The sequence below is a fragment of the Notothenia rossii genome (assembly GCF_949606895.1).
Source record: "Notothenia rossii genome assembly, chromosome: 11".
Lineage (NCBI taxonomy): Eukaryota > Metazoa > Chordata > Actinopteri > Perciformes > Nototheniidae > Notothenia > Notothenia rossii.
In genome coordinates this window covers 20453986-20526074 of record NC_136910.1, presented here as the reverse complement: position 1 = coordinate 20526074, position 72089 = coordinate 20453986, and the positions used below count along the sequence as shown (strand labels likewise).

The 72089-nt window shown below is 40.5% G+C and overlaps 2 protein-coding genes across 10 annotated transcripts; both read right to left on the bottom strand.

The window, feature by feature from the left end:
- Window positions 1-6132: 6132 nt before the first annotated feature.
- Window positions 6133-8584, bottom strand: LOC307025673 (uncharacterized protein). Of its 2 annotated transcripts, none has more exons than XM_079660514.1 (2): window positions 8491-8584; window positions 6133-7545 (listed from the first exon to the last, which is right to left on the bottom strand). In XM_079660514.1, exon 2 carries the CDS (start codon window positions 7414-7416, stop codon window positions 6493-6495), a length of 924 nt encoding a protein of 307 aa, XP_079516640.1. In that variant the 5' UTR covers window positions 7417-7545; window positions 8491-8584; the 3' UTR covers window positions 6133-6492. The 2 variants fall into 2 exon arrangements, with proteins under 2 accessions (XP_079516640.1, XP_079516641.1); XM_079660515.1 differs by having other exon boundaries at window positions 6133-7557; window positions 8491-8580.
- A 4224-nt stretch (window positions 8585-12808) lies between these two features.
- srcin1b (SRC kinase signaling inhibitor 1b) lies at window positions 12809-64915 on the bottom strand. Of its 8 annotated transcripts, XM_079656902.1 has the most exons (19): window positions 64830-64915; window positions 63615-63816; window positions 56300-56429; window positions 53602-53773; window positions 47610-48547; window positions 46188-46277; window positions 44844-44884; window positions 44584-44607; window positions 40421-40581; window positions 38909-39084; window positions 38673-38803; window positions 33204-33351; window positions 32180-32504; window positions 29892-30219; window positions 29339-29484; window positions 25001-25150; window positions 24805-24900; window positions 22026-22163; window positions 12809-15738 (listed from the first exon to the last, which is right to left on the bottom strand). In XM_079656902.1, the coding sequence occupies exons 1-19, from the start codon at window positions 64908-64910 to the stop codon at window positions 15733-15735; spliced, it is 3483 nt and encodes a 1160-aa protein (XP_079513028.1). In that variant the 5' UTR covers window positions 64911-64915; the 3' UTR covers window positions 12809-15732. The 8 variants fall into 8 exon arrangements, with proteins under 8 accessions (XP_079513028.1, XP_079513027.1, XP_079513030.1 ...); XM_079656901.1 differs by having other exon boundaries at window positions 12809-22163; XM_079656904.1 differs by having other exon boundaries at window positions 12809-22163; window positions 32180-32477.
- Window positions 64916-72089: the final 7174 nt, after the last annotated feature.

Genomic DNA, 72089 nt, shown 5'->3' with positions numbered 1-72089 from the left:
TTGTGTGTGGGTGTGTGTGCTTCTCTCTCCCTGATTGTATCCAGGTGCAGCCTCTCTCCAGGTGCTCCCAATCTGATCAGCGCCTCCATAAAGGATCTAAGTAGGCTGCAGTGGCTCTCTCTCTGCCCGGTGAACGTAGGAGGAAGAGCAGCCCGGAACAGCTATCCTCCTGCATAGAGCTTGTAAACCCTGTTTGGTGGTCGGTTGTTTTGGGGAGTGTGAATAAACTCCTCTTTTTTCCATACTCACGTCGTCGTCTCATCGCTGCGTTTGTTATGGCTGAGAGCCAAGCCGTGACAGCTGGGGGCTCGTCCAAACCGGTAAGATAAGCTTGGGTGCGTGTGAGTTCGTTCGTTATTTTGTGTGGGGGTTCTCCTGATAGGTGGTAGCGACGGTTCCCTTGGGACCGTTGTGGGGGGTGTTAATGTTGTGGTGAAAGTGGCTGAAGCTTCGGTTTGGGGGCATGGCCGTGGTCGCAGTATTTTTGCTAGCTTGCTAGTCGCTTTGCTCGGCCAGCGGTCTTTAGTGCATAAGTACCCGCCGCAAGTAACCACATGAAGACCAGGGAGGAGATTAGTTAGCGGGTGTCGTAGTTAGTGGGGAAACTCCAATCAGTTTTTTTTTCTTTTCTCTCTTTTGTCTCACTGTAAACTCGGTGTTGCGTTGTAGTATGGCGGAGGTAGACGCGTTTATCAGTGCTCCCTCTCAGGAAGCCCTTGAACATTTCTCAATGGAGCAGCTGCTCGTTATTGCGGAACATTTCTCGGTGGAAGTTGTTGGCGATAAGAGGCACTATAAAAACCTCTATTGTGTCGGTATTACGTGAAACGGGTGTGCTTCCAGAAGTTAAGGAGGGGGTGTTAAAACCTCTGTTGCAGGCTAGTTCACTGTCCTTTGAGCAGCAGAAGGAGATGTTGTTGTTGCAGCTGAGTCATGACAAAATGAGGTATGAGATGGAGTTTGAAAAGGAGATTGCAGTGGAGAGGATGCGGCAGGAGACTGGGTGAACTCATGATTTTGGAACAGTTCAAAAACATCCTTCCTGACAGCATTGCAACCTATATAATAGAAGACAGGGTAACTTCGGCATCCGAGGCTGCAGGAGCAGCGGATGAGTTTGTGTTACTGCATAAGGGCAGGTTCGGAGGGCGTGCTGGAGATCTACCTGTGTTTGGGGGAAGTGGAAAGTGTTGATGTTGGGTCATTGGGGATGGATCTAAAGAAAGTGGCTTGGGAGAAATCTGAGGATACTTGTAACTATTGTCGTGAGAAAGGCCATTGGAAACCAGGCTGTCCGAAAATCCAAGGAAGGAAGATTTGTGGGTAAACCGGTTGCGTTCGCTGCTCCTGTGAGTAGCTGCTGTGTTGACGAGGTGCTTACGGACCACTTATGTGGACCTGAGGTTCTGGCATCCTATGCTCCTTTTATAAGAGACGGCTTGGTGTCATTGGTGGGTAGCAATGTCAAAGTTCCAATTAAAAATTGAGGGATACAGGTGCATTTCACTCCTTTATCGTTGACTCGGTTCTGCCTTTGTCTGAGGAAAGTGACACGGTTCGGACTCGGGGGATGGGATTAACGGTTTTTCCTGTTCCTGTCCATAGGATGTATCTCGACTGTGACCTTGTTAAAGGGGATGTAGCTATTGGGGTACGTCCAGCTTTTCCAATCGAGGGGATACATTTCATTCTGGGTAACGATTTGGCAGGTGGTAAAGTCTGGGCTGATGGCCCTTCTGTGTTGTTAGTCACTGGTGGTCTGATTGAGTCAGCATCTGAGAAGCGCTCTACAGTGGTGCCAGACGTTACAGCCGCGTGTGTGATCACACGGGCTAGGGCCAAAAGGGATCAGGACTTGCTATCACATGGGAAGTCAACTGACACAGTGGAGGTTCCATCTTTGTCTGAGTTTTCGGTGTTACTTACACACCATGAGGTGGGAGAGGAGCAACGTCAGGATGCTTCGCTGAAAGGCCTTTTTGACTGTGCTGTGCCAGTGGCAGAGAGGGAAAACGCTTCAAGTGGATACATGTTGCGTAATGACTTGTTGTTTAGGAGATGGATGGCTGTTGATGGTGCAGGGACTGAGGTTTTCCAGCTGGTGGTGCCAACTAAGCTTCGTCCTCTTGTCCTGAAAGTCGCACATGATGAGTGTGGACACTTTGGGGTTCGGAAAACATATTGGAACATCCTGATACACTACTTCTGGCCACGTCTTAAGACAGATGTGTCGCAGTATATTAGAACATGTCATGTGTGTCAGCTGACAGGGAAACCGAACCAGAAGATCAAACCAGCACCACTACAGCCGATACAAGTGGTAAGTGAACCATTTACACATCTCATTGTGGATTGTGTGGGCCCTTTACCATGTTCAAAGTCTGGTTGCAAAGATCTGCTGACTGTGATGTGTCAAACCACTAGGTATCCAGCGGCTTATCCTTTGAGGTCGATTACAACTAAGGCGGTGGTTAGGGCCTTGTTGCAGTTTATCTCAATATTTGGTATTCCTAAGGTCGTTCAGAGTGATCAAGGCTCCAATTTTTCGTCTCACATGTTTGCTCAGGTGTTGAAGCTTTTGAAGATTAAGAAGAACCAGTCAACAGCTTACCACGCCCAAAGTCAGGGTGCTTTGGAAAGGTTTCACCAGACATTGAAATCCTTGTTACGTGCTTACTGTACTGAGCTAGATGGAGACTGGGAGGAAGGTCTTCCTTGGTTGATGTTGGCTGCAAGGGAGGCGGTACATGAAGGTACGGGGTTTAGCCCTAATGAGTTGGTTTTCGGACATGCTGTACGGGGCCCCTTGGCAGTGCTGAAAGAGGGTTGTGTGGACACTGAGCCACCACGGAGCTTGGTGGATTATGTGAATGGCTTCAGACGTCGTTTGATTGTTGCTTTAAGTATGGCACGGGAAAAGTTGTCAGTGTCTCAAAGTAAAATGAAGGAGTTGTATGACCGTCGTTCGGCACGACAGGAGTTTAATCCAGGTGACCAGGTTTTATCACTTATGCCTATTGTTGGTTCCCCATTTCAGGCTAAATATTCAGGTCCGTACACTATCATTGAGAAAACTTCTGATTTAAATTATGTTGTGGCAACACCAGAACGAAGGAAGACTAAACGCCTCTGTCATGTAAATCTTCTGAAACCCTACCACAAGCGGGAGGGTAACACGGACACAGAGGTGGAGAAGGATGAGGTGCAGCTGGCTGTTGCGGTGACACATGGTTTGACGCATGAGGGAGATGTAGTGCCTGAACCTGATGATAGTTTGCTCTGTGGTCATTTGAGAAATTCGGAATCGCTAGATAATTTAGACGGGTTGTTGTCTCATTTGGCGGAATCAAGACGTGAGGAACTCTCAGCATTGGTACACAAATATCTGTGTCTGTTTGGAGACACTCCGTCGCAAACTGACTGGGCTGAGCATGATATTGATGTTGGGGACGCTCAGCCGATTAAGCAACATTTTTATCGCATGCCACCAGTTAAGCGCAATCGGCTGGATGCAGAGATTAATTACATGTTGGAGAACAAAATTGCTGTCCCGTCAGCATCTAGTTGGGCGTCTCCATGTATTTTGGTGCCAAAGCAGGATGGGACACCTAGATTCTGTACTGATCTAAGAAAAGTGAATGCGGTGACAAAATCTGACTCTTTTCCTTTGCCACGGATGGATGACTGTATAGATCAGGTGGGGTCCGCAAAGTATGTTAGCAAATTTGATTTGCTTAAAGGGTATTGGCAGATCCCCTTGTCCAAGCGGGCACAGGAAATAGCGGCATTTATCACACCATCTGGACTTTATTCATATAAGGTAATGCCGTTTGGGTTAAAAAATGCTCCTGCTACATTCCCACGTTTGATGAATCGCGTGGTGTCGGGTTTAGAGGGTTGTACGGTGTATCTAGACGATTTGGTAATTTGCAGTGACACTTGGACTGCTCATGTTCAGCGCATCGAGAGGTTGTTTGAACGGTTGACGGAGGCACATCTGACTTAATTTGGCCAAATGTGCCTTTGCAAAGGCAACAGTTACATATCTTGGCCATGTGGTGGGTCAGGGTTGTGTGGCTCCAGTTCTGGCCAAGGTCAGAGCAATATCTGAATACCCACAACCCACAACCAAAAAGGAACTCCAGAGATTTTTGGGTATGGTGGGTTACTACAGGAGGTTCTGTGAACATTTTTCCACTACAGTGTTTCCCTTGACTGAACTTCTTAGGGCTAAGATAAAATATACTTGGTCGGTCGACTGTCAGAGAGCGTTTGATAGGGTTAAGTCTCTGTTGTGTTCCTCTCAGGCGTTAGCGGCTCCATGTTTTGATCGTCCTTTTAGTCTCCAAGTAGATGCAAGCCAGGTGGGAGTCGGTGCGGTTCTGCTCCAGCTTGACAAGGGGGGGGGGGGGTGGAGAGACCCGTCAGTTTCTTTTCAAAGAAACTTAACAGTTACCAAAGGAATTATTCGGTGATTGAGAAGGAAGCGTTAGCACTCATTTGGGCGTTGCAGCATTTCACTGTATATGTGGGAGCAGGAGGACCAATTTTGGTTTACACAGATCACAATCCCCTGACCTTTTTGCATTCAATGAAGTGTCCTAACCAAAGACTGACGAGGTGGTCTTTGTTTCTTCAGGCTTACAACCTTGATGTTAGGCACATTAGGGGGTCTGACAATGTTATTGCTGACGCACTGTCACGAGCCCCATGGCACTAAGTATGGTTAGGTTTTACCTTAATGTATATATATTGACTCATACTGTGATAAATCTTTCTTGCTCTGCCCATTCTTTTTAAATAGTGCTTCTCAGATACTGGTGTTGCTAAAGGTGTGGCTGGGCGTTGAAGGAGAGGATTGCTGTGTGAAGGTGGTGTTTTTTTTTGTTGTTTTTTTCATTAGGGACTTGGGGAGTTCCATATGTGGGGTTTTGTTTTCCATGACCTTTTGCTTTGGTTTGGGATGGGGTTGGTTGGTGGTGCCGGTGGCCCTGGGGACACCGACTTTAAGGGGGGGAAGGTGTGACGACCCCTGCTTCACTGCCTATATTGGTGTGGGTGTGTGTGCTTCTCTCTCCCTGATTGTATCCAGGTGCAGCCTCTCTCCAGGTGCTCCCAATCTGATCAGCGCCTCCATAAAGGATCTAAGTAGGCTGCAGTGGCTCTCTCTCTGCCCGGGGAACGTAGGAGGAAGAGCAGCCCGGAACAGCAATCCTCCTGCATAGAGCGTGTTAACCCTGTTTGGTGGTCGGTTGTTTTGGGGAGTGTGAATAAACTCCTCTTTTTTCCATACTCACGTCGTCGTCTCATCGCTGCGTTTGTTATGGCTGAGAGCCAAGCCGTGACAACTGTGAAATCTTTATGATCATTTGACATGCTGTACTATTAATTGTTATGATTTTATTGAATTACTTTACTATAAAATAACATTATTATAACATATTGAACTGAACCTTGTTATGACATGCTATACTATGACATTAATATAGCTCACGGCCCGTCCACACGGCGGCGTGTGTTGAAGCTTCAACGCAACTTCCCATTCACTTTGAATGGGGTGATGTCAGGCTTTGCCGAACTGCATTGTGGTTCCGTCGCTTTGCCTCCGTTGCTCGCTTTGAAAGTTGAGAAAAGTTCAACTTTTGAAGCTTCGACGGAAGCCTCAGCCAATCAAATCATATGCCAGTACAAGCTCTAGCCAATCAAAACGCGTGCTTGTGTGTCCGGGGCGGCAGATTCATGTGATTGGTTGTTGGTCGCGCTTCAGACACGCCAACTGGCAAGCTTCAACGCATGCTGCCGTGTGGACGTACCGTTACTATCTTGTGACTTTTTTACGACATCATTTATTTGAGATATTTGTAGCTGTTGTTTTTTACAATTTACTGAAATTATATGATTTAAAGTAAAGATGTATTATATAATATGGCTTTTTCCGAGTTTTAGACTGTCTGATATGTTTCTCTTATTATAGGATGACTTTTTTCCAACATACAATTACTTTTTTTCTGATATTTTCAACATACTAGAATATGACTGGTTTTGGCATAATATTCTATCACTTTCTTTCTGGCGCGAGGTCAGCCTTTTTTCGGCCACTATGGGCTCCTGTAGACACATTAGACAAAGTAATTTAATGAAAACTTGAACAGTAACTTTTATTATAGTTAAACATCATCATTTGAATCTCTGTAATCAAACATTATCTGCAACACGTGTAATATACTTTTTTTTAATAACATCTGTAGGCCGATTAATGTAACATCCCTTAATTAGTACAAAGGAACAAAATGGAGAAGATTTCCATAAAGTTGTTTAAACGTCATGTGAAGAAAATAGCAAAATATTAAAGATAATCAGTGAGTGGTGTGTGAATAGAATTTACCGTGGTGGGTGGAAACATATTTACAACTTTTATTTTCCTTATATTGTTATTAGGAAGGTTTTGTAAAACAGCAGTGTACAGGTTTGTCAGGTTCTTGTTTTACAGCATCAGAATGTCCTCAATGAAGCCAACATTTTTTCCCCTTCCTCATTCATCTGCTCCAGTTCCTCTGTGATTCTCTTGCCATGTTGTGCCCATTCTTCAGCACTGGAAACAAACTGTGGCAGATCTGTGACGGGCAGAGAGTCATTTGTGGCTTTCAGCATCAGGTTCACAGAAGTCAGAGTCTTGGCAGATTGTTCGGCTACACCCTGCGCTCTGGCACTGGAGGCCATTCCTTCGCTGATGTTTTTTATGGTATTCAGCTCGGTCACCAGCGGTTTGAAAGTCTCACAGAAATGTGCAGTTTTCCGCAACATCTGTGCTGCTTTTGTTGATTTCTCTTCTGAAGAAGAACAAAAATATTTGACGACTCCAACTGCACTCCCTGCCAAGCCCGTAGCACACAACACTCCAAAAGCACTACCAACTGCCCCACCTTCTGCACCCACTCTCCCACCAAAAATACCACCGATCGCACCACCAGTTGCAAGGCCGATGGTGAGCCACACTACCTTTGTGACTTTCCCTTTAACTGGACTGCCACTCGCTTTACCTCCAGCACAGACTGCACCGCCTATAGCGCCGCTGAACGCTCCCCCAAAGACTCCACCTAACACACTGCCGACAAAGCCCACAGTTGCTTCCGCTGCATTAATGTGGTTGAAAATCCTGGCCCAAGTTGAAGCAGCAACTGCCCCAAACACTCCCCCAACTCCACCAGTAACACCACCAAAGCCTGCTCCAAGGAATCCTCCAGTTACCACACAGAGGACTTCCACCACAGAAGAGTTCTCGTGCTGGTCCTGAGCAGCTGTCAGTGTTAAGCCCTCTGAGGCTTTCTGAAGGCCATCTCTGTGTTGACTGTAGAGATGAATGAAAGACGTCAAACGTGATGCGAGTTCGCCTTTTGGATCAGTTGAAGCAGACATTTCTGTGTTTTTTCTTTCACAAAAATCAATGTGCTGGGGTAGCCTAGGTATTTTACTTGATGAGGTTGTCGGAGGTTGTTAAGGATAATAAAATAACGGTTATTTGTTGTGATTGAAAGGGGTCTGCGTCTGCTTGTGTGTCTGTAAATGAAAAAACAAAGTTGCATTTAGAGTAAAAACTTGCTGGTATTCCTTTTGTAAAATGTTCGTCAGAATTTCAACTCCTGAAAGTTAAATAATGAGAATTCATTGTTTAAACTAAAAGTTTATAAAACCTTTGAATATTAAGTGTATTTATTCAATTTGTATTAATAAACAATTACTTGTGTCCTTCAAGTTTAGTTGGCCAACAACAATACTTTACTCATTCAATTGAATTCAAGAATGCAAATAAATAAGGAAAAACCAAGAAGATGCAAACTTATCTTTTTTTACTTTGGGTAAATGTACATAGTACATTGGTCTGTTCTTCCATATCAGGTTTAACAGAAATGTTAATTTTAAATTAAAATATGTGTCAACCATTTAAACATTATATAAAAGTCTTTACACAGAACACCTGTAAAATGTTGAATGTGGTAACCATAATTATAAGCTGATTATGCCAAAGATTATTTAAAAAAAAAGATGTATTGTGCGCTTTCATTTAAAAATACAATAATTAATATATTTCAGAAGAGAGTAAGTATTAAAATGGGCCATTTCTAAATTAGTATATAAAGAATTTGATATTTACTGTTTTTGAATGCAATGCCTAAAGCAAAATGGTACACTTGAGACCCCATACAACAGGTGTGTAAAATAGGTGCTACCGTTGTCGCATGTTCTGTAGATTTTCCAGTTTGGAAAGTTTCTAAACTGCATAATCTGCAGACATTTATTTTCTGTTGCTGCCTACTGTCTGAACATGTTTTCACATAACAAAGGCTACATTACAATCCCAACAAGTTGCTACAATGCATTCTGGTGTGGAAAATAAAACAGGACAAAATGCATACATAAATCTCTTCAAAAAGTATTAAACATGATCTCAGTGAGATAGAGCAGATTCAGAACATATTAAGTCGTACTTACAGTCTGTTTCCAGTTCTATTTGTTTGAATTAAATGCCAACTGCTGTTTCCAGACACAGACAATGTTACATACTCAGCTAGTCTGTTTTAGTTTGGAGGACAAAGTGGAAGCAGGAAGTGAATAAGATCAGCAGGGCGGAGCGGAGTCTCTTTTACTTCCTAGTGCCTCGAGTGCCTCAAACAACTGGAAAACTGCCCAGTTTCTATCAAACCGCAAATAGCTTTATTAGAACTCTCTCATTACATTCCGGAGACACAATGAGGAAACTTTCACTTACCTGTTCCTCATATTTTACATTGCAAACATATTTCTCTCTGCAACCCTTTATTGTTGGCATTGTGTATAATTTGGTTTTGAATGCTTTCCTCATTTGTAGGCCTGTAATGTTGCACAAGCCCTTCAAGTAAAAATGTGTTCTATATCTTATCTTAGACATAAGCTGTTTAAAAAAAAAAGAAGAGTTTAAACACTAAACCCGGGAATTTTTTTTTGTATTTATTTAGCAATTAAATGCATCAATCTGGTGAATTTCAGAGCAAAATTAAGAGACGAGATCTATGGATACATCTCTCAACACCCATATGAAACGGAACTGTATACATTTCAATAATCAAAACATTATTATATGGTCATATTTTCTTTTTTAAATGCATATTTTACAAATCAATCCCCTTTTAAACTGTATTTTTGTTTACTGTCCTGTATAGAATGCAATTTCATTATTTCATTCCTGTTTTTCATTTATCTCTTATTTTTTTAAATAACTATAATAATTGTATAATAATTGTATAAAGGTGTGCCTTGGGAATACTTAGACTACTTCTATCAGAGCCACTTATGGCGCATTTCCACTGCTGGGCCTCGCATGGCTTAGTACGGTATAGTTAGGCCTTGGTAGGCCAGGCTCACTTTATGCTGCGTTTCCATTACAGTTTAGTAGCTGGTGCAGTCTATAGTACTGCAGTGTAGGTGGAGCCGTGACGTCATCTTCAATGCGAACCACAAAACTAAACATCAGCCGTTAGCTGTTAGCCCTCAGAGCTCGCAGCTCCTAATATCTGTTCGGAAACTAGACAAAAGTTAAACAAGAACAAACCACAGACTGTCTGTGTCATGGCGAATACAGTCGCTGCTTTATTTATGTCTGTAGGCCGTTGTTGTGAGTGTGGACGGTCGAAGCATATACAGCGTTAGCTTAGGCGATCTCCATTCAGAAAAGACGCATTTTAAAAGGTTTTTCGCCTGCCGTCTGTCTGCAGACTTGTCAAAGCATTAATTCATTAATTTAGGTTTTTGCTAATCGGTATCAGTATGTTGTTACTTCGGCTTTTGAAAAGTGTATTACAATTAAATCACGGTAAAATATGTTCATTGTGTTGTAGTTGTAGCCACTCATGTCATTAGTTTAGCATATTCAGCACGGTTGTTGGCCCGGAAAGAACCAGGATTTTGGAGTACCAGAAAAACTGTGAAAAGGTACCCGTTAGCCAGAACTACCCCTAGTGGAAACGCAACAAAAAACGGGCCAGGTTTGGCACGGCACGCTTAAACCGTGCTACGCGCTGCAGTGGAAATGCGCCATTAGTCTGTCAGGAGAGAACTCTCACGCCAAATTCCTGTAGAAAAAGCTTTTCATATCCGTTAGCCCAGATAGGATTGTCACACAGGCATGCACTACACCCTGGTTATACACCTTGGGGTAAAAGGAGGCTTATAGTTGAGCTACTTTTGGACATATCAAACAAAACATTCACTCAACAGCATTCCAGTTAGGTTAAGGTGACCAGATTTTCCTAATGAAAACCGGGGACATTTTGAGTTTTGCGGTCAAAATCTCATTAACATATCAATTTTCTTCGCTGTTAAAGAAAAAAGGGGGACAATTCTGGTTCAATGTAATTAGAACATTTGAACTGTTGGATACAAAGAGAAGGACGATAGCTCATATGAGACTTCAAAGGTCTTTTATTTTGAAACTGTACATCAGATATATGAAATAAGTATTTGATTGACTTTGAATGACTCTTTGATTATGGACGGTTCCCATTAAATAATAATCAAAATATACGATGGACAATAGATCTAATTTGAGATTTTAAACAGCATACATTTTAAATTGTGCTTCAGAAAGTAATGTTATTTTAGGAGTGTTGTGAGATGGTGTCAACATCAATTGAAATTAGTCACCCAGTGGAAATGTCAGATATGTCTTCATAACTGTATCCTTACATTTTACATTCACTCAGTTATAATGTGGTAGTTATATGTAGTTTGTTTTAAATTATTATTGATGACATTATATAGTAAATATTTCTTAATTTAAGCTCCAGTATATATGAATATGTTTGGTGTGTTTTTTAGGTATATTTGTTATTGACCGAGTAAACGCTTTTATTTTGAAGGCAGTTTTTACAGGCCTCTACCGTAATGCATAGGATATTCGCGCACCGCAATACAATGTGCGGGCTGGCTTGACTGTGTTTTCCGAAGTGGGGGCTGGCTTGACCACAGTCTGTTTACCCAGTGTTTCCTGACATGAAACGTTTTATTTCACGTTGCTATGTGTTTTTAACATATATTTAAAAACGGGGACATTTCCGGGGACAGTTTCAACCGGGGACAGGCCAATACAAACGGGGACTGTCCCCGGAAAACGGGGACGTCTGGTCACCCTAAGTTAGGTGGATTTTATTAACTTTGGTTATAGAGCCAGGCTAGCTGTTTCACACTCTGCTTGAAGTCTTAATGCTAAGCTAACCAAAGCTAACCCTCATTAATAGACACTTGTTTAAACACGTATTTTCTTAAGTGGCACGCATAAGAGTTTTAAGAGAACTAAATATATAGTATTTGTGTGACTTGAAAAATACCATCTTGAGGATGAATACATTTGAAGTCTAATTATGCTAAGAAAGTCACCTACGGTAAAATAAAACACTATTTTAAAGCTTCTATCTTCTCTGTGCTGATCACTCACCTTAGCATGCTAAAAAGCTAGCTAACTGTCAGTTATGATGTTTGTTAGCTAGGTATTGTAAAAGAAAAGTCAGTTTATTTTAAATATGTATTCCAACCGTTGGCGTTTGGCTCATAACTGTCTGCAAACCATTAATTTTTGAAGGATTTGAAAGTTTGACAAGAGCAGTTTTAGAAGTTGATGGTGCAAAACTGCTACCAAGCTACGGTGGCTTTAATTCCATTTTGGACTCTCCAGTTCAGCACTGCTAAGACGGTAGCAATCGGTTAGCCACGTTAAATAGCAAGGCAAAGTTCACAAAAGCAGAATAAAAAAATGTGTATGCATTTATTTCAGCCCAAAAATGGTCTAGTGATCAGGGTATTTCCAATGAAATGTCTAAGTTTTAAATGCTGCAGTTAGCAGGTAATTATTGAGCGAATTAGCAGTTGGCCTATTGCTATCGTAAGTCATTTTGTCAACCAAAGGTACATTTTTAAAACACTTTTATACAGCACATCTACATTTAAAATCTAAAATAACTATTTTGATAATCAATTCCTCCTTTAAAGGGGACCTATCATGCAAAATGCACTTTTGTACGTCTTTTATATGTGTCCCCGGTGTGTCAGGGAACTCACCAAGTGTCAGAAAACACAACCGTCTCTATTTTCCTCCATACCCAAATCTCTAAAAACGGGGCTGGAACGGATCTGATACAGACTGATCCAGATTTGAAAATAGTCTGACGTCACTGACGAGGAGCTCCGCCTATATGGCCAACTCTACACCTATCAGGGGAATGAGAGGTTGCCGTGGCATGGTAACAGCATGGTAACATGACGCTTGTAACTCGGCCCCCTCCTTTGCAGGGGGGCGTGGTCAGCTGCAGCGCATGCAAAGACAGGGTGGAGGAGAGCAAAATAGAGCAAAATGAGGCATGGCTAAAATGCATGATCTGTTTGGTATTTTGAAGACAAAATATACCTTATATAGTTATGGCCCTACAATATATTATTCAAATATAGCATGATAGGTCTCCTTTAAGGGATTTTCAAGAAAAAAGCCACAAAAGAAAAATGGTTGCAGGTGATACATGTTGAGAGTTCATTACTTTTCTTTGTCTTTAATGATGGCAAATATATATTTTTTTAGGTTTGAGACTGGTAGTGAGAACTAACTAAATATTTAGACTTCAAATGTAGCTCTTAGTGATGCACCTTGCATAATTTTTGTCTATTTTAGACAAAGAAAAACTTAACAAAGACTACACATGGATTGATAAATAATGATACTTGTTTGTTGCTGCTAGAGCTCAATGACTCGCTTTGTGTCCATTCACAGAGGAGTCACTCACAAGCGTCATGTATAAGAGGGTCACCTTTATTGTCACAAAACACAACAGGAACGTACAAAAGCAGCAACCTTTTTTTGTTTGGTTGATTTTTCTCACACAAAGCAGCAACTTTTACTTTCCATACACAAAGTTGCGTGGTGTTTTGCACGGATTAGTTGGTCTTTAGTTATACTGACTTGGTAGTAGATTATCATTCTTCTTCACAATTCACAAACAACACTTACCTCACACAGCAAGCATCACTCTCAGACTGGAGGAACAATATGTATTTGATATACAATTTCATCCATATTTCTTTCTCTATAATAGTTATCATTTTTTCTTTATTCTGACAGTAAAAGGGGCTTTACCGACCCATTTGGAACATAATACAAAAATCTATGTTACTGTACAATTTTTGTTTACTCTATCATACACTCACAAGTATACACAGAATTATTGACAAGAAAATTTGACCTCTGTTGACCCAGCGTGCAGATTTTCAGGAATGTATACAGTATGCATGCCATTTTGGATTTTTTTTTCCCGTTTAAAAAATGTCCACATAAAATCAATTTCTGTAATATATCATTTGGGTTTATATACATTTTTTAACATCCACAAATGGTTTGAACAATCACACATTCATCAATAAACCATCAATAGTTTAATCTGTGCAGTGTACGTACACTATTGGTTATTATAGAGGAAAACAGCTACAAAATGGGGCGTCCTATCAGTGAGGCGATTGTTTTCCAGGAAGTAGATGTGCTTTTTATAAATGTGGTGGTACTATTATACACTTTTCACCTGGAGAACCTCCCACTCTGGTCTTCTACAACAAAGTTTCATCATGGTTTGTTTCTATGGTTAGCAGGAAAAAAAATAAAAATCTTTAACACAGAAAAATAAAAATGTACAGATAAAAATTGTGTTGCATGCTCATGACTCCTCTTCTTCAAGTATAAAAATACAAAAAAAGCTTGATTATATAAAACATAGATGATACTTTTTTTTTTTTTTACATGATAATAAAGAAATGTCTTCCAAAACAAAAACTAAATGGTCTTATAATATACATACAATATATCTGAGCAGTGGTTCAGGTTATACTTCAACTGCTGTTTTTTTCTTTATCCGTGCTAGCTTGTAATGCTATATCTGAGACTACTAATACATTCCATAAATGTATTAACTATACGGTTAAACATCAGTCTGTAATTTAATTTCTGCCAGTGGTATAAATACACACTCACAGGGCGAGATTAATATTTCCCTATAGCAAAATGTCAACGCAGCACAGAGCCTGTGTGCAGGATTATGTATCCTGTTATTAAAGACACAGTTCACCCCAAAAACCTTTCATCTCAACCCAGGTCCAATCACACTATGCAACATCTAATACTGGCAGTCTGAAAATACATAAATGTTTAAGGGAAACTGAAGATATTGGTCCAATTTCATACTTAATACTAGATAACTAATGTAATAGTATAATGTTTTTATTGTGTTAGCACATAAATAAAAGGATTGGACTGATTAGCTTCTAAAGATTTTCACTACCTTTCTCACCATAATCTTAATTTTGTTTTGTTTACAGGAAACAACAACAAATACGCACATGTATTTAAGTTTACGTGAGAAATGGTAGATTCCTTTATAGCATGGTCGGCATATTTTCTATCGATAAATTCTGTCGTTTTCACTCCTCCAACGATAAATCGCAATACAAACCACAAAATGAAGATCAATAATTTGTGATTCCAATCCGCTTCTAAATGTAAGGGGCTCTTCCTTTTACCCGTGCTACACCCTTTTACCGAGTTTTATTTTGGGCTTTTTTGAGATTATGCTCAACCTGAAGTAGTTCATACGAAGTGTAGTCGGAAATGAAAACAGTTCATACCTAATCCTAACGCAATATGGTTTGAATATGTGGATACCGGTAAACATTTTCAAACAGTCTCTCCTGGAAGACATACAGTATATATGGTGATACACTCAAAAAAATGGAGGGGAGGGAAAAGCCCTTCTCAGTTCTTCACAGTGGTTGTGATTGTAGGTTATGGAAGGTTTTTAGTGTGAGGAGGGTTGTTTCCAAAGCCATTCCACTCACAGAAAAGCTGGAGATGCACTCTGGTTTCTTGACTAAAATATGCCATCAAGTTGCATTAAGGGAAATGTAGGTAAGAGGTTCGACCCACACTACGGACTTCAAAGCAGGATATATCAACATTTCGCTTCAATTTTCACCAAATTCTCATTTCAAGTCTTTAAACCATATGGAAGAAGATTCTTGGTATGGAGAAACGTTACATTTTTCTGCTGCAAAAAGAAGAAGTCATACCGACGGCTTGTTTTATTAACTTGGTCACTTTTCCAGTATAATCTACAGACTACTCAGTATTAGTTTGTATAGTAGTAAAGTGTATTAGTATGAATATTGAGACACAGATATGGGTTTGATTGTTAGATATGCTGGATGTTAGAAGTCAAATCCCCAAACTGCTTCATACTGCGGGGCCAGAGCTGAAGCAATTACCTCCAAATCTTTATGAAGTGTGAAGCAGAATTGCATTATGTAGGAGAAATCTGATCATTTGAACTAATTATTGGGGTGTTATCATCCTAGATTGAGGACCTCCATCTTATTAAGACAGATAAATTGTTCAAATGACAAAAATCTCACACTTTCAAGTTCTGACCTAGGATCGAGTCCAAACCCAGAATGATCCGAGTGCTCGCTCCTCGCGTTATTAGTCCGGCTGAGACCTGAGAAGCAGACAGAGAATGTAAAAGCAAAGCAACAGAGAGAAGAGGAAAGAGAGGCTGGCTCACAGACCAAAGAGATGTGAGGAGAAGCAGCGGAGGGAAACAGCAGCGAAACTAATGGTGATTGGCCAGAAGGAGGAGCAGCGGTTCTTCTGTAGCACAAGAAGAAGAACAAATCTCAGCACTGCCCCAAAAAAAGCAAGCAGAGAGGGAAGATTTAAGAGAAAAAAAAAAACAAGACAAGAAAAATTTGAAAAGAAACAAGAAGCGGTGAAAGGGAAGGGGAAAGAAAAAAAGACAAAAATGAAAATTTACAAACAGACAAATGTATTTCAAGTTTTTGATAAATCTTACATGTGTGTCTGATGAGGTTTTTTGCCCCACCTCCCTCCTCTCCCACTACCCTACGCTTCCATCTCCTGATTGGCCGCTGGGGATGTTGGGTTTTGGTGCATCGGCGTGACAGTCCTCGTGCTTGTGTGTAGAGGAGAGATAGGAGAGAGAGAGGAGAGAGAGGAGAGACAGGAGAGAGAGAGGAGAGAGAGAGGAGAGAGAGGAGAGAGATAGGAGAGAGATAGGAGAGAGAGGAGAGAGAGAGGAAAGACAAGAGAGAGAGGAGAGGAGTGTGTGTGTCGCTGAGCTGCACACAGCTAGACATGATGCTGTGATCACAGTCTGCTGTCAGAGCGCTGGGACTGAAAATATGTCCTCCTTCCTCTCCTCTGTGTAATGCGGGGGGGGGGGGGAAGCCAGAAATGTAAAGGAAGGAGAGGAGGGATAATGTCAATGCATAGGAGACAGCAGATTCGTACAGGAGGAGAGGAGAAGAAACAAGAAGAGGATACAAGGAAAGAGAGTACAAATAAAGAGCTGTTGGAGACAAGGAGACAAGTAAGGGGAAATGAGGGGATTCTGGAGCGGAAAAGCATAGCGAGGAGAAGAAACAAGGAGAGAAGTGAAGGGGAGAGCAGGGAGAAGAGGAGTGGCAAGGAAAGGAAACAACGAGAAAGAAGGAGAGGAGAGATGATGGGAATAAGCAAGGGGGCCGAGGAAAGCAGATCAGATGTGGAGGGTGTGGGGATGAGGATAGGAAGTGAGAAGTGAAGGGGAAAGAAACAAGGTGAGGGAACAAGGAGATAAAATAAGATTAAGAGATTGGAGAAAAGAAGATATGAGCAGACAGAGGAATTAAGAAGAGAAGAAAAAAGCAGAGCGGTGGTTAAAAAAAGAGAAGGGTAAAGGAAGCAAAGAAAAGGAAATGTGGAAAGGAGACAAGGAGAGGAGAGTGAACAAGGAGATTAGATAAGAGAGGGGAGGAATGAGAGAAGCCAAACAAGGAAACAAAGATAGAGAGTAGAGATGTGTTAAAGAAGACAAGGAGGGGAGATAAGGGAGGAATTCAAAAGTGTGCAAAACAATAAACAAGAAGGGGTATCGAAGAGAGAGCAGAAGATACAAAACAATAGAGGTAGCAAGAAATAAAAAAGTACAGAAGGAAATGATAGAAGCGATAAGTAGAGGTGTGGAGGAGGAGGAAGAGGAAGGATCTCTTTATGAATCGAGCCTCCTGGGTGGAAACATCTCCTCCTAACTGACCTGACCTTTCTTTAAACACCTCGCAGCAGCAGGAGTCTCAGAGGCTCTTAATGTGCAGAATAAAGAAAGAAAAGTGGAAAGACAAAAGGGTTTTGAGGATGAGTGAGTTACGTTCAGGAAGATTAATGAAGGACAGTTTATTACACCGGGCATATAATGCATGCCACAGTATGTGTAAGGTGTAATGAGTACTGGAATAGAAAGTGGTTGGATTCAGCACTTGATGGAATGGAGGAGGTGTGTGGCGCAGTGGACTAGTGCGTTGGTGTTCAGATCAGGGGTCACAGGTTCAAACCCCACTGCAGTCAGCATGTTGTTTTGTCCCTGGGCAAGACACTTCACCCCAAATTGCAGTATTGAGTATGTAAGTCACTTTGGATAAAAGCGTCTAACAAGTGATATGTAATCTAATCTCTAGTTTGTCCTTGAGAGGAAGATACAGAGAGAAACCATCAAGAACACCGTTTTAGTATTTTGAACTCTGACAGATTTCATAATGTGGCTATCACCAAAGTATAAATTCCAGCATAACAAGAAACATGAGCAGTCAAACCATCACATATTGTAAATAATCCTTGGTTCGGGTTGCAGATAGTGTTAAATATCCGGTTCCAGGGACCTGGCTTCATTAAAGGGGCCATGTTCTGCTCATTTTCAGGTTCATATCAGTATGTAGTGCCTCCACTGGGACATGTCTCCATGCTTTAATGTTCAAAAAGCTCTTTATTTTTCACTACCTGTGCAGCAGCACCTCTTTTCACCCTCTGTCTGAAACCAGAGCCCAGTCTGCTCTGATTGGTTAGCTGGCCGGCTCTGTTGTGATTGGTCAACCGCTTAGAGATGTGTCGGAAATGTCCCACCTCTTTTCCTATCATGTACAATGTGTTATAGCACTAGCCAATAGAAGCCCGAATGTGGCATATTGATGTCATGATGTTACTGAAATAAACAAAGGAGTCCAATGGAGGCGTTTCAGGCAGGGGGAGGGGGCGAGTGTGTGAGAGAGAACACAGGGATTTTAGCCTTTGCTGACCATTTACATGCACACAATTATATAGAACACACTACAGGAAAGCGAAAACCCCAAAAAGCAGAATAGGGCCTATTTAAAGTATAAAATCCCCTGGACGATACTGTGTGTGTGAAAAGGAAATGATCAAAGTAGAATCTGAGTTTTGGCTGCTCTGATGAAGATGGATTCTTTGCAGACCGTTGAGGATGAGCAGCCGGCTGAATGAAACACATTTAAAAAGCCTTTCACGTGCTCTGAAAGCTCAAATTGTATGTAACTATGTTGGAACAGGCTGTACAAGGAGGAAGAATCCAAGCTTGACACAGCTTAAGTTAAACAATGACAGAAAACAGTATGTGGTGGCAGGGCTCTGCTCGGAGCCTCAGGGGGACAGTACTGCCTCTGTGCTTTATTCTGGGAAAATAGGAGGAGCAGACAGGTGCACCTCCCTGATATTATACAGTTCACGCCTCTGTTCACTGCAGCAGAGCAGACATTTTCATCAAAATAACAAGCAGACTTAAGGTTTGCTGTGGCCACATTGTTTTTGTCAGCTTTTGTAGATTGATGCTGTAGTAAAATAGCCTCTGGTTTAAAAACAATTTGAATCAAAATGCATTCAGTTGCCAGAGGCAAGTGCACACACTGCACCACTTTTCTGCTGATCCTGGAACAGGCATCATTTGGTGTTTACTGCATCCATCACCAAACAGGAAACAGGAGGATTTTTCAAAGAAAGTGAGTGGGATGGCGTCAAAATAAGTAAACTGTATGTACAGTTTAAAGTGACATGGATGAACTTATAATGTACTGATATGGTATTATAAAATATGGTATTATAAAAATTACTTCCATTATGTGTAAATGACAGTTACGTCTGCAATCATTTTGAATCTTTCCCTGTGAAAGGGATGTGTTTCAATATCTGATATCAAGCCATGAGCTCACTCCTGACTCTGTAAACATAGACTTTATGCCAAAAAACAACAACAAGTGAGTGTTTGCTTTCAGGCTCTCTGGGTGATACATTTTTAAAAAGCAATAAGGGAAATGAGCCGGAAAATAAAACAGAGTTGATATTCAGAGCAGCACGAGACACTGCGGCCCTGAATACTAATCCTGGCGGTCTGTGAGGAGGGGGTGCAATGCTGGGCCGGACCGCATCAGCATGTCAAGTGGAGGTCAGCCGTGTTAGCCGTGTGCTAATTGCTGTTACGGCTAATAGGAGCTACTGTCAAAGACACTGAACACGTTTACAGGCACTAAATATTCAGGGTTTTGCCCTTACGCTGTTTATGACTAATGACAATGAATATTCCACCAATATTCCTTTTTACATGCCATCGTGCAAACCAAAATGAATAGGTTTTTTGAAAGTATTTTCAACGTGGAAGCAATTCTTGACCTTTGCAACAAAGTGTCCCTTGGTCATTCTGTCAACAACATTCTTTCATAACTTTAAAAGTAAATGTCTTTCTCCTTTCGACCAGAGGGTTAGTTTTTCTTTTCTGCATGCATCTCTACTTGTTTTGCAGTATAAACCCCTATTGAGATGCATATTCCAAATCCGCTTTACGTATCCATAAAAAGGTTCAAACCCCTGAACAATATAAGCATACACCACATACAGTATCTTAATCGGAAAATTCTATATTTAAAACAAAGATAAAGAGAACTGGATACAGCATTGGAGGCGGACCCCGTTCATTCCTATGAAAGTTGCTCAGTGGCGCATGAAGCCAAAATGGCCTGACTTGAGAGAAAGAGTACCCGTATTGGCGCCCAAAGAGCATGTTGTAGTACCGCCGTTTGGACACTTGGAATATTTGTTTCAATGTCCAGTTCAATTCCTCGGGTCTTGGAATCAACAAACACAATATGCTGTTTCCTGTTTTAAACTCTTCACTGCCCTGTTCCAAATCAAAGAGGAATATTAGCTTGCACGTAAATGTAGTCAGTGTCTGAGAAGTCATGACCTGATGCATGAAAGCTGAGCCTCTAAATACATCTGGGCTCCTGTGGATGAGCGACTTCGGGTTGTTTGGAAAATATAGACTGTAAATAAACTAAAGGACAGATTCCTGAAATTGCCCCTGTGCGGAGAGGAAAATATGGATCGGTGTGAAGCAGTTTAAGCTCTTCCCCGGCTGGGACCGACTGGCTGTTATCTTCTTCTCTTTCTGAGTATTTTCTCAAAGCTCTTTTTTTTTTTTAAGAGTGCCGTGGCCAAGGATGGGTCAAGGCCGCTGCAGTCTGCAGGTCGGGGCAGCAGGGAGGGTCTGCCGGAGCAGATAAGACGAGAGCAGCTCCACATTTCAGAGGCCCAGCACTGGGTCTAACCTCCTGTTCACACACACTCTCAAGTGTCCCACTTCTCATGAGCCTTTCTGCTCTGATTGGGCCATTTATTCATCCTGTTGCTAATGTTATTGTGTTAAAATGAAACATTTTCTTATTTAAGAAATATTTTACTTTCTATCTGAATTGATGTGATTTGAATTTTTGTGTTTCCCAAAAGTTTGGCAATTTCAAATATTTTAGATTTGTTCATGATGGACAGTAACCTGAGAATGTGTGATGGCTTCCAACAGCGAAATGTCACACTTCAAGTAAATGATCTATGTGCCCTTTTTCTGTTGTCTATGCTGCACATAAAATGGCGATGGTGCAGTCAAAACAGATGGGTTTTTAGTCTGAGATGTAATATAGGTAGACTTTCTGCTTTCCTGAAATCAATGGGGATGTGGTTATTTCAGGGATGACAGGGATTGAGGTTGTCGTGCAGGTCTGCCCCCCCCCCAGATGTGTGCACCACGCTGATGACCAGGTTGATGGAGCATCTGCAGGCCATTGTTTTGACCTGGTCAGGGGTTCACACAAACAGAGGCCGTGCAATTCATCACTGAGAATGAGACCCCTATGCTTTGCTTTTACATCACTGTCACTCACAAGAAAATTAAATGTCCAAATTTTGTCTGAAAAATGGTTCTTGAAAGAAAAAACGCACGTATATTGTTCTACAAGTAAGTGACATTTTGAAATGGGATATTCAAACTAAAAGTAGTGGGGGTCTTAAAAATAAAACAGTTCAAAGTTATATATCAGTGGTCTTCATTTCATAATCAGATACAGTTGCTTGAATGATTTCAATCCTGGTTTAACTTCCATACAGTATGTGTTTTGTTCGTTCTCAATTTCTTCTCTTGTACCTATCTTATATGTGTTTCTGCACACATTAAACTGAAAGGCTCCTCCACATAAACAACCTTTTCCTGGCGACCTTACATCTTGTGCTTCACTCTTGCCATCTTGCATAATGTGTCGTAGCATTAGAGCTGTTAAAAGGCAGTTCAGCGTAAGCTAGCTTGTTGGATTGGCCTCTTGGCTGTTCAACACCAGCAGAGCACTGAGACAGTGTGAAGAAGAGAGGGAGAGATGAGGAGTCAGGGAGAGACTACAGGGCTGGATCATGGGGAAATATCAATTTGATATGAAATTGTTCCGTGGCATCACTGTAGATTATTATGGAAGAGAAAGATGTCTGTGAATAGATCTGACTATTATAGTAAAGCTAGTTTAAATCAGTCACAAGCACCACCACGACCTTCCTCTGGAAATCAAAACATCGAACATAATCGAACGACAAAAACTTGATCTCTAAGCAAGCTAGGTTAGATCCAGTAACTCAAATGTCATAACACACACCAAGATCTGGTAAAAACCAAGGTTTCTGTAGATAGTCGCCCCTCTGCTGTTTGAGTAATCTCTGATAGTCTGCTGGTGGGCCGGGGGTTCCTCTGAAGCGCAGCAGAGAGGAGAGGAGGCAGATGGAGCGTCAGGTGGAGGGTTTAGAAGTGGAATACCTGCTGCTGGCCCTGGACTTTGGGGAAGTCCTCTTTCTGCTTGCGTGTTTTGGGCCGCTCCAGGCTGCCTTGCTGAAGGTGTTTGAGCCGGGCTGCCACCGTGGGGCCCTTGGTCGGCCCCGGAGAGTGAGTGCTGTTCTGTGGGAGCAGGGACAGGGCAGGTATAAGACTTCTTTACATCATAATACATACCATAAGTGTTCACTACATGAACTTGGCATAATAACACTACATATGTCATTGTTGATCATCTCTTTCCAAAATAATGGGCATTAATCTGCTGCTATTCTAATAAATAGACCGAAGCACCGTTTGGAAGTATGTTTAACTCTTTGTGGACATGTTAGAGCAGGTTTTCAACATCGAGGTATTACAAAAACTATTGTAATTATTTAAGAAACATTGCATATTTAGCCCAATACACAACTAACAAACAAGGAAGAGTCACCAGCAACGGCCTTTAAAGACATTCCAATCCCAAAAAGTCTTATATAAACTCGATTTAGAAACCTGACTAACTTCATAAACTTGCAGAGATATACTTTAAAATAAAGAAATAAAAAAATAGCTTTCCCTGATGTTAAAACATAAACATATTTTTGTAATAATAAATATTCAACCCTTAGAGATATTTCAGATTATGAGAGTCCTAGGGTTGTAAGATATCTGGTTATGTTAAAATTATAGTGTCAACATCACTGCCATAAAAAGGAACATCCCACCTTTCAAATGAATATTTTCCCTGAGGAAAACTTGGTAGACCTTTCTTAGAAAATGGGAGAAATGTTTCTCTTCCACACAAACAATGAGGGCATAATAATATCTGGGTAAATCAAATATGGACACAAAGATAGTAGACCAAGTCATGTTACAGGAACCCCCCTCTGTCACCTGCCCTCCCCCTCACTGTCCTTTCTTTCTTTTGACAGCTACCTGCTTGTCGTCGTTGTGCAATAATTCCAACACAAAGCAGAAAAAGCGACTCTTTGCTCTCTGTTAGATGTCACCAGACAGAAAGTGAATACATGGATCTGTGACTCACTGCACATCACACCATAAATTACAATGTGTACACTGCTAAAGCTGCAGTTAACTGAGACCATCAACCACAAACAAACACTACATTATGTGCAGAGCTCAGAGGAAGCAGGAAGCAGCAGAGGAACTGTTAACAAGGTCAGAAAGAGAAGTTCAGTAGAGCATCAAACGCACAAATGTTTTTATCTTTTCTATTTGGTTAACTTCGGTTAACTTGGTCTTCTATAGTAGATACATTTCTTGATAGTTGATTAATAGCAGTGTCAAAACATGGTAAAGGTAACAATACCAATTACATCACCCTTAAATCTTTATCTAAGGAAGACTTTAATCCAGGGGGGCCAAATCCGGCCCGCGATTTCATTTCATGTGGCCCGCAAGAGCTTTGAAAGAATGTAATGTGTTTATTATAGGGTTACATGCCGATTTACAGATGCACTATGTCCATAAACTACATGTCCCACAATGCATCTTAAATTTGGCTTTTTTCTCAGAATTTGCCTTTTTCTTCAAAATATGCCTTTTTCTTAGAATTTGACTTTTTGTCAGAATTTGTATTTTTTTCTCAAAATATGTCTTTTTCTCAGAATTTGACTTTTTTTTAATTGTTACTTTTTTTTCAAAATGTGGCTTTTCTTTTTAAATAATGTTTTGACATTCTCACTGAAGAGACTTGCACTTATTTTCCCTGGACTTCTGCTTTCAGACCAAGTCAATTATTACGTTTTTACCCTATCGATAACAATCCAATGCAGAGGCAATAACGTAATATAATACATTATTTTATATATATTACATATTTATATATGTATTTTTATATAGTCTTAAAGTTACAATCGGCCCTTTGAGTGCAACCATAATGCTGATGTGGCCCCTGATGACATTTAGTTTGACATCCCTGCTTTAATCCAATAAGTGTTATTTCAAATCCCAAAATGATATCCTTAAGATGTTGTAAGGTCAACTTAGTCAAGAGTAAGTGTTTACCCTTAGATGCAGAAGTATTCTGTTGCTAGGTCAATAGAAACCATTTCCTCAGGACTTTTGAAAGGGATCTATACCATCAGTCTTATAATAGTGAAATCATTTGTGGGACGATGGCTTTAATTATGGTGATTAAAGGCAAGGAACCTTTCTTAAGACAACCTTTGGACCCTGAGAGATGTTTTAGAAAGTAATAAAAGGACTGTGTATTTCAAAATAAAAACTAATATATTATACATACATGTTCTTATTGTATTGTGTATCATATTCTTCGCGGAGAGCAACATCGTTCCAGTTTTGTTTCTTTTTGTGTATTTGAATTGTCGCTAGGGACTTTAATTCAGGTTAAGTTAAAAAAATGTGTTGCTTTGTAAACTAACATAAACTAAGGTAAAAGCCTTAAACACATGGGCAAGGAATCAACCTCAGAGGCTTTATGCAACATTACTACATTATTTGCTTAAGGGACTACATTTCAGAAAAATTCCAAACTTAGAGTAGTTTCAAAACTTTACACAATGACGCCACAATGAAAGACTGTACACCTCTCTGTGTTCTCTGTGATTAAAAATGACTTAAAACACTTTGAAATGATTTGTTTTGTAATCTTGATCCATGGAGTTAACAGTTTGGGTGTTAGTTGTTTTAAAAGCTGTAGTAAAGTAGAGAATCAAAAAGGGAAGAGGACGGCAAAGGGGAGTCAGTAGAAGCACAGTCCAGAGGCGTGGCAGCTGGAGAGGGCCGCTTTTCACTTTACCTTTCTGCCCAAGGACCCCAAGATGCAGCGAGGGGTGGGGGTGGCCTTTGGTTGGGTGCCTTTATTACAATCTTTTACAGGTGTTCTTTGAAATATCTGTGATACGTGATGTGAGAGAGTGTGGCAGAAACATGTTAAAACACCAAACTTCAGGAGCACAAATCAACAATGTGTTGCGAATAAATCAGTTATTTACCTCGAGCTCGGCTATGATCCTCTCTTCGTCGTCGTCGTCCTGAATGCCGGACGCTGCGATCACAGGCGGGGTGGAGGCGGGGCGGGGGGTGTCACAGGGGGTCCGCCTCAGCTTCACCAGAGTTTTAGGCATGTCACCATCTTCTTCCATCTTAAAGGAGAATGGAAGAGGTTAAATGCCAAGGTAGTAGAATGCATACAGCGCACAGTCTGCACCTTCAAATGGACCAGCAAGTACTTCCAGACAGTTCTTTTTATTTCCACAAAGGCCTCATTGGCGACTTAAAACTGTTTTGGGATTTACACGGAGTAACCTTTTCAGTAGGTATTCTTTTTAAGTACAATGATATTCTACGATCCTGTTTTGTCATTATATTTTTATGTGATGATATGCTGAATATTATTGGGCTTTGCACTGTTAGTAGAATACAATAGATATTTGAAAACATCACTTTAGACATTTATTTGTTCATTATTTGGGATAATTCTATAGAAGAAACACATAAGTAAAGAATTTAATATAGTAATCCATAATTGTTTGCTAGCTGCAGACCTAATGTCAACAGGAAATGGTTGAAAGTAACTTCAATTGTATTTCATCTCCGTTTAAGGATCTCAGAAACAGACTTTTGACTGACTGAATAATATTTGTCAACTTCTAAGTTATTGTTAAATGTTATCGTTTTTTTAATGACAATAAAGAAGAAGACGTAATTAGAACCTGCCACGCTTCCATTTTGTTTTCATATGAACACCTTTTATACCTTTCAGACATTTAAAGACATCACCTTGGACTTAGAGAAACTGAGACGGAAATGTTTCACTATTTACCAAATATGATTCATCGAGAAAATGATCAGCTAATTCATGAATAGGGAAATATTTTTATAATTATTTGCAGCACTAGTTTTTCATGTTCTTCAGTATATTTACTTCTATGAGACAACAGGATGTGTTGTGCAGTAGGTGTATAGACAGTAAAGGTCACAGCCTTACAGAGTGTAATGTAATGTGGTGCAGAACTTCGGCAACAATTCATTTGTGCTGAACGCTGATGGAGTATCAATAACCCTAAATACCAAATATCAATACACAGATCTTCTCAACATCCCAAAACAACAAAAACAGAGCTCTTTATTGATTTTGAGTGTCCTTCGTTCTTTAACCGAAATACTCCAATAAGATGAAAAGTGATTTTTCCAAAGGCATCCACTTAGATTTGAGATATTTTGCTTATTTTTCGGTCCAGATCAATAGTACAGGGGTTGCCAGGAGTTATACAATCCGAAATCAATTAAACAGACAACCTATTTGGATTTTTTTGATACATTAATCCTTATTTGCATGCAATTTTCCATGTCAGACACTAAAAGGAAGGGACAACAAATGGATTTGTGGTTGTTTTCCTTTGCTTCCATGATTGTAGTTTTTTTAATCACAATTTTCTTTTCCTTTGCTCTTGCTACAGGTATTTAATAAGATAAAAACGTGTCATTTATTGGAGTTATTGAATAATATTGAGATAATCTTTTCGATTTATACTGCCACCTTGAAATCATGTGTGAACAGCTACAAAAAGGGAGGGGTCCTTGAGTTTTCAACTCTTTTTGGAATGAATGCCTTGAAGGATTCAGACTGTTGTGGAGACAGAGGTGAATTCTACTCAGGAAGTTTCCTCACAGAGCGATGGATGAGGGAGATCAGGGAGGCTTTAGAGCAGCAGCAGCAGCAGCAACAGCAGCTTGTTCTCGCCTCAAGCCAAAACCTTAAAATGCCTCCAGCCAACAGAAAGCTCACTGATGTAATATCCAGCATGTTTTTAAATCCCTACATGGAAAACCACGGGGACCTTTGGTGAAGATAACTATTTTAAGCTACATCTAACTTATATGATTTTCTTATTTTGTTTTTGCTGACAGTGCCTTTTTAAACTTCACACAAGTTGTGCCGAACAAAACAGTCAGGTTCAGGTTCAGGTGTACTGTATATCAGTATGTAGTGTCTCTACTGTGACATGTCTCCATGCTTTAATGCTCAAAAAGCTCTTTATTGTTCTCATACTAAAGAAAGGGGGGGCTTTATTTGTCACTTATTTTGATGTTCCGTGCTGCAGCACCTCTTTTCACCCTTTGTCTGAAACCAGAGCCCAGTCTGCTCTGATCGGTTAGCTGGCCGGCTCTGTTGTACCCAATAGAAGTGTTACTTTCTGATGCTACAGAAGTAAACAAAGGAGTCCAATGGAGGCGTTTCAGACAGGGGGGGATTGTGTGGAAGAGAAACTCCCTCTGGAGAGAACGTTAGGATTTGAGCCTTTGCAAAATAGGGCCCCTTTAAGAAAACACTGAAGGTTTCAACCCGCGGCGCTATAGAGGTGGGTTTCATCTGTGAAATGTCACTAAGATTATAAATTAAACAGCTGCTGTTGAAACTTAAAGCAGCTCTGCTCTCAGTGACACTCACTGTCACATCATTCATTCAAACTGCCGGCTGCCGTGTGTTTATTTAGGAGCTGCGAGGTTCACTCGCTCTCAGGGAACAAACCGGCCATTGTTTTAATGGCAGCTGTCACTCCTGGAGCAAACTAGGGATGGGAACGATTAATAGAATATCCAGGTATTCGAATAATTATTCATGTATTCGAATATGAGTTATGAATATTTGTATTATTATTATTTAATCTTTTTTGGGAGGGATGCCTAAGTTGATTACATATTATCAAATTGAATAATTCAATGTATATATATATACGACAGTGCCATAGCTAAATGTGTTAGTTGACGTCTAAAGGTGTGTTTTGCTCCGCTCACCGGTTCCTCACAGCAGGCAGAGCTGCAGGTGCTGATTTCTCTCTCTCTCTCGCGTCCGGTTATACTTCACTCGTGTTTATGTCCAAATCCATCAGATCTAGCTAGTTTTAGCCAATGATATGGCTGCTGCCCCTCCCTACACGCAGATCACGCAGACTCAAACCTCATCTTAGGCCCAAATGTGGCGCAAATGCGCTCCGCAGCCGTTGCGAGGTTCCGGCGCTAACAGTTCATGGGCATGCTCCCCCGCCCCCTGTCAACACTCGCGACACATGAGTGGCCAGCCTAAACAACAATAAGCGCTGCTTGGCCACCGTGTGTGGCGGCAAAGTACATAGACATTTGGACAGGAGAGATTTAGTTTTGCCGGTATTCAACATATTTTACCAGTCATAGTCCGGTATTTATTTACACTCTAAGAAGAGTCCTACGCAACAGACATGGCGTCAAAAAGGAGTGATGTGTGGAAATATTTCGACCAGGTTAGTGAGTGCGGTGAAACTACGCCAAATTCAATGTATATATACATGCTATACCTTGCTATACCCGCAACCTCCGTTCCAGCTGAGAGGGTCTTCTCTACAGCTGGGCTGATTGTAAATCGCCTCCGCACATGAAAGCTGTAGGCCTATAGCTGTCAAACTGTGATCACCAGTTCAATACATTTGACAAATTCGACTTGGTTTCTACACCTATTTGGACATGTATGTATTTATTTCCAAAAACTTTTCAAAAAAAAGTTTATTTTTATTTATTTTTTACCCAATTTTATTTTTTTTATAGGATATGTACACTTCGGTTAACCGGTTAACCGTTTTTTGGGAGGTCGAATATTCGAATATACATTTGCTTTCAAATTCCCATCCCTAGAGCAAACATACAGTCATTTCCAATAACTAGGATGTATTCATCATGGCCCTCTTACCTTAGCTTTAAGAACAAGATCCACATTGGTTATTATATCTGTTGTGTAACCAGTGTTCTTGAGCCTTTCCTTTAGATTTTTGGTCACCTCGGTGCTTTACAATCACATCTTGTTCAAATCTTATTTATATCAAACTATTTATTGTTGCAGCATCACAAATGTGAATATTTGCTGTTTTAACTTGTTTGTGTTTTAATATGTTTTAATAATAATGTTGCTGAATGGGTCACTTTGGGATTGTGGGTCAATTTATCAACAATCTCACAATCTTTTACAAAACAATCTATTTATTATTGGGGATATAAATCCGTAAATGAATCCATAATATAAATAATAATTAGTTAATAGGGGGAAAAGCGCTAAAAGTAAAATAAATAACCTTTTTCTGTAACAGCTTATTTTCAAAGTGAGGGATTATCATTTTAATTTGAGTAAAGGAGCAAAGCAATTCCTTCACAACTGTGTTTAACTGATTAGCTGAGGCATGCGTCAATTAGATGGCGTTTGAGGGCATAATCATTCAGTTTTATGTAACAATTAAATGAAATCAGTGTGACAGACCTTTCCACTGCTTGACTACTGATCTCACGCCTAAAGAGCATCTCACCTTCATGTTCTTGGAGGTGACGATGACGTCTCCGGTGCGGTTGGTGGTGAGGCCGTGTACAGAGGGGAAGCTTCGGCGAGGTGGGGGGGGAGGCGGGGACTTGGAGGGCTTCTCTGTGCGATACCTGCTGGCCATGCTGAGATCCACTGCAAACACAGAACAATGGTTTGAATGGTTTGGCACAACTGAATAATACACAAACATAACAGATGACATATGACGAACAGTGCAGGAAGAGGCGACGGAGCCATTGGGCTTATTCAAATCCTTTATCTAAATAATGTTAAAAATCACTCATCTTCTCAATCTTATCTTTTCAATCTATATACAAACAATTGCTTGAATTCAGTAGAAATGGCAAACTTTAAGTACAACATATACAACACTTAAAATTTAGATCAAATAACACTGGCATCATACAGTGGTCACATTATCTTTTGGGTATTTTTTAAAGCAACGCAGTGAGGTACAGTTTTTAGCAATTGTAAACAATTTAAAACACTTCAACATAAATAAACTGAAATTACTGCATAGCTGGTAGGGAGACACTCACCGGACCCTCGGTGTGAACCTCCCCCCTCCAAGCTGTTCAACTTCTGGGCAGCCATCTGCACTTTGTTGGGCTGCTGGTCCCCGCTGGGCGTGGTGCCGGAGGTCCCCGTGGTGCCAGCTGCAGGAGAAGTGGCTATGGTGGAGGTGATTGGGATGGTGATTTGGGGCTTGGGGGGCACTACAGGCTTGTTTATGTGCCTGGCAGCGAAGTCCAGGTCTGGGATGGCCTTCATCAGCTCGGCCTGAGTCTCCTCCAGCAGCCGGTTGATGTCCTGCGCGCTGAACTGGGTCAGGCTGGCACGCTTCTCCTCCCAGTCCCGCTCTGCCGCCTGACACACACACACACACACACACACACACACACACACACACACACACACACACACACACACACACACACACACACACACACACACACACACACACACACACACACACACACACACACACACACACACACACACACACACACACACACACACACACACACACACACACACACACACACACACACACACACACACACACACACACACACACACACACACACACACACACACACACACACACACACACACACACAGAGTGATGAGCTGTGACATGCTAACTACTATCAGGCCAAGCTGGGAAAACATAATTAAGACACATTGATGCAGTGTGTTTTCTAATATTACAAGGATAAATGGGAGTTATTCACACACTGCTGCTGGTGTGTGAACAGATTCTCAATAGGACATTTAAGCCCCTTCAGATATTTTTTTAAATGTAAATGGACATTGTGCCATCTGGCTAATCTGGACAGGTATTACTACCTGTTGAAAAATGTGCATAGTGTTGTTAAAGTTAACGAAAGGATACATAGTACCTTCGTTTGAAAAACAAGTTGCCAAAAAGTACAGAAATTGAAGGAAAAGTGATTGGATCATATTAAAACAAAAACATTTAACATATTTCCTGTGTGCCTTTTTAATTTAAAGGACACCCATCATGCTATATTTAAATGATATATTGTAGGGCCATACCTACTGTATATAAGGTATATTTATATGTTTCTGTTTTCAAAATACCAAACAGATCATGCATTTTAGCCATGCCTCATTTCGCTCTATTTGCTGTTCTCCAGCCCTGTTTTTGCAGGGGGCTGATTCTGTGAGCTGCAGCTGACCACGCCCCCCTGCAGGAGAGGGGAGCGTGCTCTGATCAAGTCAGAAGAGGGGGAGAAAAATGGATCTCCGTCCTCCGTGTTTTATTATTATAGAGTCGTTATTCATTTGTTTTAAAGCTCAATAAATAACAAAGAAGAACTTTGACCGGCACTTTTCTAATTTTGTCCGGAAGATTTAAACTTTAACGGACATATTGACCGGCGAAACTAAAACTCTGCCGCACGGTCCCCTCGTTCCTTGGAAGAGGCCGAGAGGTGGGTGTTTGTCATCTGCTGGCGGACTAACCGGAGAGAATTACAGTGCTTGCCTTGACGGGGAGGGATTGCATTGAGTTACAGCAGCGGGAGCAAACGCTTGCCTCGGGGAGGGAGAAAAAGAGCCACAGCGGAGAATAAACAGAAGGGCAACCATGGCAACCATGCGCGGGAAGTCTTCTTCGCTGCTTATGTGAAAGACTACAGCGCCACTTACACTTACCTGGCATATGTACTACAGCGTCTACAGCGCTTTCGAGCGGCAATGGCCGGCCGTGGCCCAACCTCACATTCCCCTGATAGGTGGAGAGTTGGCCCAATAGCCGTAGCGCCACCGTCCTGACGTCAGGACAGTGTTCAAATCTGGATCAGTTTTTATCAGATCCGTTGCAGCCCCTTTTTTAGAGATTTGGGTATTGAGGAAAAGTAACAATATTTCTGACAATGACTGAATACTTTTTTTTTTTCTGATATGCCAGCTATGCAATATATTTTTTCATATCCCCTTTATGTATTCAGAGACAATTTTTTTTTTTTACAAATTTGTGACATTTTAAAACATTATTCAATATTTTTTTTCTTTAATATGTGAGTTATTTATTTTGTAAATTAACCGTTATTATCTCAGATAATATCGATTCTTCAGGTAAATGTATGATTTCTCCTTCAAAATGAACACTTAGATCTCAAATAATCCATGCATTTATTTTTAATTCCAACTTTCTTCTTGGAAATTCTCACGATATTAGTCCTCGTCCTCTAACTCCACAATTAGAATTATTTTACCTACATGGCCCTTATACTCTGTTGTTGTGAGAAATAAGTATGATTTTAAAGACAAAAAAAAAACATAATCAGCATCTCATTACCAGTCTGACTTCAGCTGACACGGACTTATCTCCAGCCCGCCGACTCGGCAGCTCATCGAGGACCCGGTTCCTGAAGCTCATTAGAGGCTGGAGGTCCTGCTCGGGGCCCGAGGGGTCTGCGTCGCCGGCGGGTACGGGCATCCAGTTCGCGAGTCCAGAGCAGGAGCTCATGTCCGTGAGGCTGAGAGGAGGACTGTTCAGGTTGTCCAGGTCCGAGCAGCGGCTCATGTCCTCAGATCTCTTCTGTGATTGGCTGGGGAGGTCTTCGGGGCACTTCCACACGCCCTCCGTCACTTGTCTGTACATATAGGAGGGATACAAGAAACTACAATACACACAGGACACAATGAAGGAAGCAAACTACAATAAATTAAAGATGACATACACTCAATGTACCAAACATTTTTTTATTCCTTTTTAAAATGAACAGCTCTTGCAAAAAAGGTCTCAAGCCAGACTCAAACCAGTTGCATAATTGGTGCCTTGAACCAAGAGGTAATCCTATTTTTCTGATTATTTATTATTCCTTTTAATGTTATCATTGTCAGAATTAATACATTTTTCATCACACACTCTCAGAGCCCAAAGTGGCATAAGAGACAGATCTGTTTCGCATTTATTTATTTTTCAGACATTTTTTGTATGAAATTTCAAGGCAGTTCTTTTTTTAATCTGAACATTTTTAAAAGAGGTCTTTCAATGATTTTGTCTTTCTACCTAACCTTTTTATTTATTTGAATCCATGTATAGATTGCAGGTAAAAGTATGTTTCTATACATAGATAAACTTGAATGTCTTTGTGTGGATACTATATCTTTTGTTGTACAAGCAAAAATAAAAATATATATTTTTTATATTTCTCAAAGTAAGAAATGCAAAACTGAGTTTGAAGTTTGAATCCTACTGTACAGCTGTCTATAAGTAAATCCCCATAAAAACGCGTACGAGAGGAAACTGGTATGTGAGCTGACCTTGGACAGTGAGGTATTATGTGAGTGAACTGAGGAGTGTTTGAGATGTATACCTGCGGAGCGAGCTGATCGCATCAGTCATGGTGTTGCAGCGCTTTAGCAGGGCGTCCAGACGGTGAGGCTCCTCTTTCAGGAACTTCACAGCCTCCACCTCCACCCTAAGCACCACCCGCATCTTACTCTGCAGGCTGGGGAACTGGTCTGCAGGGGGGGAGAGGGATAAGGACGAGAGACAGGTGCATGAAGAAGACGGAGTGGCATTGTCAGAGGGATGTGTTGAGATAATGATGTGTGGAAGAATGGAGGCGGAGAGAGGGGGGGTAAAGAGAGAAGGGATTATAGGAGAGGAAGACAGGATGCTGTTTTCTGTCGCAGCTATATTTCGAATCTGTTGGATTTTCTTGTCATATCCAGCAGGAGGATTCAGTGGAGGTCGGCCAAGTGAGAGGGAAGGGCATGCTGGATAACAAAAAGCCGGCCTGTGTTGGTCTGTGGGTGTATGTGTGGACACTTCACGCTTTCTGACACTCAGCTGTCCTGAAAAGCCATCCAACTGCCACTCAGACACTGAATAAATAATAATAATAATAAAAAAATGTTTAAAAGACACTGAATAAAAAGACAATGATGCAATTGTAGGCGCCAGTTGGACATGCTAACTAGAAGTGGTCAGTAGAAACTAGTCTGACCAGGACCCTATGAATTGAAAGGTATGTTTTCTTTAAAGAAAATGCAAAAATAACACCATTTATCATGGCCAGGAACTGTTCAAGCTGAAATAATGCGTACATACATTTACACACGAATATCCCTTTTTTTTTGTAACTTTAAGGTACATGTTCATATGTTCGTATAAATTGTTGAAACCAAAAATAGTGGTTCAAAAAATAAAGAAATAATCGTAAGACGTTTTTGGAATTAAACATGTTTCGAATGCTTCTATAGGCAAACAGTATTAAATAAAAGCATTTAAATGTAATTTTAAGCAGCTCATTCATAATTAAAATAAAAAATAACCATTTGCGGTAACCACATCATGTAAAAGATGTTTGAAGCCATCTACGACTCGGCTACGACCATTATTGTCATATGACTAAAATTCTGTATAACTGCCAAGCCCTCTTTTCTCCCCCTAGTATCTTCTAAATTGCAGGGTAAATTAAGGCCACAGTGAATAAAATGTGGCAGGAGCAAAAGACTTCTTGCGGTTCAGAGGAAGTACTCATTAATATTCCAGATGGAGAGGGGAAGTACACAGGTCAGAGTCGCAGGACAAGAGGCTAAACCTGGAACTTCATGAATATCAAGCCTGAGAGGATTCATTAATATTCATCAGTGACTTTGTTTTACACCAATTTGACATACTGTACACGTAGTACTTTAGCAATCCCAGTACTTGAACTTTGACCACAAAAAACGATGTCTACAGTGCTGCACATGAGATTTACATGTATGAGTATAGAGCTGTTTTTATTTATTTGAGCAATTCCTATCCTTTTAACAAACGAGCCTAAGGACCTTGGACAAAAATAAGATGAGGTACCATCACGGCCATATTTGAAGTTAATAACAGATTTGAGCTTTTCTTTTTTTAAATACCCCATCTTCCATATGAAATGCTTGTGCTTATATGTTTAAATGGCAGCAGATCCACAAGAGAAGCATTAGGAAACCACATTGTAGGGAAATACATACGGCAAAGGGACTACCTGGATACTGGCACTAATAACAAATAATGCCATTTTATATCTGACCTTAAATTGTAAAATCGCATATAGGCCTACTATAAATGTTTGGGTGGTATATATAGGACGTTTTGTTTTTACAAATCAAGCAGAAATGTAGTTTTATTTAGTATTCCTCCAACAGGAGGACATTTGATGGGGACTATTTTCAGCATCGGAATAATCCACATTTGATCAGTGCTATCATTAGTGCAGGGGTGCCCAACACGTCGATCGCGATTGACCGGTCGATCGCAAAGGTAGTGTGGGTAGATCGCATGGCATTGAAAAAAAGAAGTAACCCTATCATCCATCCTTACTATAGCATTTGCCACTTGATTGACGTACAGGTAAGCCAGTCTGAGTTGTATTGTGCCATACGGGTTCATGCAGTTATGAGGGGGCCTCACCTCCTCATCTGAAGCGCAAATGCGGCGCACTAGCAGGGACGTGCACAGACATTTGCTGGGGCTATTGCTCTAAACTGGAAAAAGGGCCTCCCCCCGATAAAAAACACAAGACCTTTTGAAAATTCTAACTTGTTTTTAATGTAAAAGAAACCAAACAATTATTACATCAACTAAATTGAACAGTAATTCACATCTCATAACAAAATAAGCGAAGGCGACTACTTGCATTCGGTGACTTGATTTAAAAAATGAAAACCAGGGACATTTTTTGTTTTGCGGTCCATATCTCATCAAAAATATCTAATGTTAGTAACTATTAAAGACAAAATGGGGACAATTATGTTCTAATGTAGTTTGACCATTGTAACTGTTGTGCAGACATACTGATAAAATAGGGCCTCTAACTAATTACCTTAAATAAACTCTCTAATGAATGAAACCCGTTCAATACGCATTATTCTTATTCTTATCATTCTTTATGAGCGCAGCCAGTAACGGCAAGGTATCTAATTACGTATTTATGTATTTAGTATTCCAAATAGTAACAGAGATGGTCAAACTAAAGTTGTAGAGACATGGCAGAAATCCTACAATGAAGCGGGACATTGAACTGTTCACCCGTGAGAGGGCGATCAAGAGAAGAGAGAGAGGGCGAGGGAGTTTACAGATGAAAAGACACAGAAAGACAGAAGCACAATAACATGTATATTTAGGTGTTTTTTTGTAAATAACCGACGGTATCAAGAGGAAGTAAAATCCCCTGGTTTGTCCCTTATACCCTAACTGCCATGAAACAACTCAAAATCAAGTTTCCAAAATCCGACACTGAGATGGTCTTAACGCACCGGCAGATGACAGCGCTGACAAAGTGTGTTTCCCGCAGCGAGACGCTACATTACTAATTGTGGGCTTATCATGTTGATTCGGCCACAACAGACAAAATAAAAACAAACTCTCGCTCTCTCCAGAGGGGCAGGTCAGCCAAAAAGGCCAAACGGGCCGTTGCCCGGGCAACTTTAGCCCGTACCTGTGCACGTCCCTGCGCACTAGTATACGCTTATGCGGCGCAGTGTAAGCGCGCCACAGTTTATCCGCCGTTTAGTCCACTAGCACAATCTATGTGCCCTTTGATGCCAATCTTTCAATATGTTTTACTTTACATATATATATATATATATATATTTATTTATTAGGGGTGTAACGGAACACGTACCCGTACCAAAATTATTCGGTACGGGCCCTTCGGTTTGGTACACGTGTGTACCGAAGTGTACCGAACGAATATAACGTTAAACGTAAAAAATTGAGAACGTGAACAACTTTTTGGAAGTAATCTCAGGTGCTGCGTCGCAGCATTCAGAGTAATTTGCTCACATTGGGTTCAACGCGTCATAGAGCGAGCAAGTCATTTAATTGGACGAAAGGCATACTATGAGAGCTGGTCAGAGGGATGCGTTCAAATTTAGTCAGTAATTTGAGGAACTGTCGAAATGGCGAACGCAGATAAAGTTGAGCTCGAAAATCCTCCAGCATCATTGAAGTCTCCGGTTTGGGAACATTTTGGTTTCGCAGTTACGTACAAGGATGACGGACAAAGACAGTTGGACCGAACCAAAGCTGTTTGTCGGCATTGTTCAACTAAAATTGGTTACACGGCTGGCAATACATCAAACTTGCACACTCATTTGAAAAGGCATCACCCGAACGTGAATATCACCGGTACCAAAAGAAAAAAGACTGAAGTGCAAATCCAACTCCCATTAGTATTTAAGCCTCCACCACTCGCAAACAGTTCAGACCGAGCCAAAGCTATTACAAACGCCAAATATCCTTATGTTGCAATGTTAGCAAAGCGCTACCTGGCTGTATCTGCTACCTCTGTCCCTAGCGAGAGGGTGTTCTCCACAGCAGGAGACATTGTTAGTGCCAGCAGATCTGCCCTTTCTGCAAGCAATGTGGACAAGTTCATTATTCTTTAAAAAAACATGAAAATACAATGACAAGCAAGTCATAATGTCAAACTGGCTGCTTAGGTACTAGTACAGTAAAGTTCAAATACAGATTATTTCAGTTCATCGAAATGCTGCACCTTAATGTTTATTTTATTATATTTTGTATTTATTTGAGTGAATATTCACAGTTTAATAATAATTAAAAACCCAAAACTAATAGTTAATGTTTTGTGAGTACTAGTACAGTAAAGTTCAAATACAGATTATTTCAGTTCATCGAAATGCTGCACCTTAATGTTTATTTTATTATATTTTGTATTTATTTGAGTGAATACATTATTTACACTTTAATAATAATAAAAAACAAACAAAAAATATGTTTTGTTTTGTGAAAAAAGATTCTGCTGTACCGAAAACGTACCGAACCGAACCGTGACCAAAAAACCGAGGTACGTACCGAACCGAAATGTTTGTGAACCGTTACACCCCTAATATATATATATTTTAAATCACACGACCGCCCTTCAAGCCAATCAGAATCGAGCTGCCGCTACTGGGAGTGAAACTGAGTATCTGCTCAGCTTTTGGAGCAAGTGAGAGCTAGTAAATATTTCGCTCTGCAGCTGGATAAGAGCACGGATGTAGCAAATATTGATGTTTTATATATATGAATATAAATATGTTAATTGTTGATTTACTGTTCAAAATTATATAATATTATAAAGACAGAAATCACTTTAAAAATATGTTTACTGTTGATATTACTGTTTAATATTGTTTTAAGAATGTTAACAGAAAAAGATAAATACAAAAAATGCTGAGAAGAATAACCGATGAATTTGTCATATTCTCCATCATAATGTACTCATCATTTACCCCCCCCCCCCCCCGGCTCTTGACACGGATTGGGCAGGGGCAGTAGGTAGATCATTTGGGCTTGGTCATTTTAAAAGTAGCTCCCAAGCTGAAAAAGTGTGGGCATTCCTGCTCTAGTGAATATGTGATTGATTTAAAAATAAACAACGGTTTGTGTTCATTATAATATAAGTCACCAAGGGCAACAGTGTGAATGTATTGTAGATGCAACAATAATGGAGCTCTATGGTACAGACGAGGAAGATAGAACAGCTTTGATTCCCACCACACAGTGTTTGTTCGTAGAAGCATTCGCCAATGGTTTTGAAAGAAACATGCTTATGTGTAATGAGGCTGCAGCAGTTGTAAAAACAGCAGGGTGAGAAACAGAGGAAGCCAGGCAGGATTTGAACATTTTGAAAGCAGCTGCCCTGAAATGCTTGGCAGTTTCAGGGTAAAAGAACTGAGACAGACAGGGTAAGCTTTAAGTGGCTGCATCAAGCTTGCAATATGATGAAATGCTACACTAGAAAAATCACAGTAATCTCCCGACACACACTCAAGGTCACGACCACACTTACTTTTGAGCTCTGTGAGCGTTTCTCCCAGCATCCTCAGCTCTTTGCTCTTCTGCTCAACATCCTGCTCCGTCACCAGACCGTGATTCACCGAAGAGTTCCTCTGCAGCTCCTCCACCGACTTCTCCAGGTCACTGTGGGGGACCAGGGTCACAGATTCATATCCCTCCATACTGTCCCTGTGTGTTCTCCTTGATTCATTGTGTTTTTTAAATAAATGGACAGTGATCTGAACTCACTGCAGCTGCTGGATGAGCAGCTCCTCCTGGTTGAGGTACTTGAGTCTCTCCTCCTCCACCAGGAGGCGCTGTCTCTGGAGTGGGTCCTCCTGTGTGCGCATGGCATCCAGCATCATGAGGCTGAGCTCGGACTCTGTCTGCCTCAGCAGGGCCAGCACTGAGTCCTGGTTCTCCAGCTGGGACACCAAGAAATATGGTTTATACTACCTTTCTGTCATGTGTATTTATACTGTTTCTAAACTAATGTATGAGCAAGCACGCCCTAACACACAGTAGATACTAGGTAAGACTAGGACTGTAACCACCAAATGCCATAATCACGAATTCATTTCTATATCAAAAATGTCAGAAAATAGTGAAAACATCCAAGATGATGTCTTTGAATGTTTTCTTTTGTCAGTTCAAAACCCAGAGATTTTCACCCTTACAAGATTTAAAATAGGAAAAAGGAAATCCATATTCCGGAACTCCCATATTTAGGTCATTTTGTTATTAAGAATGACCATTACATATTTGATTATTATAAGAGTGGGTTACGGTATTTTATGGTGGATTAACATATCGTTGCAGCTGTAGTTGAAAATAATGAATTGTTCATCATTTCTACTTTTATGAAGGTAATTACCCTTGAATTGATTTAGAAAGGAGTTGTTTCAACTAAGAAATAATCATTCTACCTGCATTTGTTTAGCATGTTTTAAGATGCATCTCTAAAGTGTTACATAAAATTAGATTGTATTTCATTTAAAGGGGACCTATCATGCAAAATGCACTTTTGTACGTCTTTTATACATGAATATGTGTCCCCGGTGTTCCAGGGAACTCACCAAGTGTCAGAAAACACAACCCTCTCTATTTTCCTCCATACTCAAATCTCTTAAAAAGGGGCTGCAACGGATCTGATACAGACTGATCCAGATTTGAACACCTCTATGACGTCACAGAAGTGGCGCTACGGCTATTGGGCCAACTCCACCAATCAGGAGGAGACAGCCACGGACATTGCCGTTCGAAAGCGCTGGAGACGCTGTAGTACATATGCCAGGCCTGTAGATGGTGCTGTTCTCACAGAATCAGCCCATGCAAAGACAGTGTTAAATTGAGCGAAATGAGGAATGGCTAAAATGCATGATCTGTTTGGTATTTTGAAAAATAAAAAGTATAAATATGCCTTATACAGGTATTGTCCTACACTATATTATCCAAATATAGCATGATAGGTCCACTTTAAGTTAAAGGCATAAAAACGACTTACTATTCACAAGATTGTACAATGTTTCATGTAAAATATATATGTTCTGACTTTTCTGTCATTAATAACAAAAGGCTGTCACTGAATTTTTCTTTCTGCTGTTTGATAACCTGAGTTAAGAAGTGGGAGTATAGAGAAGCTACCACTTAGAGCTTTACTAAAGCAATAATAACAATATATATATTTAAGAATTGTTTCTAAAAGAGACAAAGATGTATAGAGCCATAATGCCTGTGATCTGGTCATTTTCCTTCACACACCTGCATGTTGCGTAGCTGCGACAGTTGTTTGCGCAGTGCATTGGTGTTCTGCTGCAGGCCTTGGAGGTGGAGCTGCATCTGCAGACGGGACACTGTCACGGGCTGGTTCCTCCCCGAGGATGGAGGTGGCATTAGGGCCAAGGGAGCCGACGGTGTCAAAGCTGCCGAGCAAAATAACAGGACTTTAACTCAGGTGATATTCTTTCAGATCACAGCGGAACTAATAGAAGTTGTCCCGAAACACCGTTAGCAAATCGAAAGCTAGCAAATCGAAAGCTAGCAAAGAAGCGTGCAGAGAGCATGAGAGAAACAAATCCCCAAAGGTTTGTTTCTCATGACCTCAGATGTCCATCCAGTAGAAAAACAATTTGTCTGACTGGACACAGGATGTTTCCAGGATTTGGCAGCAGCAATTCAGGACAAGTTCTATCTGTGCTGTGGGTCAAGGGTGGAGATTACAGTCTTATGGAGACTTAACAATGATGAACAGCATGGAAGCTTCATGGACAAACGGGATCAGCAGTGAAAAACTGAATTTCCACAACATCCAACTCTCCCATTATGAAAGAGTCCTCTGACAGCCGAAAATATCAGTGTGTTTCCAACTGAGATGATTACGGTGGCCGACAGCGACAAACGCGTTACAACAGCCTAAAACAGAAACACAGTCCAGTTTAAAAAACAATGAAAAAAAACCTCACATGTACCAAAACACAATAAAAGGAAGAAACACTTTCACTAACTTGACAACTCATCCGCAGAGTTTACTGAAAGCACTGCAAAAACAAAACGCTGCAAATAAAAAAACACTCAAAACATAACGGAAACGGGGACACTAAAAAGTGACGCACACAGCTGGGAATGGAGCGCTTGGGGACGTTCAATGATTATAAAGTTGTCAAGTGGAAACTTGACTCAAATCTAAGTTTTATTCGCGATATGATTCCTTCCGATATTATTGCAGATCTCACTAGCTAACATAGCTAACCTAGTTATTTCAAATATACTGACAAAACAATTACAATTATGAAACAGACTAACTGTGAGAATACTTTGGCGTCCCCATTTCCGTTGTGTTTGAGCTTCTTGAAGTATTTTGTATTTGCAGTGTTTTGTTTATTACATTAGTTTTCTAAATGCTGTGCGTTAGTTGTCAAGTTGGTGAAGATGTTTCATCATTTGCATGTGTTTTGGCACATTTGTGTTTTTATATGTACATCGTTTTTCAAAGTGCAGCGTGTTTCTCCTAATGGGAGTGTTTCGGGCCGTTGAAGTCGGCCACCATAGATGATACATTTGATATGTCGATGAATGCTATAACATTAATGTGGGTGTTGAGTTACACTCGCACGCATCATGCAGAACAAAACACAGGGAAAATAACTCCAGGACAATTAATTGATAACAGATTTTAGAGTTGCATTTTGAGGCCACTTTCATCGACTAAAGTCTTCTGAATCGCTACCATACCAACAACATTCAAAATCATATCCTCAACACCTCTGCAGACAAGGTAATGACTTCCCACTGTAGCTGCAGTGTGTCCTAGAAGCTCTCACCCCGCAGACACGGTTGGGTTTTTGTGTTTATTTACACGTAATTCAAGAGAGCTTCAGAGGAGTCTGACAGACACAGTCGTCCTGAATCCAACAGGAAGCACAAAGGCAGTCTGAACTGATGACAGTTTGAGTCAATCAGACTAAAATAAACACTGAAGATATACACTTTCTTGTTCTGGCAAACAATACCTGATCCTAACAGAAGAAAGATAGAAACATAAAGGGCTGAACTCATAGAAAAGTGTGAAGGATCACTGAAATTGTAGAAAAAATAAATGTTCAAACCAAACTATGGCCGTTTCTCAATGTCGAGTACACTATAGACCAGAGGTCGCGGTCGACCGGTGTCAGTACACGATCGGGTACCGAGTGGGTCTCTACCGGAGATCCTTGTGGTTAGCATCTGGTGCTAGCTAGCCAAGCTAACGGATATAAGGAGCTTTTTCAACAACAAGGTGGAGGGAGAACTCTCTCCTGTCAGACTGAGAGTCTCAGATAACCTCAGCTCAGGTGAAGTAAAGGACTCTCAGTGTTTAGATAGTTAACTTTAGTCTAGTTATCTCAGTGGGTCTCAAACGGTTTGTTTTAAAAGGGGAGTGATTTGTAAAATATCTATAAAGAAATAGTGGACCAAAGTGTACCAGATTGATGCTTTTAACTTCATTATTTAAAAAAAAATCTTCCCAGAGGAGCAAGCCGTGTGGGGAGTGTTACAGTCATACTTGCCAACCTTGAGACCTCAGAAATCGGGAGCATTTCAAAATGCAAAATGGGGGGGGGGGGGTGCTAGTGGATCGCCGGAGCTGTTAGATTAACATTAACATGCTTATATTGTAGTTCTAAGTGCAATGCCTTGCGGCCTGTAGCACCATCCTTGATGGAGCATATGTGTGGGGCAGGAAAGGAGTGAGCAGAGAGTAGAGTAGTTGTCGATTTTTGTTCTGTTTTCTGTGACTATCTGCCTCACCCTCTCAGACTTTCAGTTGCGCGCGCTACCAAAGAGACGTGTTACCATGGAAACCAAACAATGGTGTCGCTGTATTAAAGTCCGAGTGGAAACAGCCCTGAGTAAATCTGATTTTGTCAGAAATCGGGAGAAATATGACCCCGGGAGGAAACCGGGAGAGGGCAATGAAATCGGGAGTGTCCCGCGAAAATCGGAAGGGTTGACAAGTATGGTTGCAGTAGAAAATTCAACTGTGCGCTGGTGCATTAATGGGAAATCCTTAAAGTTTGAGCACCCACTATGAAACGTTAAGCTACCCCACAGCACCCCCTAGAGAAAATCTCTGGCGCCGCCACTGGAGAGAAGCGCTCCAAGGTGTGGTTAAATGTTACCCGTCTTGAGCTATGGTCTTGAGGTGGACAATGCTCGTTGCCAAGAGTGTTTAGCATGTAAGGGCGGTAACTTGAGCAATTTGTCTAAACATTTAGCAAAAGTGCACCACATTCAGACTGAGGAATGCACCGGGTTCTACTGTCTTTCTAGTAGCGCTGTAGCCCCATCCAACGTTTCCACGTCAGGTGTTATGTATGCTAGCAGCAACACACGGAGTTAACTACATTATACAAACATGGGTTAATGATTAGAGGTAACTGAGTTACTCTTTATTTTGTTAAAGTTTCAGTTTTCAGCTATTCTGTTTACAGTTCTGTCATCAGTTTATTTAATACGATGTGTTAAAACACTGTTGTTTCTTTTGATGTAAAATATTATTTATTTAATTTAAATAAAAAGCAATGTTAATTTTGTTCACAATTTGTTAAGTTAATTTAATAATATATATATATATTTGAATCAAGTATTCATCTTTATTGTCTTCAGTGTTAGTTTCCACATGCCTAAAACAACCTCAAGCTAAATCAAAAAATGGATGGCTAAATAAGAGCGTTTTGAGAAATGATGCAAGGCATACAGTAATAGTCCGAATAGTCGATTAATCGTTTCATTAATCGATAGATGAATCGATTATCAAATTAGTTGTTTTTGCAGCCCTATTCTAGTTATCCCATGTATAAATAAAACGTGTTATTCAGCAACCCTTGCAATTTGGGATTTTATTTTTGGTTGGTAGACCTCGGTGAGCTGGTCATTTCAAAAGTAGCTCACCAGCCAAAAAAGTGTGGGCACCCCTGCTATAGACTATAGAGACACTATTTCAAGTATACTACGTCATAGAGTGGCACTCGATTAAGAAGATCCAGGCTTATCTATAGTTTGACACGGGATCAAACATTTCTGATAACAAAAATAATTTAATTTCTCTTGGACACTTCAAAACAGAGAAGCTGCAGCTCAAGCCGAGTGCTTCATCTAAAGAAATCTATGTTGCTTTCAAAACATGCAGCCTTTTGAACACTTTTAAAGATTGATCCTACCATAAATAACCCACACAAAATGACATGTTTTTTTTTGTTTTTTCCAAAATGAATGCAACTCTAAAGGTTTCTTACTCAAGACAGGAAAGGAGGGGAAGTGAAAGACACCAACTGAGAGGGAGGTAAATCTTCCAAGACACACAAACATGTTTTAGGAGCTAAAAGCGAGAGAATAAAGACAGGGGGAAGGCTAGACAAGGGAACACTTCAGGAACTCATAGCTACCTTTCTTTTTTTTAGTTCGTCCAGCTAAAACAAGAAGCATGGGCACCAGTTACACAGCAGCACAACAAATGAAGAAGCTTGCAGAGTCAGCCATTACGATCACATATGGGAGGCTCTTAAAAATTATGCAGAGAAAATGAAATAGCGGCAGTTCTGTGAGAGCAGGACGAGACAATTTATGTGGCTATCAAACAGGCAGCAGTGGGGAGCAGTGACAAGCAGTGATAGGGAATCGTTTTTTTTTTGTAGTGAGCACTTACTGTCGGTTCCCGAGCAGTCACTGGCTGACTCAATCTTCTCCCTGGAAGAGGCAAGTGTTAAAGTACTTACAGCCAGAACACACTATCGACTTAGTGAATGAGAAGCTGTTGATATATGGACGAAAATGTGGAGAATATATGGGGTACGTGCAGCTTTATTCACAATGTACTTAAGTCTGACATCACTCGTTTAGTATTCCTGACATGATCCACAGTATTGGGAAGGCAGTTAATATGTATTTCAGACACGAATCGTGATCATTTGCACACATCAGTGCCATATTCTGTCGTTTAAAACTGTAATGTACATGTATAGGAAAAGTAAATACAAGGCTGTACCAAATGTCATTTTAAAATGTAATTTGAATCTTCAATTTAGGTATTTAAATGACATCATTACCCTAAAATAATGTTTAAATCCTCAAAATAAATCTTCAATTTTATAAGAAAGATTTTTATCATTGCAATTAAATAAAAAGTAAAAGAGTAATTTCTTTGATAAAAAAACATGATAAATTATGGAACTAATTTGATCTATTTTTATACTTTTGGACTTATTGGAAATGTTTGGGTGACATGACTTGGAAACAATCATACACAGCCACAATTGGAATCGAATTCTTCAAACGTATATACTGTAACAAATAATATAATGGATGATAATTCGTTAATGTATAAGAATTTAAATATAATGAAAATAAATGCAATACATCAAATGATCTGATTTTGGATAATATCCACATGTCTACCCTTCTTTTATAATTTTCATATCATAAATCTAATCGATAGATTTATGATCGATAGATTTATTATTCGAAAATTATAAAAGTAGGGTAACAATTTGGAGATTATCCGGCTGAACAAAACTTGATCTGTCTCTTCAATTTGTGTCAACCACAGACCTTATTTCGAGCTATTTTCCAAAATCCTATGGAGAAATTGCATTGTTTTTGGTCGAAGGAACCGGAAGGAGTTTACTTCCGGGTTTTAGGATGCGTCACTGTGGCACTCTATTGGAATGCAGATTAAGAGTTTGAATGTTGACGTTATAAATAAAGATTTGAAGCTTTGAACTACTTGATACAAGCCCTACAGTAAATAAACGTCCTAGTTTTACAACAATATGTATAACAATACACATGGTCTAATTGTTTTACTACGCGTCATATACAATAATAAAAACGATCAGTGAAAAATGCATTAGGTACCACATGTAGAACAGTCTGTATAAAAAGAGTGTCTTAACATACTTTGTGTGTGTGTGTGTGTGTGTGTGTGTGTGTGTGTGTGTGTGTGTGTGTGTGTGTGTGTGTGTGTGTGTGTGTGTGTGTGTGTGTGTCTTACGGGCTTTCTGCCTCAGGCGCTCTGCTCAGTACTCTCTGCAGCAGCCCGGTCAGGCTGGCTATCTGCTTCTCCATGGCCTCCATACGCTCCCTGTTCCATACAGACACATACATAAAATACTATCCCATAATGCTTAATAAATATGAATAAACCCTCCCAGTGTTCAAACTCCATTCCCATTTTAAGCCCCATTTGTACGTGGAAGGAAGGACTTTTGGTATGATTTTCATCCTGCTCCAAGATGAATGTTTGTACTTGTTAAAAACAGCTAATGAATAATGACATGTACTGGACAATATGTCATATATGTAATTATGGTTATACCCTCAAAAGTACATGCATTAGAACCACTAGATTCACAACAGAATTTATGATTTGTAGAAAGAAATCAATTATTTAAATGGAATTGCCATGCTCAGTTAAGTAAATCTCCCACAAGCCTTGTTGTTGTTTCTTTGACCCACAGCTAACAGTCTGATCTCTGAGAGCTTAAAACCCTACATTAGGAAACTGTCATCTAAAATATGTCACAGCCTTTCATTTTATATAATCCTGCTCTGCTGGAGTATATACTACTCTAAAAAAGACTGTTGATGGCATAAAGAAAACAAATATTGTCAAATGGGTTTCCATACATAGTTCCATATAACAATTATAATTATTTTTTAAATAACTACTAACTAATTATTTTCCAAATTAATTGATTAATCATTTAGACTATAATGTCAACAAATTGCGGATAATGTCCTTCTGAGTTTCTGTAATGTTGGGTAATCTATCTAAATGTCTTTTTTTTTCAGTCCAAAACAAATCCACCTCAGTTAATATTCACTAATGGATTAAATACAAAGAAAAGGAAGAAAATCCTCAAATTTGTAAGGATGAAAATAATCATTTCTTCCAACTAGGTCCAGTACTAAAGTAGGAACTTCGTCGCTAAGCTTACAGAATTACCTGGCCGATACACATGTCCTTTTTGGCCTGATAGTGTCAACAGACTTCCTCAGCTTTTACAAACTTGAGTTAGCTTTAGCCTCAATAAGCTGATGATCATAACAACACACAAAGATGGCAAGATGGTGCGTTGTATTGGGCAAAGGGTTTAACTTGTAACTTAAGCTACTAAGTGTATGCATATTCTTTACTTAATGTATACGTAGCCAATCAGAGTACGCAATTAAAAATGTAAAACTCTGCGTATCACCTTTTTACTGTGTGCACAACATAAAGCATGAACATTTCGCAGTTTCTAACAAAAACAATGACTGAATATGTTCATCCAGAAAAAAAAGTCCTTGGCTTAGACGCCACAAACATTATTTAAGACTAACTGTGATTATATCAACATGCAACATTGGTTAGAATTCAACGGATCAAATTAACACCAGCATGCAGAATTAAGTGTTGAGAAATACACCCTACCTGGTCTCTGGCTCGTTCACCAGCAGAGTTGAGCCGAAGCCCCCCCCGCCCCCTCCCTCCCCCATCGGCCCGGCCATCAGGCAGAGCTGTTCTGAGGTGAGCCCCATCCCCGGGCCCTGGCCCCGCGCTTTGGGGCTGTCCACGAACACAGACGAGGACACAGAGTCCCTTCTCAAACTCTGCCTGCCCGGGGAGCCCCGGCCGGGCATGGTGCCCCCGTAGGACTCCCTCATATCGGGGATCTTCTGTGGGGAAGAGGGGGGAGGCACCCGCAGCCCCATGGCCAACATGGATGCAGCGTAGGCGTCGTTGTAAAGCGGTCCCCCGGGTCTATAGAGGGCCCCACTTTCCATCAGCTCTCCTTGTAAAGCGGCTGCTGTGTAGGAGGTGAGTGATCGCATTGATCCTGCTCCTCCACCACCCCCTCCTCCTCCACGCCGGTACAGGGAGCCGTAGGGGTCGGCTCTGGCCGGTAGAGGGGAGTGAGGCCCTGCAAGACTCAGCCTCCCCGGGTCCGGGCCCAGAGAGTAGGGGTCAGCGTAAATCCCCACTCCCCCGCGGTCGTCTCCCCGCAGCAGCACCATGCTCCTGGACCCCCCCACCTCATCGTCTGGCTTCACGTCCCTGCGCTCCAGGATGGCGCTGGACGAGGCGAAGCAGGCCTGCTGGGTGTGGTGCGGCTGGTGGAGCTGGGGCTGCTGGTGGGGGGAGGAGTGGTGGGACTGGGAGTGTGGTTGCTGGTGCGGGTGGGGCAGGGAGTGGGTGTGGTGGGCCGGCCCGGCATAGGAAGATGGCCGACCGCCACCGCTGTAGAGGAGGCGGGTGCGGGACGGGGAGCCTTGAGGGGAGGCCGAGGAAGAGGAATGCTGGGAAGACATGGGGGGGTTGCTCAGGCGGCGGTTGGGTGAAGAGTCCTGAGGGGCATAGACCATCTCCCTCTGTAGAGTCACCAGAGAACACACGCTACTGTCATGTTTCCACTAGCTCAGTCACAACCATCACATTGTCAATTCCTCCTCTGCAGCACCGGGTTCAACCAAGTGTTGCTGTTACTAATATCTAACATAGTTTAAAAAAAAAAGAAGTATTTATTAAAGGTCCCATGTCATGCTTTTCCGGTTATTAACCGTCCCCTTGTGTGTTATGAAGGTTTTTTCTGCATGTAAACGGTCTGCAGAGTCACAAACCCTCAAAGTACACCCTGTAGCGAGTAAAACTCTAACACAGAAAAGACCTGTCTCTGCTGCCCCAGAACGCCTCGTTGGAGATTTCTCTTTTTCCATTTTTTTCTTCCAGGGCATACTGACGTAACGCTGCGGAGCTCCGCACACACACACACACTCACTCAGCCTTATCTTTTCTCAGCCGCGGTGCTGCACGGAGCTCCGTACACACACACACACTCACTCAGCCTTATCTTTTCTCAGCCGCGGTGCTGCACGGAGCTCCGTACACACTGCGAGTGTGTGCTCAGGCTGAGTTTCGCGATGTCTCGCTGTCTCGCAGACCCCACGCAGCAACCAAGAAACGACACCAGTAATCCAGCTCACACTGTCCGCTCCTCGAGCCTCAAAGGGCGGAGCAGCGAGCCCCGCAACATCCCGCCAACACGGCACCCAGACCCCACGCAGCATTCTCATCTGTTTGTCATTACTGGTGTCATTTTCTGGTTGCTAACAAACGCCATTGTAAAACCTAAACACTGATGTTCCGCTGTAACGGTGGTTGACTCATCAGAACTGAGTGGGCGAGCTGACCAATCAGAGCACAGTGGGCTCCTAGGGAGGGGGGGGGCAGGAGCTCCAACAAGCCGGTTAGGACAGAGAGTGAATACACATACTTTACAGAGATGCTGTATACATTGAACAATGTAAATCTATTCTAGTAGACCTCAAAAGCAGGAAAAGCATGACATGGGACCTTTAAAGTGATATTTTTGTAAATCTTTTCTTTGTGGTGTTTATTTCTAATTTAAACCGATTATGGATATTTCTTTTACTTTATTCAGAATAAATTGTCATTGCTATTTCAAAGGGTGCAGATGCATTTTTATGATTTAAAATTATAATTATATCAGTGGCATACAATTACAATTGTTTCATTTAGTGCAACTGTTGTTGGAAAAATATATTATCCAACAAAATGAGCCATCGCGACCGGCCTCGTCTGAACAGAACTTACTTTAGTTGTACTTTTAACTCTAGTATTACATTAATTGTATGACCCTTCCCAACATTAATGATCTTCTGTGTTACATTTAGGATGAGTTAAGTGTCTTTAGCTGGTTCAAATAAATCAGAAGGAGTTCCTTGATAATGCTTGATGAGCACTGATAAAATTGTACATGATGGCTTACCCTTCAAAGTCTATTTGAATTTGTACTTTTATATCAGGAAAAGCAAGAAATGCTCTGGCGGGTAGTCAGTAAAACGTTCCCAGTGCAGTTTACTATAACTTTTTACAGCACTTCATAGATGCAGTTTCAAGATTGACAGGAAAGTCTCCAAATTGCCCCTTAAGTGCGTTGTGAGTTGCACTTGATGGCTTATTGACGGACCGAGCGTGATGGAATTATCTTTTGGCATCAATCCCACATTTTCAGAGAGGAAAGTACAAACAAAGTGGAGCAGAACGGAGAATGTAAGTGAACGCATGTCGAAGGGTATACCGGCCAAGAGTAATAGATCCAGTGAGGAAGACACAAAAGAAGACATTGCTGTAATTGCTTATGACGCACAAAGCCATCTCCTGGAGACGATGCAAATGGTAAAGCCAATATTTGCACATAATAACCCTTAGGCCTCTTACAACAACACCCCGTGGACAGCCTCGCAGAAGACTAATGACTCTAGTGCCATCATCTTCCATCTTGTATCTTAGCAACCGCCTCGCATCTAAAACCGTCCCTTAACAGAAGACATTTCATTGAACCTCCAAGACCCCTGAAGAAGACGTCTATCGCAAGTACGCTCCGGGAACATTTGTGCTGTGGCCTTTCTCCCGCTGAGCAAAAATCTGACAATCAATCTGATCCTTAACCACAGCCTGTCCTCTGGACCCGGCTGGATGGACGGCAGTAATCCTGGTCATGCTTTTGTGGGCTGCAATCAGGGGATCTGTGCTCTGCTGGCTGGGGTTCAATAAGCTCTCACACACACACAATGTCCTCGTCACTCACCTTGGTGATGCTAGAAGCTGCAGTGTTTGAATATAGCAAAAACGAAAACACAAATATTAATGGTATTAGATAGTGGCTGTTGTTTGATAAGGCTAGAAAACGCTAGAAAAACTATAGAGCCGTGGACAACATGAACACAAGCACTGACCTAACAGGGCGAACAGCTGACCTCTAAATATTGGCGGGCAGCAGTGAATCATGAATAGGATCAAACAATAAAACCCCAGGGTGTTTGATTGACGGCAACAAAAACGTGGTAAAAAAAGCCCCGCTGACAACAACACTCCATCTCAGCTGCTTAGCATGCAAAGTCATTTTGTGAACTGCACAAGTTTGCCGCCTCTCTGTATTGTAATTTATCTGGTTTATAATTTATTTTTATTCTATAAAAGCAGCATTCTCTAACATTTTAAATTGCAGCGTTCTCATTTCCATAATGGCACTGTAATTAGACGGCAGCAAAATGCAAGGTCTTGTGCATAAAAAAGTAGCGCTGAGGGAGAGTGAGTGACATCAGCCACTCTGTCTATCAGGTGCAAATGATTTGTTTTTCCCCCAGATTTAATTAAATGCATACATAGTTAATAATCATGCTTATCAGGATAATGCCACATTAAATATTTAATTTGCCAGCAGCTCACTGATAGATTAAGATAACATCCTTTTGTGGAGCATCGATAAGAGCTTAGCTACTGAACAGAAGGGATGTTACCGGTACGAAGACAAAGGAAGAAAAAACTAAATCTTCAAAACAGTCTTCAAACAGCTCTTACTTTCAAAATATTGTTTATACCACCACGGCCAGAACTATTACAAGAAACGTGCTGCAGCCTTGGAATTTTCCAATTAAAAATAACAAAGATGCTAGAATCCAAAACGAATACATTGTAAATGTGCTGCAAATGGAAAAGTTGGTGCAGGAAGTCAACACAAACACAGAAACCACACTCCAATGTGATGCTCTTTTATAATAAAAGCAAAATATATTTGTTTTGGCTTTCAGTTACTTTATTTGCAGAACGTTCCTGTTCTTGTATTTCTTTTGTACTTTGAACAGTGTTTTTTTAAATTGGCTCAATTTAGAAAGCTGCACCAAAAGTTTCTAATAGAAAAGTTAGGGGGGGACATACTTATTTCGCTAGCTAGCACCTTGTAATGGTACGTTTGTGCACATGGGTGTCAGGGTCAGGTTGGGGCTCTTTGATGACATCACCACCCGTCTCCAAACATCCCGATCATCTGCCAGTCTCATGCACTCCACCACCTTCCGTGTCAGCCTGTGACATCATTGGGCCCAAAAATACTTTTTGCCATTGGCTAACATTGGGAAAAAAAATGTAAATCAGAGGAAATCCAGAGTTATTTTACCTCTCCATGAATCAGACGGAGCGAAGAGCGGGAGATTGGAGGCAGAGCTTAAGGGAAAGCTAAACTGCACATGCTCTGTGGGCCCACATACTGGTACTTTTACTCTCAAGAGGCACAGCCCAGCAACTTTCATAGGAATTACGAGGGCCCGCTTCCAACGGTGTATCCAGTTCTCTTTATAATCCATGTTCCTCGACCTCTTCTTCCGTCAACTACACCGTGCATGATGGTATTTGTTAGCGACCCGTTGGTTATTGTGATGTGTCCAAACCACTGTGACTTTCGCAGTCTGGCAGTTTTCGTCAGCGGTTCGAAAAACCCTGCCAGTGTCTGTATCTCCTGTTTCACAGAGTTGTTGTACGGTGCATTTGCCATGTCACCCCGAGGCTCCTCTTGTAGCAATGCTTTTGAAAAGGCTTGTACTCTCTTTCCCATATTTGTGTTGTATGTCCAAGTTTTGCATCCACAGTGTTCAATGGATATAATAATAATATATCAGTTTCATTTTTCTGGCTGGTGAAATGTTCTTACGATTCCATACCTTATTTAGTTTGGCAAGCTGAGCTGTTGCAATGGCCAATCTTCTCCTCACTTCCAAGTGCACATGGGTGACAATTAACAATTATGTTGGAAAGTGTTTTGTCCTGATCTTAGTTAAAAAAACATTACATTCAGTACATTTAATCAATTTTTAATGTACCAACTACTACTACGATCGGATGATCTGGACCTCAGATAAAGTGTTTACGCTATTTTACATTCTGCCGGCATTCAGCCGAGTCAGCACTGGAAGTGAAGGACTGGCACTGATCCAGGAACAGTAGTGCTGGAGTAAGTAAGTTCACATGACTCACTCACTCTCAGGGAATGTAGACTAATTTATGCTTGGACACATTCTGTAAAGCAAACTTCTGTTTGAAAACAGAGAAAATAAATAATGTCAGTGATTTATGGGAGATGGATACTGGCGTGTGGGTGAATTAATTAAGTATGATTATTTAGTCGGCTGCTATCAGCCTAAATGCCAGAAAGAGAACGTGTTTGTCTCGCTTCCTAGACTATGAGTCACAAAGCAGCTGCACAGAGAGTGAATTGTTAATGAAGAGTTAATTAAGGAAAAGGTGACTAAGACGGAAGCTGGATCAGTTTTGGCACCATAGTTAAAACCTTATGCAATGAAAAGTATTGGAAATATAAAACTCGGTGAGTAGGGCTGCTAAAGACAATTTGTTTCATTATTTACCAATCTGGAAATTATTTAGTTTATCCAAAGGATTTATTTTGCCAGTCCAAGACCAAACATTTTTTACTTTAATATGATTAAAAAAAGAGAAACCCAGGGTATCCCAAAACTTTTGAGTCTGAAAAGACAATTTTCTCCAAATGTTTTAAAGTAAGGGTAACTCAGTGAAGCAGAAAAACACAATTTAACTCCTCAATATTTACCCGCAGGTCTCCGTTGGCCAGGTGTGGGTGTTGGTGTCCGGGGTAGGTGCCGTAGATGGGCTCTTTGCAGTAAATCTTAATTACGCAGCGGTCCTGAACGTCCCGCGGGTCCTCCAGCTCATAGAACACATTACGGGTCTCATCTTTGATCAGCAGAGCTGTGTTGGGAGACCTGAACATCAATAATAATCAAAACAAGAACAAAATAAGAATCAAACGCTGATAAATAGTCCCATGCAAAAACAATTTAAGCACCTATTAGCCGCTAATAATCACTGATGTACACACAAGGGAGGACTGGAAAATCTTACTGCATGAGGCCTTGTAATGAGAGAATCAACTGCGCAGTCTTATATGAAATTCATCAGCTGTGTATAATTCAGTTTGGAGTTAAGAGAGTCCAGCTGACAGTTACAATGTGAATTGATAGCTAAGAAGCTTCAGATCAGATTTCACAGATAATATAATAATAACACCTTAATGAAAATACCTACTTGGAACAGTTATATTATGACGTTGCTTCCTATATAAGAGATTACATTTTGTGTTCAAGCTAGATCACTCGGGTACTAGATTACCATCTGCTTTGTGCACTTTAACTATGAAATAGCTTTCTCTGGATATTGCAGTGGCAGTATTTTTTTCTATTTACTTGTATTTATTGATTTTTAACACTTTATTGTTGGAATTGTATTCTTGAAAAGTTGTTTTTATTGTTTATTTATTTAATTTGTTTTCTATATGCAATTTGGTCTACTTGATTGTATGAAAGGTACTATATTTTTCTTGTGGAAAAAGGTTAGAACTCCTATATCAAAATCTGTAGGCTACAGAGAGGTATATAAAGCTCCTGTTAGTAATACAATACAGGAAAAGCCCACTTTGAGGCTTAAAGCTTGGACGCTGTTGTCTCAAATAAGTTTTATCTCAGTTTATTTTCTCTTGGAAAATGTGTAAATAAGATGTAGCATTATTTTAGAGAAAGAATTAAGAGAATTCAGTTAAACCTAAATGATTGTTTAAACTCTCAAGTATAGATGTTATGCATGTTTTTCCGTTGCCTGAGAGTCTATTTCTGCCTCCTTTGGCTTTATTGCATTCTATCTTTTTTTTCTCTTTATTTCCAGCCATCATTCTCTATCCGTTTAGAAGATATACAGTTCAATCACTTGTGTAGAGACTAGGGCTGGGCGATATGGTCTCTAAATGATATCGCGATATTTACTGACCATATCGCGATATACGATATATATCGCAATATTCTGAAATGTTTTTTTTTTATTCAACCCCTTGATGTTTACAGTCACGCCAGTATGATGATTCTAGTAGTCCCTGCAACATATGTCTGCATTAAAAAAATCGACTAATAATGAAGAAAATTAACAAAAAATTTTGCAATGGTAATTTATACACTAACTACATTACTACTTGTACTACAACATTTGAATCATCAGTTCTTCCTCATTTTCCTCAATTGTTCATATTTGGTTTATTAAAATAATGATATTGTGGTCATTGTTCAAAAATGTCTGCTATTATTATGAGTAGTATTATTATTATTAGTATAATGCGCTTTCTGTCTTCCTGTCATTATCAGGAATTAGACATGTAATGGCTATGTATTAGATTAGATTAGAACCTTCATTCTCCTAAACTGCTGGGACATTTCCCTATAGCCAATACCTTTTATATTTTCTACTCTTCACTTACTTGTCAGCATAGGTCGGCATTGATGTACAGAGCCGACAGAAGACCTTGTTTATATTGGCATCATATTGAGAGGTGCAGTGACGCGTCCTAAAACCAGGAAATAAGCTGCTGGTTCCCTCGACAAAAAAGCAATGGGATTTCTCCATAGGGTTTTGGAAAATAGCTGGAAATAAGGTCTGTGGAAAACAAACCTTTTTGATAAATGCACGTTTTGTTCAGCCGGATAATATCCACATGTCTACCCTACTTTTATAATTTTCGAATCATAAATCTAATCGATAGATTATAAAAGGGTTTTAGGACGCGTCACTGCACCACTAGAAAACAACTCCATCGATCAAGCTGGCTGAAACGTTCTCTCCCTCTTCTTCTCATGCTCCCTGTCACTCTCCTTTAACTCCTCCGGTGACTTTCTTTTATTTGAAGATAGTTTTTTGCCCGGCGCTCACGGGCAAACTTGCTGCGGAGCCAGCGCGAGCAGGCTCCTGTTTGCCTTTCACCCAACAACGACAACCGCCTCACGAAACGCTATGTTGTAGCGTTAATAAACGAAACAATTTAACAACATTGCTTGTCAAAGTACCTATACCACTGGACAATTTTTTTTTTTTTAAGCAATATTTTTAGTGGCCCGAGCGGGCAAGTGGAAAGTACGTTATGCTGGCCCGGGGTGTCTAAATAGTGCTTCCGAGCCAGCGGGCCATTTATAATGTCGAGCCCTGCTCTCTGTCACTGTGCATGTGTGTAATGTTTGTGTGCAAGTTAGACGGGGCCTGCGTGTGTGCCTGCGTGTGTGACTGTCTATGAGGGAGAAAGGAAAGCTCGTTTTGGCCGCGGCGGGAAATTGATTTGACAACATAATACTCGATGTTCACGATGTGGTCATTTACGACATCGCATGGAGTGCAATCCACGATGTATCGTGTAAACTCGATATATCGCCCAGCCCTAGTACAGACAGACACACTTTTATTGAATGCAGGCGTACCTGAGCATGGCCATGGTGAGCCTCTGGGGGAACATGTGCACGATGAGGGCCCTCAGGGTCTCCAGGCTGGTCAGCTCGTGGGTCAGGTGCACCCTGCGGGTCTCCTCCCCGAGCTGGAGGAACAAGATCCCTGCATTTATGGATGGGGAGGAGCAATGAGGGGGATCCACGGTGGTTGAAGGGGGGTAATGAAATTGAATGTCAGGGGTGAAAATAGAAAGTGGAGGGATATTTTTTACCTTAAAAATATTCATCTTTTTGTTAATTAAAGGAGTAATAGTCAACTAAATACCAATTTTAGCTTGAATACGCCCACTTTGCATATTCAAACTTACCCGCAACCATTGACACCCCCCCCCCGCCCCCAATCCCCCCACAGTTACATCATTCCTCTAGCCTGACACTGTCTTTCCCATGACTTGCTAAATACACGTGGTAGTTATAAAAATGATTTTTTTCATACATATTGTTTAATATGTACAATTGCTGGTTAATGGCTTGAATTACAAAATATTCTGGTACTTCTACAAGAGAACTTGATCTACTCATGTTGAAATGCACTCAAACTCTTGCAAAATTCAAATCAATGTTTCCTACAACACTTTCTGTTGATTTATGTATAAAAAGAAATGTGATGTTTCCTTAATTTTTCAAAATGTTTGGGGATTTGCTAGCAAAAACAAGACTGTTTATACAAAGTTTAGAAAAAAGTGTATTTTTAGTTTTTTAAGATGCTTTTACAACTTTTAAAAGTAACTTCTGCTAATCAACAATGCTCCTAAGGTTGTCTTCTGTGCCATTTTAATGTATCTATCACACCTGAACAAATAAAAGAGAGTCCCATGAAACCACACTTGATTATCATCAGTATATTAGCTGGAAGCAGCAAGGCAATGTGAGCACAGTGAGGATTCACACCAGAGTTTCAAGTAATATTAAGTGAAGACGCATAAATTAACAGTGTTAATGTTGTTGAGGTGGTTCTTGAAAAGTAATTAAAAGAGAGAGTCACGTTAGAGCTTATGCAGGGTTACATAATGCACTCAGTTATACGTGGCCTTAAACCAGGGGTGCCCACACTTTTTCAGCTTGGGAGCTACTTTTAAAATGACCACGCCCAAATGATCTACCTACAGGGCCGCCCCTGCCCAATCTGTGTCGCGAGCACGCGGGGGGGGGGGGTTAGTGGACTAAACGGCGAATAAACTGTGGCGCGGTTACACAAATTGCGCCGCATAAGCGCATAATAGTGCGCCGCATTTGCGCTTCAGATGAGGAGGTGAGGCCCCCTCATAACTGCATGAACCCGTATGGCACAATACAACTCAGAATGGCTTACATGTACGTCAATCAAGTGGCAAATGCCATAGTAAAGATGGATGATAGGCTAACTTTAAATTAAAAAAAAATATATATATTTTTTTTTACTTATTTTTTTTTCAATGCCATGCGATCTACCCACACTACCTTTGCGATTTACCGGTAGGGCTGCAACAAACGACTAATTTGATAATCGATTAATCTATCGATTAATGAAACGATTAATCGATTATTCGGATCGTTAAGGTTTTAACTGTACTACTACTTATATCAATACTGCTTATCGATCTGGTCCTTTTAACGATAGTATTAACGGTTCTTTTGACAAGAAATAAGGTAAACTAACTAAACAAATTGTGAACAAAACTAACATTGCTTTTTATTTTTAATTAAATGCATAATATTTCACATCAAAAGAAACAACAATGTTTTAACAAATCATATTAAATAATGTGATGACAGAACTGTAAACAGAATAGCTGAAACTTTAACAAAATAACTCAGTTACCTCTAATCATTAACCTATGTTTTTATAACTGAGTTAACTCTGTGTGTTGCTGCTAGCATACATAACACCTGACGTGGAAACGTTACTCGTGGACGGGGCTACAGAGCTACTAGAAAGACAGTGGAACCCGGTGCATTCCTCCGTCTGAATGTGGTGCACTTTTGCTAAATGTTTAGACAAATTGCTCGTTTTACCGCCTTTATATGATAAACTGTTATTGCACTTTTGGTAACGAGCATTGTCCACATCGAGACGGCTAAAGTTTAACCACACCTCGGAGCGCGTTCTCTCCGCCATCTCCTGCATGTGTGTGTAAACTGCCCCGCCCCCTCGCAAGCAGGCGGGGGAGAGATCTCTCGTCTGAATTGGGAAGATCGAAAATACATTATAGACGCATTTTGTAGTCATATTGCATATTAGAAACTGAGTTGGCGACACTAAGACTGCGATATAATGTTTATGTAGCAATAATACATATGACATATGTTTTAAATCTCTCCTGTACCGATAAAAAAGAGCGATAACGTTGGAGCTTAACGGGGTGTAGAACACATGTGATGACGTCACCAACGAATCGACGACTGAATTAGTTGCCAACTAATTTGGTAATCGATTTTAATCGATTAAGTCGATTAGTTGTTACACCCCTATTGACCGGTCGATTGCGATCGACGTATTTGACACCCCTGAACTGACAGAAAAATGCACATATTTCCAAAGCTTTAATATTATTTTGGAAGTTGGAGAAATAGTTTTAGAAAAATGTGAACATTTTATTATATACTCTGTCATTCATTGGTTGCATTTTGTACAACCTTTTTAGTTTTGTTCGGCTTCTTGCCAAAGCCATTAATAAAGATGGCAGGGAGCTTGGAGAGATCATTTGGAGGCATTAGTCAGCTGTTTATATTGAGCGGTCCTATAGACTGAAGGCTGACTTGGACTTGACATTCAGGGCTGAGCAGGTTCACTAGATTCAAACTTGATGCCTTCAGTCAACCTAAATATGTGATTACCTGGAAGAGGACACTGCTATAAAGTCACAGCTAATCTGTCACGTCCAAACCAGATGAATACATTAGATGCATACAGGTCCAGTTTCTGATTAGCTCTCAGCTTGTCAATCAAAGGGATGTTGTCAATAGACAGGTCATACCCACGTTCATCATGCTGAAACCAGCATGGTAGGAACAGGGTATAGATCAGCAAGACTCAAAAAGCGGCGTCAAACATAGCCACAACTTCCTCTACTGCCGTCGTGCTAAACGACTTAAAAAGGCACTAAGATAGGTGTCAGGCAAAATGTGTACAATATGTCGGCTTTACAGACATTTTGTTTATATGGATTATAGCCCAGAGATATGGCAGAGGACATGAATAATATTTTTTCTCGTAAAATGAAAGGTTTTGCCTGGTCTTTTGGTCATAAAACTAAAATAATTACACATAAAATACTTTGTCCGTTGATGGCGCTAGAATAAATATCAGATGATAACCAAATCGAACACACAATTTATCGCGAAGGGAATATGATTGTAAGTACCAAACATAATGGCGGTCCATCCAACCAAACTTTTGTCATCATTCACCTGATGTTGGATGATGACAAATCTGAGGGTAAGAGCCATCTTCTGGGGATCATAAAAGGCGTGTGGCGTAGTGGACTAGTGCGTTGGTGTTGGGATCAGGGGATCACAGGTTCAAACCCCACTGCAGTCAGCATGTCGTTGTGTCCCTGAGACACTTCACCCAAATTGCTCCTGTGGGGATTGCCCACAGTATTGAGTATGTAAGTCACTTTGGATAAAAGCGTCTAACAAGTAACATGTAATGTCATGGCAATGCATCCAATAAGTGTTGCGATTTTTCAATCTCGACCAAAGTGAAGACCTGACCAACATTGCCATCCAAAAACAACATCCAGTAATGGCATTTTCCAAAACTTTAACGTTTATATAGATAGGAAACAAATGAAACCACCAGCATGCAGCAACAATTATGATCACACTGGCATCTCTAGGAAAAACATAAAATGGGCAGTTGTGACTTTGTGGAAAAAATGGGCGCCAACCAATCAGAGGGTCAACGGTTTCGATCCCCAGCCCCTGCAGCCAACATGTCGAGGTGTCCTTGGGCAAGATACTTGATCCCAAATTGCTTCAAAAGGCATCTCTACTATATTAAGTGTATGAAAGACATTTTGGATAAAAATGTCAGCTTCATTTTTATTAATCTGTAAATCAACCTAATTTCCACAGCCCTTTTTTAATGTTGTTTTGTAGCACGTTTCTGATCAGAGTTTCCGTTAGATTTTTTTTTTGCCGGTCAACATGTCCGTTTAATAGACCCTCCAGAAAAACGCGATTCTGCAATCGCAGAATTTACCGCATAATCAGCAAAATGGCGCAGATTTTTTAAAAGGCCGCATATTTATGAAAAGGCCGCATATTTATCAAAAGGCCGCATAATCCCCACATTTTTCCACACACAGTTGAGGAAAAAAAAAGTTAACTCGTCTTGACGTGACGTCATCAACTCGCGCATCACAGAATGTAAACAACACTGTATAGAGTGAACGTGTGGAGCTCACACGATAGAGAAAACACCAAGATGAAAAAATCTAATACATCTCATTTACCGACGAACATTTCTACTAAAGACCGGGCAAAAAGTGGGGGGAAACTATTCTGCACCCCGTGCAACTGTGTGTTGGAGCATAAGAGAAAATCGACGGTGACGAACCACTTAGATTGATTCAAACTAGGGCCGGAACTAGATTAAAAAAATTAATCTAATTAATTAGAGGCTTTGTAATTAATTAATTGAAATTAATCGCATTTTTAATCACATATAAATATTTGACCTGAGAACAGTGAGAAGCAATTTTTTTCAAATGGATTTTAGTATACCATTGAATAATGACTGAATTCATAAGCTTAAGCAACAAAACATTGTTTATTTTTTTCAAGGTGGTACTTAACCAAGACCAACAGAAAAGTGCAATTTTTGCCATAAAGTGTAAAAATAGCATATTTAGGAATATAGTACATTTCAGAGATTCAGGTAGACTATAGGTAGGTAGACCTTCTGCAAACTATAACACTTTGTTTTTTAAGTAAAACACAATACTTTCAAGTACATTCAGAACATTGGAAACCCTGACTATTAGAAAACATCTCTCTGATGCTTCAGAGGCCATAACAGACTTTGTTGATTTACCAACAGTTGATTTAAAAAATCTAATCAATTTCAGTCCAACTCTCTCAATAACCTTGGCCAAAACAATAAACAGTTCAACATAAAGTGCCAGTTGCACCAACAACGTAATAAATAGTTCAACATAAAGTGTACCATTTAAAATAAAATAAAAAAAGTGCCAGTGATTGACCTCAATCCCTCCTATTCTTCCAATATCCTGATGAAAAATAAAATCTCTCTGTTTGATCAACGCGAATTGGGTGTGGGTCCTTGTACTCCGAGTCGGGCTAACGTCCACGCTAGCTTCCACGCTAGCTGCTATATGTTTTGCATTGAGGTGATACTTGAGGCTTGATGTGCTGCGAGATATAAGAATTCCTTTTTGCATAATTTGCAAACAACCGTGCTCTTATTGACGCTTCCATCCGTCCGTTTTTTAAAACAAAATGTCCCATCCACGGGGCCAACCAAAGCGGTCTCATCAGCTTCTTCGTTCATGTTTGACTATTGTTCACTGTGGTTTGTTGTTGTCTGAAGTAATGAACGTTAGTTGGTGCTCCAGTATAATCGGTACCCCTGAAACTCATCCAGTGAGAAACGTTCCGCGGTGCAAAAATAAGTGCGATTAAAATGCGTTAATTTTTGTGTAATTAATTAATCATAATTAACGCGTTAAAGTTCCGGCCCTAATTCAAACATTCGAAAATGCTTTCTGCTGCTGCGGACAAGAAAGCCAAACAACTCATGTTCACCGAGGCGTCAACCTCCAAAACCCTTTCGAGGGCTACAAGAAACGAAGTGAGTAGCCTACAAGATTGAAGCTGGTCAGATAACGAACGAGTAAATGAAAACAGAATGAGGCGGAGAAGTGTGTGTGTGTGTGTGTGTGTGTGTGTGTGTGTGTGTGTGTGTGTGTGTGTGTGTGTGTGTGTGTGTGTGTGTGTGTGTGTGTGTGTGTGTGCGTGTGTGTGTGTGTGTGTGAGATTAAAATAGCCCAATTGCTTTTACGATAAATAAACATTGAATTTATTTAATTGAATAGTAAAGGGGTTTAACGTTGGTGGCAGGTTGTGTGTAAGAGAGAATAAATAAGATAGCCCAATATTTAAAAAATGTTTTATTCTTTTTTCCCGCATATTTAGCATATTTCGCAACTTTCTGCATATTTCGCAACTTCCCGCAATTTCACCGCATAAAATCACATAAAAACCCCGCATGTTTAATCGCATAATCAAGGATTTTAGCCCGGATAATCAAGGAATTTAGCCCGCATAATCAAGGATTTTTGCCCTTGTTTTTCTGGAGGGTCTAGTTTAAGTTGAAATCTTACGGACAAAATGAGAAAAGTGCCGGTCAAAAGGTATTTTTTGTTATTTATTGAGCTTTAAAACAAATTGATGTGATTCGATATTAAACAAACTAATTATAGTAGATTAACTATTCAAACGTGTACAGTAATTTACAATAACACGGGAATAATAAACGGAGCGCTCTCTCCCTCTCCTGACAGCCCGTCAGTATCTCATGCAGCTCGCGGATCCAGTAATGAGTGACCCAACAGTAAAAATAAACATTTAGGTACTGTAGTTTGAGAGGTAATTAAAATAGCTACGTGTGATATTCTAACCTGAAGTGTGTGTTTTGTTCCTCTCAGCGCTGCAGGTGATTATGCAGAGCTGCGTTTCGACTCGTCAGCAGCAGCTGATCTCTCTCTCCCATCAGATTAGACTTCACTCGCGTTTATGTCCATATCGATCAGATCCAGCTAGTACTAGCTAATGATAGGACTACCTGCTTATCAAAAGAGACCTAAACAATAAGCGTCGCTGTGCAACCGGGTGAGGCCGCAAAGTATAGCGCAGCATTATGCATTTGTTTACATGCCCACCGGAACCCCGAGGCATTACCAACAGATCAACGCACAATCAACCCATACAGGACATCTCTTTCTCCACATTACGTGTTAGATATGATAATTGACTATTCTTGTCTGTCACATACTCTTTTGTCTGTCAAATAAGTGGCGCAACTGAAGCGGTATTGTGCTAAAGGGAAATTATTTTGACCGACATTTTGACCGGAGAGATTTAGATTTGCCGGTCTTCAGCATATTTTACCGGTCAAAGTCCGGTAATTACCGGCTAACGGAAACTCTATTTCTGATATGTGGATATATATAGAGAAAACCTATGCTAAGCTAACTCCTGCATTATTTGCTAACAGATGTCTATGATTGAAGGCAGAGTGTAGCACAAACATTGTGTTAATCAAAATGTTCTGAGTTCTGACCTGGTGCTCGCAGCTTCGCCTGGCTGGACGAGCGTGCCAGTGGCAGGCTCTGGCGGAGCCGGTTCATCCGGTTAAAGCCAATGGGCATATCAGGCTCCGACATGGTCTCCAGATTTTCAGCTGACGCAAAGGAAACCCTGCTGGCCTGGTCAGCAAGAGCCGGCTGTGTCGGGCTGAGGCGTGCCACACGTGGGGTGCGAGACTGCAAGACACAAGATGAGAAGATAATAAAAAGTCAGGTTAGTTGCAAAGATAACGACAAATGATGCGGAGACATCTATTAGACTATCTATACACAGAAAAATGTACATAGGAACAAAAACGAACAACTTGGCCTTAGGAAATCAATGCAAAGAGACAAAACAGGGACTGAAAAATAAAGCTTTAAGCACACAGAGTAAATAAACAGTTTAGCTCAGACAAAGCAGCCTTTACATTTTACTCTGCCAACAGAAGCTTAACTAAAAGGAAGCTGAATCCTGAAGACAAAACTAGAGTGCCTCAGATAGAGCGGCAGCAGCGATAAACAAACCTACACTAACCTAGAGTAAAAATACGCCAAGACTGCCCTCGGAAAGGTCTACCTGGGACAACAACTACTGAACAATGCTTTAATTACATTTTGAAAGGGGAGAGTGTGTAGAAACGTGGACAAAAAAAAACTGGGCTGGCTGCGGCAGTTGGCGAATGTTTCTGAGGGAAGATAAGATAAATGGATGTTATTCTGCAGCGAATAGGAAGCCCTCTAACCCCGAGCAGGCGACAGCGAGCTGTTCCGTAAAGAACAGAACAAACACGAGTATTGTCATGCTAATGACTGCAACAAAGCCTCTATCCGTGATGCAGTTTACCGCCAATATTTTACCTGTCCAACTCCGACCATCGAGGGAGCCCAAATTGTGAAGGACCTCTCATTACAGCTGTACCAGGAGCTGCTGCAGCACGTTGGCTTTTAATGAATCCTCACTGACAGACATTTTTCCGAATCTAAAGAATACAGTAATGAGCTCCCACAGTGCTGTGAGAAGCATCGCCTTATGCATCCGTTGGTTTTGCTTAGCCCTCCTGAGTAATGTACGGGTGCACGCTTGATTTCTTGATGCGACAACAAGCATGCAAGCGTGGAGCTCGGTCAGGCATGTGTGCGCAAACATGAAGGAAACACTAACGAATCCAAAGACATAAAAGATTCAAACACATAAACTGTTGACTCACATTATGTCTTTGGGATCTTTCTACTGTTTTGAGAGTTCTTACTGTAAAGTGTACACAAACAGAAACACCTTTCCCAAACATTGAGAGCAGCCTGACGGATTATGTGTGCTGCCGCTCATACTGTATGTTTGGAGGTTTACGGTTTCAGAGTGAGCCAGACGCCGCACACCTTCTGCCTGCAAGCACACAAGAGTCGAGGAATGCAGCATACTGGAATTATGAAGTTTTGGTTTAGTGAAGTGTGAACGAAAAGAGAGCAGATAGGGGTTAGGAAGAGTGCTTGCACAGGAGAAATGAAGAAAATACTTTTCGAACAGAAGAAAGAATAAAGGAGAGGAACTTAAAGATGGATGAAGCCAAATGTTCTCTTAACTTTTCCCTAACTAGGTTCGATTTTCACTTCGATTTGCAGCAGAGGAACTTTTCTTCAGGTTGAAAGAAAGAAAGTGAGCTTGGGTAACACTGGTGTTTTATTTTCCAGAGCAACAGTCAATAAAGCTTCCCATGGGATGTCTCAGTGAACTCCCTCGCTCTTACTCTCTCCTGGCAATCATCCATAAGACGCTCACTGCAGTTGTCGTTCTTAAAAAGGCACTATTATGCTTTTTAGTGTTTTCCCTTTCCTGTAGTGTGTTCTAGGTTTGTGTGCATGTAAATGGTCTGCAAAGGCAAGGCAAGGCGAGTTTATTTATATAGCACTTTTCAACACAAGGCAATTCAAAGTGCTTTACAAAAAATGAAAGACATTAAGAAAATGGCATTTAAAAACAGTCATTAAAAAGAAAAGTTAATAAAATAAACATCAAAAGAAAAAATACATGGATAAAAGTAAAAGGTATACAAAGGTTACAATTATTTTCAAAGGGAGTTTCTATCCAACACACTAACCCCTTTGCCTGAAGCGCCTCCATTAGACTCCTTTGTTTTCTTCAATAACATAGTGACATCACTACGTAACACTTGTGCTTCGATTTGCTAGCGCTCCAACACATAGAACGTGATAGGCTAAGGGCCGGGACATCTCTAAGCGGTTGACCAATCACAACAGAGCTGGCCAGCTAACCAATCAGAGCAGACTGGGCTCTGGTTTCAGACAGAGGGTGAAAAGAGGTGCTGCAGCACAGGCAGTATGAGAACAATAAAGAGCTTTTTGAACATTAAAGCTTGGAGACATGTCACAGGAGAGACACTACATACTGATATGAACCTGATGATGAGCAGAATATGGCCCCTTTATCACAATGCCAATTTGCGCGATTAACATAACTCAAGTTTTTGTTTAGTTAGTCAAAACAGTGCTTGGAAAATATTAAAAATTGGTTGAAATTGTTCAATCATGTAGAGAAATCAATTGAATACAGATTCCCAATGTTTCAAAGAAATGGGTTCTCTTTGTACTTTTTCCACAGATAGAGGATAATTGGTCAAAAGAACTAGGATAAAAAGGATCTACCTTTTTTACATTCAACACACTACGAGCAGAATCCTTCTTCTCTTCTCAACTCATACCGTGTTTTATTGAAGTTATGAAAACTGACATATAACCGTATAGCATCAAACAGAAAAATAATCATCAGTTAGTCCTGAAGGATGAGGTGCTGAATACTGAGAGAAACATCAGAGTATGATCTCTATTATTATATCTATCATTCTATTTGTTGGAAGCGTTCCAATGAATTTATGTTAAAAAATAAATAAATCTGATTTAAATTAGTCTTTATTCTATCCAGCCCATGTGGGTATTCTTCCAACAAGCTCTACACTGCTATAACATATTACAAGTGCATATTTCCATGACTTCTTCAGGGATTATCAGCTGAATGTTTCACACTTTTCCTACAAGCTTTAGCCTCGGCCCTTTTTGATCAGTAATGGTAACTGTTGAGGTGGAATAGCATGTGCTGTGCAGTATGTATCCATCAAATGCGTTTACAGGGTTGTTATTTCTAAAAGAGTCAAAGGGAAAACATTAAAAAAGTAAACCAGAGACTGTTTTTAGTCAACTTACTAATAAGTAAGCACTAATTAAGCTAGTTAATTAAGCTAGCTAATTAGAGCGTCGACTCTATACCTGTGAACATGCATTGCTAAAAATGAAACATTGACATGCTTAGCAACGTAACAAAAACAGTAACCAATGGAGACAGTGCTTCGAAAATGTTTAAATCTGCATAAAGTCAATGTGTAATGTATAGCATACTTACAAATGTCTATTGGATCTGTCATTGCTTATTCCAAATACAAACTATCGTTTCAATGTGGGAAAAATGAAACACTCGATTCTCATATTATCTTTTGAATGAAAATGCAGCTGTTTGACCAAATGCATATTCTACCCTCAGTAAACTGCCATTGTTGACATAATTATGAAAGAAGTGAGGAGAATCTCTTTGTCTATGACACCATTGATAACAATGGACTTTGTAAAATGCTACTAGAGTAGGCGTTAGCTTGTAGTGAGGCAGCAGCAGAAAACTAAAGAGTAGTCAGGATGGACTACAGTATGTGGGCTGTGTCTGAATTCATTTAAAAGGAAATGTGTAAGTTCAGACTTAATAGAGACAGCTCTTTTGCCTTTACAAAATGATAAATGTATCCCCTTACATCTGAAGAGTCAACACTTACGATTCATTTAATTAGCAACAGGGTTGTGAAATCAATTGAATATCTATAGCTAATAGCTTATAGAGCAGGGGTGGGCAAACTTTCTGGCTCGGGGGCCACTATGAGTTTTAAAATTTGACAGACGGGCCGGGCCAGTAGCAGATCGGTAGCTGTCCACTCCTCATTAAACACTTGGCACTCAATGTCGACTTTTCTTTTCTTTGGTCCACTCATTGTTACAGATGCAGGTTCAAAAGTGAATTATTGCGTCATCGTTTGCGTCATGACGTAACCGTTTACGTGCCTTCTTATGACCCACACAGCGTTTTACGTCGCAGATTTTCTCCGCAACACCGCTCACAACAACATCAATAGAGAACTGCGTCGGGTAGTTTTTAATACGAAGCCAGATTAAATTAAAGAACTACTTCTCCAACCTTATACCTTTCTCCAGAGTGCCGTGGTGCATCGTTTATTAATGTGGTTCAGCTGCATTACTGCCCGTTGCAGCGCTGCTCGTGCACCAGAGTTTATTCTCCCGTTAACTCGCGACAGCGGCCGCTGTAAAGTTTTCACTGTCTGACTGTCACACAAGCAGCTGATAAATATCCCCCATCCCCATCGGTGAATGTGTTTTGGTCTGAATGCTGTTTGGCATCACAACGCTGTTATGAAAGTTTCTCTGGCATTCTACAGGTGATGTTAGCATAGCAACTGAAGCTAATCAGACTATCTTGAATACTTGTTGCTATCATATTGTGGCATAAGCCGTTTTCTACACGCATATTTTACCAGCGTAGTTTTCGTTATGATTTTACTTGTGATGGCCACATGTAGCCCATGTATTGATTCCATCCGATAGCTGCAATAATACAAAAAAACAGGAAAACTTCTGCCTCTTCACAATGGTCGATATGGTTAGGTAAAATAAATAGAATCACACTAAGCCTGGTTAGTGTGCCTGAGTTTATATAAGTGTTTTTTATAAGTGTGTGTTCGCGTTAGTCACTTTGCTCAGCACTACTGCTTGTTACAACTTGTATTCGCTGTACTCGCCATGAACTGTTATTGCTCAGACCTCCTCCAATGTAAGCGTGACGTATTTGGTTCTTAGATCTTGCCGGGTTGCTGAGTGGGACCAGACTCCAGCAAAGGTCAATTGTGTCTAGAGTGCGCCATCTAGTGAGATCAACTGAAATGCCGGGCATTGCAGGAAAAAGGCAAAATGAATGCGCTCTTTATTATAATTTGGACAATTTTGTACCAATATTCGGCGGTCCGGATTCAAAAGCCCAACGGGCCGTATATGGCCCACAGGCCTTAGTTTGCCCATGCCTGTTATAGAGTGTTACAGTGATGACGCAATCGTGTAGACCTACCAAAGTTAGCATCGCAAGGGCTTTATAATAGTTTAAGCATATATGCAAATGCGATAAGAAATGAGCTAACGTTATTCTATAAACTACATGACTGTTTCATTTCTTAGTTTTACTACCGCTATGCTAACAGTGGCTAATGATCGGCATGATGACGTTTAGTGGTCTTATCTAGCCACTTGTTATCCACCACTGTTTTTAAGTAGTATTGAAGTATTTTATGACTTTTAAAGAATTGTGAAAATAATGTACACTTTACTCCTAGATATGGAAGCAAAAAATGCTAACTCATTTGCGGGTCTAAGACTCACTCCTGCACCACTCTATAGACAAAGAGTCAAAAGTAATAAGCTGCCGTGCAGCACAGCTGTGTTTGACTTTAATATCTCCAGGGTCAAACACACTCATCAGGCCACATAATGGACAGCTCAAAGGTTATTGAAGTCGAACCAGCTGCTACAGAATGTGCATAAAACATCAGTCTTTCCGGAAATCTTAAATACACCCAGTCAGACGAATGTCAATTTGTATTTCTTGCATGAGAGACTCCATTAATTTCACGAGGGCTGAACAAGTCATGCAAGATTCCTGGGTTTCTACAGCTTGAAATTGAAATGTAATTACTGAAGGAAGACAATCTTAAGAGTTGTTTGAGTTGACTCGTTTCACCATTCTGTCTGACTTAAATCCATTCAAGAATATCTCTGTCATATGAGCTTTTAAAACCTTCATGTGTCACATTTGTTACACTGTTCTGCCAAACATCTATATTTTTATGAGTTTCTGAGCAGAGAAATTGTTTCATTTTAGGGAAATAGTTTGATGGGTACTGAAATGTATTCAACATATTTTATTTTGTGCGTGTAACCTACTGTATTAATTGAAATGAACACCATCTCGTCTAACATTGTAGGGTTTTACTCAACACGTCATTTAGATTCCTTTTTTTCTCTGTAACAATTACCGAACATCTGGCTGCGTACCAGCCCTTTCCCTCCACAACGCACTGAGCGGTGAGCGCTGTATAATCCTCCCTGGCTGCACCACCGTTGATAATCACACAGCAACAACCCTGAGCCAACAAAGCTACCACAATCCTTTTTAATGGGAGACTCAGAGAAACCTTGGTTGTAAGTACATAAATGACTTTAATGTATGAGGTACATTTTATAATTGTTTCAGACAATGTTTTAACATCTGATGGAATATAGAAATGTAACCATTGATACATAGCTTACATTCCTCATATAGCTGAAACACCAAATAGTCACAGCTCTTTCACTCTCTCTATTTTATAATGCTTTTTAAAAGGCGATAACTTAGGGCTTTGGACTATCACAAGTATTTGGAAAATGTGTTTTTTAAAACACATTTTCTGATACATTATTCCTTTTAACATAGTTTCTCTGCTTGTTGTCAGTGGCAGAAGAAGTTCTCAGATCTTAGTTAAAGTATCAATATTCAAGAAGACTAATATCAAACTTTTTTGCAAAAAAAAGGAAATTATGCAAAACCTTATAGGTCTTTCAGGACCTTAGCCTTGCTCAGAAACCATCCTTACCATAACACTACTTTATGGGTGACGACAATTCAGGATGCAGTGTTATGGCACTTTATAAGTGTGGCAGAACTGTAGTGGTAATTTAAAAACACTACATGCATAATGGCAGACGCCCCTTGGAAGAGCACACAACCATTTTTCAGGTGATTATACACTAATGAAACACAGTATCATTTCTTTGCTAATACTGTACATCCCTCAAATGACCTGGTTATTGAACATAAGAAATGCACCTAGTAACTTTCCAACAGATGTTTTTTCCTAATCTTATGGGAACGTCATTTTGTTTCAGAAGCTGCCTGATGTATTTAAGTTTTTTACTATCTGTAAAACATCACTAAATACATGTTGAATATGCTTTGCAGTTTATTTGTGATTTGTGTACTTCTTATTAATTCCCCCTCAAATTAGTCTATTTGGATTCCAGTTATTGGAGTTCCATGCTGTTCTACACATTCTGTTTGAATTATACCAAGAGAATGTTAAAAATGTATCTGATTATGTTTTTAATTGAATGGTTTTTCAATCATTATTGAACAATACAGAAGAGCTCTGTGGGAGGCTGAACAAGAAAAAAGTCAACAGCATGAATAGATAATGATGATTGATAATAGCTGCGGCCATAACCACATGCAAAGCCAATTAGTGCTACTTATTAGTCAAACAGGGTGATATTACCAACAATTACATAAGTCATGCAAAATATTAATCCATTTTTAGGTGTAAATATCCTTCCATTGAGCTCCTCAGAGAGCAGCAGCAGAGGCAGCACGTCAAATACCATCTTCCATTATGTACAGTTGAGCCTTACCTCGACTTCCAGCATGTTGTTTAGCATGAAAAGAGTCTATTACTCTTTAGCTCCTCTCCTTGAAACTGTGATATAGGAAATCTTTAAGAATTGTATAGAGATGATATCAATGCACAGTATCTTTGTCGCTGTTGAACCGGCTCAGTGTTTTAACTCCACGACTGGCTGGTCAGACCCAGATTTCCCAGCAGCTCACACACAGAAGTTTGATTGATGAGGCAGCTGTGCACAGCTGTAACATGCCCCCCCGACGGACAGCTGCCACGCCCCCCAACTCTGAGATTTCACGGGCATTACAGCAGCGTACCGTGGCATTCCTTTCCAGTGAGAGTGATCATTGAGAGAGCCTCTGAATCCCTCATGGTCAGCAGATATGACTGTCACAGCGGACGAACTGTCAGTTACACTGCTGCTACTACAGCCTGAGGGCGGAGAGGCAGGTGAAGCAGCTCACATGACAACTTCACTAAAGCCAGTCATGATGTGGGTCCCACAGACAAGCTGGGGTTAATTGCCTTGCTCAAGGGCACTTGTTTTGTGTCAGAGGAAGAAACCTCTTCTTCTCTTCCCTGCTGAACTCTGGATTTGTCACAGGTTTTAAGACTTGATGATGAAAGTCTGTGTTTGACCTTGAAATCTCCAGGAATTTCAAACGTTTTCTTGTGGAGTGGTTACAGACGTATTCAGATATGTCAAAGGGAAGAATGAGTAGGATCTTCCTTAAAAAGTATTGATGTATACAATGTGTGGCAGTATCTAAAAGACACTGCAGTTCCCTTCCTGGATTTTCTATCATTTTTAAATGTTAGATTCAAATGAAATTGTGCCATAAATGTGGGTGCTAAATGATCCCATTATATTATTGGATTTGAATTAGTGATGCATTCATGTGTTCATGTTGCAGCTGG

Coding starts and splice junctions, on each gene's coding strand:
- LOC307025673 (XM_079660514.1), bottom strand. CDS start 7,416: ATGTCTGCTTCAACTGATCCAAAAGGCGAACTCGCATCACGTTTGACG.
- srcin1b (XM_079656901.1), bottom strand. CDS start 64,910: ATGTTTGGGAAAGGTGTTTCTGTTTGTGTACACTTTACAGTAAGAACT. Junction 39,085..40,420: donor CGCAGCTACGCAACATGCAG/GTGTGTGAAGGA, acceptor TTGGTGTCCCAG/CTGGAGAACCAGGACTCAGT. Junction 24,901..25,000: donor GGATCATAGCCGAGCTCGAG/GTAAATAACTGA, acceptor CACGTATCACAG/ATATTTCAAAGAACACCTGT.